Below are 60,948 nucleotides of genomic sequence, written 5' to 3' on the forward strand. Positions count from 1 at the left end.
CCACGGGAGGAGAAGGAAGGTCTGTATCATCTCCCTTACCTAAATGAGGGCTCAAGGCAGCAAAGATCCACCCACACTCACGTGTGTCTGACCTGAAGAATAATCACCACCTCTCCGTTCCTCAGTTTCCTAACCTACAAAATGAAGACAATGCAATTCCTAGCAGGGTTGGCTGAAACTTCCTTCGTTTGCACTTGGAAAGCATCTGAAGCTTTTCAAGCGGGTAGTGTGATACTAATGAAAAATATTCGCGCAGGTGGCATGCACGCCAAGTATGGTTTTCCCCGATGACATCCAGAAGGGACCTCAGAGGATGCCATCCAAGGACCATCCTGTCCCTGCAGTAAATCTGTATCTGAGCCAGCGTATCTTCTCTCCTGGTAGACAGCTGCTTGCTGGTGAGGAAAGAAGAAAACATGCCAGATACAAACTTCAAGCTCTGGCTCACAGCTGCTTGGCTGGGAAGCCTTCCTGCTCGACCAAACATCACGTCTCCCCATCATTGCTTCCCCCACAATCTCACAGGATGAGAAAAAACCATGATATATGCGTGGCCACCTCCCCATCCAGCAATGACAGCAGCCTACACTGCAACAGCTCTCCAGACACCACCTTGGCCTTTCTGTCTCCTGCCTGTTGACTCATACAGTCCTCTGCTCATGTGCTGGTTTTATTTTTCCCCATCAAGCACCACTGCTGCCTTCCCTGCATGGTAAAAAGATATGGCAGAGCTAAAGCTCCTCATTGCATTGTTTTCGCAGGACAGAAGACATAAGCAGGACTCCTGAGGGACCAGCCTGCTTTAACCTGGTAACAAATGAGGACAAGGCAAGAGGAGAGAATCAAAGCCCCCAGGTAACTTCTTTTCACCTCAAACAGAAACGCTACCGTGACAGCAAAAGCTAAAAGCCAACCTGGAGAGCAGACTGGGCTTGCAGACAGACCAGAAAGCAGGAGGAGCTGTAGCTCCATGGTCAGCTGGGCTGTACAGAGACTGGCACAGACCTGCAGTGAAGCTGGTACCCCTTCACCTCCTCTCTGCAGCTTTCTGCCTGAGCCCTGACACCCTTGGACATCTGGCAGACCGATAAGGGACCAGGAGGAGACAGGAGGATCTAGTTGTGTCTTGCTGTTACGTGATGACTCCCCTGGAGCAATCCATGATAAGCCTGGCACGGTGGAGTGGAAACACCACACAGGCAGGATGGTCAAAAAATAGCTGTAGATCTTTTAGACCTAACCCCGTAAACCACTGTGGTCCACAGCCCGCTGGTGTTTGTGGTGCTGGGTGGCCTCACTGCCCCTCCCAGGGCTAATGGTTGCCCACTGCTGTCCCCTGTATGACTGGGCTTTTAGCTACTTTAACATTGCTAAACTTCACCCAGATCTTCAGTATGAAGTCTCATTCCAACTGAATTTTGAAAGAAAGCTGCAGCTCCTGAAAGGGCTCAGTTATTTCTTAGGCTGATCTCGAAAGGGGACATGAAGATGGGTCACCCCAGCCTTGCTGCCTGGAGTGCAGCTAGGTCTGGTCTGACATAGTGTGGCGAGGACAAGGCTGAAACAAGCTCCCTCCATAGTCAATAGATAGACTAGTGCCAGTGAAGACTATCTAAGGACTGTAAGGACAAACCATCTTCCTCATTAGGAAATGTCATAGAATCACAGAATTCACGTCTCACATTGACATTAGGACCTCCTCCTTGCGGTGGAGGGTCCGTGCTCTCCTCACCAACAAAGGACTTCACAATGCAAGGTTGGGCTTTAGGTAACAGTCCCACCTACACCTCTCCAACTACCCCAGTGTCAGCAGGAGGGGACAAACAAGCCCATGTTTCTGTTGTGTATCAGCGTACACCAAGCTCATCCCTGAGCATGGATCAGACAAAGCCAGGATGAAGGATGCTACTCAGGAAGCCCCTAAGAAGGAGACATTTATAATATATAAATTACAGTCTTAGAACTACATTAAAGCAACACTCAAGTTGCTTTGTAATATGAAATAATACATATTACAGTCTAAAACGACACTAAAAGAGCATTCACATGTCAAAGGTTAGGAACTAAGATGACTAATTCAACCCCAGCACACCTCAAAATGCTTCCAGAGAGATACTATTTAAAGGATCTCATAGTCACTTTTTTTTTCCCCAGCACCTGCCTGGAGAATGAATCAGTGATTGCAGTGAAGGAGACTGGTGTCTGTAAGATCTCTGTCCCATTTGTTGCAGAAATTGGAAGTGTGTCATAAATAATCCAGGGAACTGCAGGAGAGGGAAGGACAGTTTCATTGCTGGGCAGCTGAATGCTGCCTGGGAGATGTGGTCCCTGGCTCTCCTCTGTTTAATACTGAAATAAAGACACTTAATAGTCAGATAATCAGGCTTCTGTAATAAGTGCTCCTGAAGTGGGACAACCTTTCTTCATTTCATCTTTCTCTCAGAAAGTTGGGAGGATCAGCTCATTCCTGCTTGTAAAGAGAACTGCGTTCCCGGAGCACATGAGGATGCTGCAGAAGGTCAAAGTGTTAATTATTAATCTGAAGAGCTGCTTTGAGGTTCCCATCTGTTATGTAGCTCCCATAAAACAGAAGGTACACAATATGAGCTTTGCAGTGAAAAAGAAAAAATATCCCATGAAATGGCGAAACTGCACAAAGCTGAAATCCAACCAAGCTGCTCAGGGCTTTGTCCATTTAGGTCTTGAAAACATCCCAGGATGGAGGTCATACAACCATGCAGGGCAACCTGCCCCAGTGCCGAATTAGTTCATAGTGGGAAGTTTTTCCTTATTTCCAGATGGAAACTCTTGTTTCAATTTATGTCTGTTTTTTCTCATTCTCCTGCCATGGACTGCTAGGAAAAGCCTGGCTCCAGCTCCTGAAGAACCTCCTTGTAGGCACTGGAGGGCTGCTATCAGTCAGTCCCCAGCCTTCACCAGTGGAAGGAGTTAGTCCATCCTGGGTGAGTCCATGCTGGGTTAGACCATCCTAGGTGAATCCATGCCAGGTGAGTCCATTCCAAGTGCAGGACTTTGCATTTGTCCTTGTTGAATTTCACGAGGTTCTTGTTAGCCCAGCCTGTCCTGGTCCTCCTGTATGGCAGGCCCACCCTCAAACTCATTGACTGTTCCGCCAGGTTTGTTGTCACTCAAAAATTTGGTGAGGTGAATTTCATCTCCTCCCCCAGGTTGTTTAAAAATGTTAAAAAGGGAAGGTCCCAGGATAGTTCCAGCCAGTTTCCTACCCAATTAGCAGTCCACCCAGACGGTGGGTGGACTAGAAACTAGACAGCAGTTTCTCTTATGTCTTTGATACAAGGATGCTGCGGGATATCATCTCAAAAGCCTTCCTGAAGTCAAAGACGACAACATCCACTACCCTCCCTTCACCCACAGATCTACCAGTCCATCCTTAAAGGCCACCACGTAGGTCAAGCATGATTTACCCTTGGTAAATGAATGCTGGTCATTCCCAGTCACCTCCTCCTTCATGTGCCCAGACACAGCTTCCAAGAGGATGTGCTTTATGATCATCCCAAGAACCAAAGGGAGGCTTTGACAAAAGTAGGTTCTCAGATAATCCTTCTCAATTTTTTGAAGATGTGCTAGAGAGGGAGCTGTGCCTTGGAAGAGGGAGAGATGTCTTCCTATCTCATCCTTGCCATGCAGATGCTCAGACCTACAAAACGGTCCTGAACTCTGTTCCACCCGGCAGATCAACGAGTGTTGATGGCATTAGGTACCACACACTGCGTTCACAAATACACACCAGGGTCCACAGTGCTTTCTCCCATGCCCCCTCATCAAAACAAAAAGGGCGCTGTAAAAGAGAGCAGCCCAGGCTCCAGATTAAACTCCATCTAAAGCCACAAATAAAATGAAGTATTTCATCAACATTTGCAACAGGTGTTGCTGACCATGAGATGCGTCCCTGCAAGGACAGATACCCAACCATGCTCTAGAAACCAGAGAGGGAAAAAGAACTGAAGCAAAGAGCAGCATTGACCAGCTTAGCTTCACTCTCCAAACCAAGTAAACTGCAAAAAAAACCCCAAAACCCAACCTCAGGATGAAAAGTCACCTTGGGCTTTGCTTGAGTCTAATCTCCATAATCAGTACTGTTCAGAGGTGTCCTTATATTTCTCTTCTGCCTGTGTTTTTTCTTTAATTAGCATTCATTTCCATTTAAGTCTATCCAATTACTTCTAAATCAATTCATTCCCCTATCCCTGCCAGCAGCAGATTTCCAGTAATGGCTCCTTAGTATTTTTTTCAGAATGCAGTATCAGTTCTCACACCCCAGATTTAACAAGGCTCTGAAAACATAGATCTGAGATGTATCTTACCTTTAGGAAATCTTGGTAATAAATTCAGCACACTACCTTACAATGACATCATATATAGTTCAATAAATACCACTAAAGGGGGAAAAAAATCCCACCATCCAAACATAGCCTGATAAATAAAGTGATTTGCTTCTTACTTACATAGGAGAAGAAATCATGATCTACTTCCCTGAATTCTCTGGAGGTCTGGAAGTACAGGAACGAGACTCACCTTTTATTGTCCTTAACTTCTGCTGAAATGGTTTCTTTTATGTCAGCCAAGACATTACTGTTATTCTTGCTGCATCCTCCAGGCAGCTAGGCAATTAGGGCTCAATCCTGCAGCATGCTGAGCTGCTGCAGGATGGAAGGAAGTGCACACAGTGTCTTGCTAGAGCACAAAATACTGCACAAAAAATACCGTATTCTCTAAAATTTCTACAAAATTTGCCATGAATTGGTATACAACTTCTTAAAAGGACCAGTCCCTGTTGTCACACACCTCTGTAGGTCTGTTTTCCAGAAACATCAAAGTAATTGTGTCCCAGTGTTTTGGGTTTTTTTTGCAGGGAACAAATGTCCCCTTCATTTGTAGGCAAAGTGGATTTTTTTTTGGTCCAAATTACCTGCCTGTTCATCCAGCCAAGGAGGGGAAACCACAGCCTGCAACTCATCATTGCCACATCCAAAAGATACAGCCTGACCAGCAGGTATCGGACAGTCACAGTCAATCTTATCACTTCCCTATGACTATTTTTCTAAAAGGCTAAAAAGCCCTCTAAATAACTAGGAAAAAATTGCAATTTCCCTACAGAGTTGGAAATCATCAAACAAAGGCCACTGCTGGGCCCTCATCCATGCTATTGCACCTCCTGCTTCTGCCTCCCCCGATCTAGTATAATTTACACATCTGGTTATACTCTTCATTTAGCTGAGATCTAGTTTTTTCTGACTAAATAACCTTAATTAATGTAAGTGATATGCTTCCAATTCAATGATCTTCTGTGTATATGTCAAGCACTCACAGCGACTTAATGCTGTGGTTTCTCTCTCGAGTCCTCCCAATGACACAATTGCTGCTTCTCTCGTTACTTCGTTCTTAATTATTTCACATCTGGCTACTCATTATTCTCCAAAGCCTCAGTCTCCCTTATATATTATTTCCACCATAATAATGCCTGAAGGCTTCAACCAAAACAGCACCCACAGGCCTACAAACTACATCTATAGGAACATACACAAGGGAATATATATCTCACTTAAGCAACACGGCAGATACCACTCATGCTGTTGTAACCATTCGAAATATTGAGGCACATCCAGATGAAACCATTTGCTCAAGGAGATGCAATAGGTTGTGGCAGAGCCAGCAGCCAAACCTCTCCAGACCTGCAAAAATATTAACGGCAATGCTCCAGCTTTGCTCGCACATGAAGTGCCATGGCAAAGCAGGGGGTCAGGTCCATTTTGATGAGATATGGGCAGAAACTCGGAGCTAATAACTGCAGAAAAATCCAGTTAAATAACCCTTCAGAAACAGAAGTGAGACTCTACCCACCTGCAGTCATAACAGGGAAAAATCACCAGCACAGAAGCCTGGCCAAATTTTTCGCACGTAATTATAATCTGCCCTTCTAAATTCACCTTCTCTTTTCAAGGAGATCGCATATTCTTAGCTTTCCATCCCAAACTGCTTTCCAGTGACAGATCGCACTTGTGCTGCATGTCTCCCACTCACTCGAGCTAATTACTTTTGGCTGGCAAGGCTCTTCAAGCTTTCTGGTCCTCGGTCGCTCTGAACCAGAACCACCCTTTAGTACAGCACCGATGGAGACTCCCCTTCAGCCACAGGCAGTAGCAGATTTGGAGCAGGACGTTGTCCGCACGCTCTGCAGGACCTTCGACCCTGCTTGGCATCTCTCCATCCTCTCCAGAGAGTAAAGATGTATTTGAGCACTGTCACCCAACTGGGCTGTCGGCATCTTGCATGGCTTTGCTATACATCGGGAGCTCCACCTTGGGAAGGGTGAGTTTCTCTCCTGTGACCACACACTTTTCTAAGGTGTCCCTAAAAAGTAACTAACCAAAAGACATCTATTTGCAATCAGCCTAAATTAACTATTTAGTAGTCCCTACTTTTACTAAAATCTGTCAATGTTTTAGATCCACAGACCACTGTGGACCCTTTCCCTTTCTTCTGCAGTACCATGTATTTCAACAATTCCTTTTTCCTCTAAAACATAATAAATATGTTTGACCACACATTCTATCAACCATCTCCAAGTGACCTACCATGGCCGTAATTCATGAACAACAGTGCTGGACTGGCTGCCCTCCCCAGATGTCTTATCTGCCCTGCTCTCTTATTTCTCCAGTGCTGCTTCTTTGATCCCTTTGGTGCATGCAACTCCCCCAGTCCCTTCTCATGCGCTGTGTTTCTTGCCATTAGGCACTCAGTCATCAAATAAACAAAGGCTTTGTCTGGATGTCAAAGCAATCAGCACAATAATACCAAATAAAGCCCAAGGCCCTAACATTTCATCCTCTCTTTCTCCGGACAGACTCCTCCTCCCAGCTCCATTCCTTCCCTCCAGTCACTGAACAGCTACATACACGCACGCATCTCTAATATATACCGGTACCCTTTCCTACTAAAGCACCTCAAAACCATCACTAGTGTATTATCAGCCATCCTGGTATGGATGCAGAAAGCAAGGCACAAGGAATTCAATTCCTCTCTCCTGTTGCCTTGAAAAGCAGCAGCAAAGACACATGAGGCAGAACTTGCTCTAACCACTAGGCCAGCAGTGACAAACCACTGGCTTTATGGCTAAGCTCAGCACCAACCACAGACAAAAATAACCCACCCCAGTTACTTTTTAATCTTCTGCATGTATTTGACATTGGATGCCCAACAGCTTTGTCCTGCCTGCACTAGGTAGGTTTTTCTCAGGATCGTCACTCCTCCTCACATCCCACAGATGAAGGTATCTTCCTTTTCTTCCCCCAAAAGCCTTCTGCTCTCCTCCTTAGCCAGAGCTCTCAGCCAGGGCTGTGCTATCCTAATTCCGTGGGGCTTTATACTAGGAGTGCCCAGATCCTGCACTGACCTTCAGACCAATGTCCTTTCTATCATCATCCCTGGCGACCGTAAATATACCTATTCCAGAAAGCTGGTTGTTTTCTTGAAGGTATTTATAGCATTAACATCACTTTTCTTTCTTCAGATTTCTGTCTGCTTTTGTCTATGTATAGAAATTAAAACCCTGGATATAACCCAAGGAAAAATCACATCCTGTTCACCAAAGCATATCGGACCGAGGACTGACACTCCCGACACTGGTCAGAATTCACCAGACACTGCCTCACTGCTTGGAGATACAGAGATCTCAAATTTTCTGGTGGTGCCTTCTGGAAAAATGACATACGACCCTCATTTGAGACCTCAGTTTCCCTCCAGCCCCCAACATTCTTGGCTTTGCATCAGCCAATCCAGAAACCAGGCAAAGAGAGACCATGGCAAACTTGACGGACTCCATCACAGAGACATTCAAGGCATTTTGAACCTCCGCCCCAGGTGGAAGCTCAGCCCCTTGCTACATCCTTTGAGCCTGAGGTAGGGCATGCAGTTGAAATTTCTCTGCCATGAGTCCCGTGATACAAATACAGCAGGGTACAGCATTTTGAAAACCTCACAGAAGTAGCAAATGTTCCAACATCTGCTTTTATCCTTAACACCTGCAAAGTCCAAGCTAAGGCAGATTTAACCTGAAAGGGGTTTGGATCTAGACTGCTCTGAATTTGACCCTCACTTAGGCCTCTTTGGCTCCCTATGGGATGCGAACATCCCTGGGTTTCCCTCCCCAGGTCAGATTCCTTGAGGAAAACCTGAACCCATCTTGGCCAGTTCCTCATAACAAGATGCTGCCTTGCAAACAGGTTTGCAAAGCCCTGCAGACACCAGGGGAACACACACACCCCCACTGGCCAACGTCGCTCCTGAATCCCTCGCTCCAAACATCCTGGAGCTTGACCCCCAAACATCCTGATACTCAGGCATCCCAACCACAGAGAGCATCCCTCTCTCTGAGCATTCCTGTGGGAATCCTGACTCCTGAGCATCCCTCCAGAACCCTTCTCTTCAAGCATCTCTCCCTCGAACATCCTTCCTGCATCCCGACCCTCCGAGCAGCCCTTCCTGCACGCCCCTTCCAAGCCCCCTCTTGCATCCCGACCCCCAAGCATCCCTCCGAGTAACTCTCCTGCCTCACAACCCCCGAGCACCCCTCCTGCACCCCTTCCCCAAGGATCCCTCCTCTGAGCATCCCAATTCCTGAGACCCCCGACTACATCGCTCCTGTAACCCCTCCCTCAATCCCTCTGAGGATTCCTCCTGCACCCCTTTTCCAAAACCTTCCCTTCTGTACCCTGACCCCCGAGCATCCCTCCCTCCGAGCAGCTCGACCCCCGAACAATCTCCTGCATCCCTTCCCGAGTCCCCCCCCCCGCACCCCTCTCCCCAGACCCCCTCCTGCACCTCTCCCCCCGACCACCCCTCTTGCCCCCCCCTCCCCAACACTGCTCCTGCATCCATTCCCCAGCACCCCTCCTGCACCCCGAGCCCCGACCACCCCTCCTGCTCCCCTCCTGCACCCCTCCTGCACCCCTCTTCCCCAGCATCCCTCCTGCACCCCTCTCGCCAGCACCTCTCCTGCACCCCGAGCCCCGAGCCCCTCTTCCGCACCCTCCCCCCCCGCCCCGCTCCCCTCTCCCCAAGCCCCCTTCCCCCGCCCCCCAACCTCGCAGCACCCCAACCCCCGGCCGCCCCCGCTCCCCCCCGCCGCACGTTACCGTGCTCCGCGGCCGTGCCCAGCCGCGCTCCCGCGGGCAGCGCCGGGGCCGGGCCGAGGGCGGCCGCGAACTACAAATCCCAGCGCGGCCGGGCCGCCGCCTCCGCCCGCCGCCGCCTCCCGCGGGGCCCGGCGAGCGGCGGGGCCGGGCGGCCGGCGGGGCCGCAGGTGGGTACCGCGGCGGGGGGGGAGCGGGCGGGGGGACTCCCCCCGGCTGGCGGCCGGGGTCACCCCATCGTACCCCCCCAGGTGGGGAAACGGAACCACGGGGCGGGGGGACGACGCGAGCTGCGCTGCCGCTCCGCGGAGAAACGCTGTGGGGTGCGGGAAGGACGCGTGACCCGCCGCTCGTGGGGGCTTGGGGGTTATTTTTTTCTTCGTATTTGAAGCTAATTTAGCAGCGCGAACGCCTGGCTGCGCGGGGAGCGGCCGTACCTGTGCTCCCCTTGGCAGGGTGGGGCTCAGCGCCGCTCCGCAGACTTGCCATCCGGCCCCCCCCCCCGCTTTCAATGAGACACAGAATCACAGAATCTTTGGGTCGGAGGGGACATTTCAAGGTCATCTAGTCCAACCCCCCTGCCATGAGCAGGGACATTCCCAACCAGAGCAGGTTGCTCAGAGCCCCGTCCAGCCTGACCTGGGATGTTCCCAGGGATGGGGCATCCACCACCTCTCTGGGCAACCAGGGCCAGTGCTTCACCACCCTCGTTGTGAAAAATTTCCTTAGATCTAGTCTGAATCTGCCCTCTTTTAGTTTAAAACCGTTACCCCTTGTCCTATCACTACAGGCCCTGCTAAAAAGTCTGTCCCCATCTTTCTTATCAGCCCCCTTTAAGCACTGGCTGGCTGCAATAACACCTCCGAAATTAAAGGAATTACAGCTGTAAATCCGAGCCCTGTTTGCCCACAGCCAGGGCTGGCTCTGCGTCCAGCTGCGCCGCAGCCGGCCCCGGATGACGGCGTGGGGCCGGCTGGGAGACGTGCACGAGCCATACCCTGCGGAGGGTCTAATTCTGCATGGCACCTACCTTGTTAGTGTTATTTCTGAGTGCTTTTCGCTAGTGTGCAGCTGCATCCGTGCTGGCAATTAGCTGCCCTCTAATTGCAGGGGTAGCCTGGAAGTGACGGTGTCAGTGGGAGATGGGGTGGATGCCGGATTGCTGAACCACCCCATGCGTGCATCGAGCAGTACGCGGGCGGTGGTCTACCACGTGTGCGGGTGAAGTGGTCCAGGAAAGAAATGAAGAGTATCTGGAGGATACTCCAAGGGTGCCATGTGGGTGCTGGGACAGGACACTAGAAATCCGTGAAAACCTTTGTCGGGGCTGGTATTAATTTGGTATATTGGACCGTACAAAGGGTTATATCAGATGCTCGGAAGGAAAAGGGATGCTCCCACTGCCGTGAGGCCCCAGACAGGCTCCCTCCTGGCAGCCGTCGGCAGTGCCCTCCCGGCAGTGCGTGCGCGCACAGCAGCCCCTGAGCCCGCGCGTGTTGGAGGTCGCGCCAGGAGAGCGCCGAGCACCGCAGCACTTTGGCTTTTGCTCTCCAAACCTCACTGCAGCCGCATCTGTCTGGCTCTGCACTCCCTCTCCCCCTCCATTCTGTCTTCTGCTGTTCTCCTTCAGTGGCTGTTAACCTTCATTTCGTTTTCCTCCTCCCTGCCGTGCACCGCCGCTTTCCCTCCTCTTCTCTCAAGAGGAACATTGACCTTTGCTTTATGTCGCTCCTTCCTCTCACAAACGGGCACCAGCTCTTTTCCTACCCCCATCTCCCCACACCCTTCCCTTTATGGCTTAAATTCAGCGTCTGCAGGGAGCCGCAGGCGCAGCCTTTTGCATTCACCTGCATCCCCAAGCACGCAGCCCAGGAGATGCTCAGGAGCATCCAGGTGGAGGTCTGGGAAGGAGCAGACACGCTACATCGCTCCCACGACAAACCAGGGATGTTTGTTAGGAAACTCCCGTTCACGCTTTCCCGTTGTTCGTGTGTCTTAAAGGCAAGAGGAGCGTTTCCATGTCTAATGAAGCACAGCTAAAAAATTAAATATAAATAAGTGGTGGCTAAGCAGCTGCTGTCCAGAGGTGGGTAGTCAGCGTGTCTGTCGCTGGGTATCGCAGCCGCCGGCAGGTCGGTACCGATCCTGTCTTACAGCGAGAAGGGAAGGGTGAGCCGTCATTTCCTGCCTCGCGCCTGCTGGGAGTTTGAGTCCTCTCCCGGAGCTCATCACCCGTGTCACCCATGTCACCCGTGTCACCCGTGACCCCCGCACCAGCCTCGGAGGTGAGCGGCCTTTCCCCAAACGCCGGCTGGAAATTTCCAGTGGCTCACAGGATTCCCAAAACACAAAGGAGCTGCTTCCCGCCCCCCCACCGGCGCTGCATTTCGGGATATGTTGCTCCTGGCAGACACGCCACGCTCTGCTTCACTGACTGAATTTTAAGCGTCTAAGTGCTGCACTATATTTATTGGAGGGGATGATGTTAAATGAGTGTCCGAAGTTAGGTGGGTCTATGCTGCAGCAAAAGGAAAAGATGGGTTTTCTTCTCTAAGATTACTATAAATAAGAATATACAGTGTAGAAACCATATTGTAAATGTTTAACCGTCTGTAGTTGAGGATAAGCTGAGATAAGTAAACATGCATCAGGGATATGCGAAGGGAGGGTGAATCCATCCTCGCGACGGATTTTGTCCCAAATCCTTCCTTTAAACCCAGCTCACTTGATGCCTACTGGCTGCTGCTGCCTAGGTAAGTGGTCAACTGAGTTCTTAATCTTTTTTTTCATTTCAAAACCCTTAAATACTATTTATTTTGTTTCTCTCTTTGTTGTTCTTTTATTATTATTTTTCTCCTGTCTTGGAGGCGACTTTTAGGTTTCAGACTGCCCCATCTGCCGTAGCCGTAACACGGCGGGGTCTGGATGTCCTCTGCGAGATCGTCCCCTTGAGAAGGGACGAGGCACAAAACTTGTCTGCAGGTACAGCCGCAGCACGTGCCGCGGGGCTGGCTGCGCCCGCCTGTGGAGTTCACAACTTCATGAGGGTTTTTTTCTCGGGACTCGGGTGTTTCGCGGAAACGGGAATTCTCACCTCAAACCGAAACGCGGGTTTCGGTAAGATGCGATGGAGCAAAGTGATACATGCTGAGCGTAGGGAATCTGCCACCCCAAGCAGATGAATTACCCTTGCCTGATCTATGTTTGCCATTCATGCGCTCTAACGAAGCAGGCTGGAGCCCCAGCCTATGAACAACCATCTTCTCCTGCTGAAGCACATTTAAAGTCTCCAGCTGCCATCCAGGTGCCCAGATATTTCGTTTTTCCTACCTCCTTTTTAGCTGAAATCAATCCTCCCCCTCCCAATGCAGAATTACTTCCTATAATGCATTACCTGATCTGTCTCTCGTAACATTTATCCAGCTGCTGTGGCTTTCACCAGCTCCCTTGGGCAATACTCAAAAAGCCAGGGAGATTTTTAGTCTAGCTGCCCTTCCTGACGCTTAGCAGAAATGGTCCCCGGCTTGCTTTGATTTTATTGCCACTTAGGCATCCTTCATTGTGCCAGCCTAAATAATTCATCTCTTTTTTTTTTTTTTTTTTTTTTGTTTTGATGTGTGGGTATTCTGCAGTTCATTGTTGCTCCTCAACTATTTCTTAACGAAGTTGCACATATTTCACTGTCTTAAATACAGGTTTCCAAAGTTTTGGTCGTGGAGGCATGTTTTACGGGTGAGCTATTGAAGGCTATGCTATAAAATTAACCAGCAGTGCAACACCTTATGTATAAAATTAAAACCAGGGGCAAAGACTGTGTAAGTGGCCACGTATCACTATGTCTGGCAGCAAAAGACCCGGTTGCTGTCACAGGATCCATTAACTCGTATTTCAGGGGATGCTACAACTTTTAATGCCTTTATTGCCACGCGTAAAGGCTTCAGAGGCCCTAAGCAGCCTGTGGGATGGACTTTGGAAAGTCCATCCAACATCTAACAAGTCATTGTGATCCGCTCCTACAAAGTTACAGATCGCTCTTGCTTTGCTGCTCTGGGTTTAATTAATTTCATTAATGACATCCTTTGAACAACACTAGGATCAGCCTGTTAACCCCATCCTAGGCATTGCCTCTGAAATCCCACGGACCTGATTCATTTTCCTTCCCTGCCGTTTGTAAAGGGAAATCTGTGTTTGCAGTCAATTGCTGCTGCTTTTCCCAAGCAATATTCTCCCCAAAAATACTTGTATTAGGGTTTACTCATACAGGGCATCATACTTGTCAGGGAAATCAAGGCATTGCTACATGTTTTCGAAATAAAATTTTCCTGGTTTGCTTTCTGATCTGTTTAGCATCTTTTCTCTGCCCTGCTGCTATTTATAGCTTCGGCTAAACTAATATTAGCTTTATTTTGTTAATGCAGAGAGGGTTTCCTTCAAATCTTCAACAAGGCTGTTAAACGGAACCAGGTATACCATATCTCTTTGGTGTTTCATAAACTTGCTGTTTCAGGGTAGGTTATTTTTATTTGGAATAATCTAAGTGAGCATTTTTTATCTGAATAAGTAATGAGAAAATCTCGTTTAAAATTGTCTTTATATATAGATAGAGATAGATATATTTCTTAAGGAAAGATCCATGTCTCTTTGAAAACCATATAAACATATTTATAACTTTAGACTTTCCACTAAACTGCATTTTTTGGCTAAAAAGTATAGTCTACATCTGTACCCATTTTTCAGAGTGGTTAAGTACGTAGTAAATACGTAAATTTGTGCCGTTTCTTTACATTTTACTTATATTGGCAAATTGTGACTGATGCTTTTTGTTTGGATGATTACTTGTGCACTTGTGTTTTTTTGCCGAGTTGGGCGAAACAGGCACTCAGTTAAATTACATATACAGAATTTTATTTATTAGCTCTCTCAAATGGGGTGAATACATAAGAGGGGAAATAAGCTTATCCAAAGCTGTTCTACATTCAACATTATTAACAAAAGGAAGTGTTATGGATACTGAAGGAACTAAGCAGATGGTTCTAAATACGTGAAGGCATTGGTAAGTGAAAACAGGTAGACTGCGTCCTTTCGCACGCTCTTTCATACCTTCTTGCTGTGTCAGCCTTCATCACCCTCCCAGGTCCAAACCAATGATCTGCTGAGCTAAACTGCTGCGGTAGAAGGTCGTTACAGAAATGTGCTCTTTGCATCTGTTGAGGGTGCTCCTGTGAGTAAAAGCCAAGTTAAAATTCACAAGCCCCGGCTGGCTGAAATGCTCAGGTGCTCAGACAGCAGCTTTTATTCAGGAGTTTGACTTTTCCAAAAAGTTCACCACTGCTGGTTTCTCTCAATTTACATCACCTGAAAAGATTACGACTTTAAATCAGCCACAGATTTTTCTCCCCTGTGATATTAAATACGTCTGTTTTAAAAAGATAGATGTATTTAAATACAAGTCACTCTAAAAGCACAAAATAAATCCTGTGCTCTTTGGCCAAATTTGCATCTTCCACTCTCAGATCTCTCGCTGATCTAATTTGAATGAATTTTAAGTGCTACTTGGGGAGCAGCTACACGAAAGGCTTTACTGTCATTCTTTGCTTCCCAGAACCATAACCAACTCATACTTGTCCTTGGGGACTGCAGGTTATAGCCACCCATGTCCAAGATCAGATGCTCTCTTGGTACCTCAAGTGCCACCAAGCAGAAGTGATTTCTGTGCCGCGTTCTTGGAGAACCTTTATATTGCATTAGCAAAGTACCCAGGCCTGATAACCGGGGCAGGGACTGCAAATGCGGGTTGGATGAGCAAAGAGAGAAAACTGCCAACCCATTTAATTTTCATTTTTACGTGTTTATGAAAAACTTTACATAAACAAGTTTATAAGAAAAAAGCAGCAAAGATTGACTGTCTTTCCCAAGCTACTGTCGAGTACGTTCGTTGGTCACTGCATTAAGTCCAGGTTGATGATGAATCCCGTAACCATATGTGCTGCAGTTTTGGGTCTTCTGAGGTTGCCAGACTGTCGGATGCATCTTCGCACTATGAAGATATAAACCTGCAAGTAATGGGATGAATTAGGCAAAAGCAGATGCTTAACTTGTTGTATGTTGATCCCACTTCATGATCGACAGCTATGGAATACTTACCCTGCAGCCTTATCCATGGGCCAGATGTTTGCATCGTTAAATGTTTGAAATTTAATCCAGCGCAAAGGCAGTAGGGAGGTCCAAAATAAAAGCAAGCTGGTGTCCTGGGAGACTGAAATCCAGCCTGTAAGGGTCTGTAGATTGCAAAATAGCCATAAGCAGAATAGGCTGGTCAGGGCACGTGTCTGAGCAGCGTCCAGATGTGGGAGAGGAGCAGAGCCCACATGGGGAGGGGGTAACGCCGTCTCTGCTGAGCTCTGTGCTACTACAGCCACAACTCTTCCAACGCCCAAGCTAAAGCTTGGTCAAATTTCTGCTGCTGCTGCTGGCAGCATAGACATGATCTTCAGCTTCGAAGAGCTCACGTTACTGCCTCCCTTTGTAGGCAGCCTCCCTTTTCAGACTGCTGATAAAGAAACCAGCTACAAGATATTTTAACATTATCTGTTCAGATCGGACTGAGACATCTGCCTCTCACTGAACTTATATAGCCAGCGAATCTTTGAATCGGAATAAACCTAGCGTGGATGTTGAGTTTGAAATGAAAATCTGTATCTTTGGACCATTTGGTGGCCTTTGGGTCATGATTCTTGACAACAGGCTCTGCCAAGTGAAGCCTGTCCCATACACATCGAGGGAAACATCTGACTGCATCTGGCTAAGGCTGGCAGAGAGCATGAGAAAACTACTCCCATGGTATAGATAAGCAGGCTTGGGCTCAAAAATCTGAAAACATGACCTATGAAGAAAGAACAGAAGAATTTGGGCTGTTTAGTCTAAAGCAGCCTGAGGGGTAGCAGAGATGGGAAGCAACAAACGTGGCCTTTGGGGTCACTGTCAGTCCTGCTTCTACGGGCTGTGTTATTTGCAGGGAGATGTTTGATGAAACTTGATAAAAAAGTAAAATCTGTTTTAGGCTGGTTTTGTGAATGTCAGATTGTGCTTGTAGCAATGCTTTTACATATATATTACAAGTCCTTAGGGGAAAAAATACACATCAGCCACGCATATTACAGAATTAGACCAGTTGAAACTTCTATAGGATCAGTTTTAAACAGCTCTTGATACTAAATTGGGTAGAAGTCTTCGGGAGTGGGAAGTATGCCTGGACGACAGTGCTAAGGGGAGTTTAGCACTGGAACAAATATTTTTTTCTGGGGTATGTTTGGCTGAGGTTAGTCACAAGGATGGTCTTTGGTCATGGGTGTAGACGGAGGGTTGTGTTGGTCTACGCATGTGTCTTCATTTGCCAGTTTTGTCAGATATGTGGGACAAAGAATACCCAGGCAAAGCACTCAGTGGATTTAGAGATCTGCTTCTTTCCATTAATTATTGTGCAGTGAGATATACACCGTGTGCTAAGGGCTAAAGCCGGCTAAAGAACAGAGTGAACTGTTAGTCCTAAACTAAAAGTGAAATACAGATTCCCCTTTGACCTGTTCATTAGCTGCCCTGGGTTGGGCAAGTTTTTCACAGCAAAATGTGCTTGCTATCTAGAGGCGTATTTGTTTTAGGGTGCCATTAACACTGTTTTGGGGGGTTTAGCAGCCATAAAAGAATTGATATTCCAGCATAAGATGACATTCTTCCTATCTGTATTTTGCTGTGACTTCGGAGCTGATAATACTGTCGTAATGTCTATGATTATTCCATGACTAGTTAGGAAAATTCCTTCATTTAAGTTTAATTTTAAGGGAGCTGTTGGGTGGCTTTCTGCTGAAGGACCGTAGTTGCTAGAGCAAGAGCTATCTCCTGCCTCTGCAAGCAAACCCTGATGGGTTTCCTGCTGATTAAGTCAACAATAAAACTGGGAATGAACTGTTGATTGGTTTGGATTCAGCAAACAAGGAAAAACAGATTTGCAGGTCCTCAGCTAGCAGGAATGAGGACCCACCTCTTCAAGGCAGCTGAGCTGATCTGCAATGGAAAGGGCTGCGCAGCTCTTTCCTCTTCCCTTGCACCAGCCCTGGCATTCATCTGGTTCCAAGATGTAGCAGAAGCAGATCCTGAATAGAAAATGTTGGGTTTTTTCCCTAAATTGGCTCACTGTGGGGTCAGATGAGTGCCAGAACTGGCATAAGGGAGGAGGAAGGTATGGTGGAGGGCGAAGGGAGGTATGCCCCTTCCAGAGGCAGTGATGTTTAACTGCACCATAAAATTGCTTCTTCCGTTCATCTTGGCTGATTGCAGAGGAGCTGCGTGAAAACTATGTCAACTGGGATATGGCCCAAATTAATTAGGAAATGTTTTCTAAGGTAAAGCACGTTGGCAGGAGAAAGCCCGGTTGTATTTTTTTACTGAATGGAACCGCAGACTGTCGCGTGGTTACGGCAGCACTGCTCGCTGGCTCCCTGCTAGGCTGCTGCACTCAGATATGTGTCAGGGGATTCTGCTGCAACAGCTTTGTTGCTTTAATTACATCTTCAGATGCCATGGAGGATGTTGGGATGTGTCCAGTTTTCTTTCTTTTTCCTCTAAATTCTGTGTTCGTGAGGGAGGTGGGATCAGGTGAGCCCAGGACACAACTCTTGCTTTGTCGTTCCACTGTAGGCATCCATGGGAGAGATTTCACTGCTAGCATGATTGTAAAGTTTTGGAAGACTCATGATTTCTGGCACTAAAGTCCTGTTCAAGTCTGTTGGGAGAAAAAACATCTTTATGCTTGTTCTCAAGATACAACCTCCAAAAGTAATTCCCCACTTCTAATTTCTATGATGAATTCTTGCCCTCATATATTAAGGACTTTTTATCTCTGTAGTTTAACCTTCCAAACAGGCAAAAGTAACCAAATGTGCAGTGTTGGATTTCTTTTTTTTTTTTTTTTTTTTTAGAATTAGTCCCAGCATCGTGATTTTTCCATCATGTCAGAACCCATCACGCTCAATGTTGGAGGAAAACTCTATACCACCTCTCTGTCTACCCTGACTAGCTTTCCAGACTCCATGCTGGGGGCCATGTTCAGTGGGAAGATCCCAACCAAGAAGGACAGCCAAGGCAACTGCTTTATTGACAGAGACGGCAAAATCTTCCGCTATATCCTGAACTTCTTACGAACTTCTCACTTGGACCTCCCCGAAGACTTTCAGGAAATGGGCTTACTTCGACGGGAGGTAGATTTTTATCAAATTCAGCCACTGATTGAGGCCTTGCAGGAGAAGGAGGTGGAGCTTTCTAAAGCAGAGAAGAATGCCATGCTCAACATCACCCTTGATCAGAAGACCCAGACTGTTCACTTCACCGTCAGAGAAGCACCCCAGATCTACAGCCTGTCTTCCTCCAACATGGAAGTGTTCAGTGCTCATATCTTCTCCACATCATGTCTGTTCCTGAAGCTTCTTGGTTCCAAACTTTACTATTGCTTCAACGGAAACCTCTCTTCAATATCCAGCTACCTGCAGGACCCCAACCATTTGACCTTAGATTGGGTTGCAAGTGTGGAAGGCCTTCCCGAAGAGGAGTACACCCGGCAGAACTTAAAGAGACTCTGGGTGGTGCCAGATAATAAGCAAATCAATAGTTTCCAGGTGTTTGTGGAAGAAGTGCTAAAAATAGCCATGAGTGATGGTTTCTGCATAGATTCTTCTCATCCACATACTTCAGATTTCATGAATAATAAGATTATTCGCCTAATTCGGTACAAGTAGGAATGGCTATTTACTATGGTGCCAGCATGGAGATAACACAGGTTAAGTGTTTCCCTTTAAAACACACTTACAGCCTAATTCAGAATCATGCTTATCTGGATGAAGAGTCACTAACAGGGAGATGATTTTCCTTTAATGTATTTACCAACACAACCTTTCAGAATATGTCCATATTCTAGACGGAAGGATTATTGTCTAGCGCCTGAATTAAGGATTGGTTCTGTCTCTGCCTCCTTATCTGACCTGCTGTACAATTGTGGGGAAGATCACTTAACTTCTGTCCTTCCTACCTTTTCCAGTTGGAAAATGGGAGTGATCCTTAACCTATACTGCAAGGGGATGCGAGGGTGTAGCGATCAAGGTTTGGAAGCTATCTAGAGAACAGAGGCAGTGAACGATGCCGTGGAGCTGCCGTGCAGCAGACAGCCCTGGGTGCACATTTTCCATGTCTTGCCGTATCACCTGTGCAGAGCATCCAAGAAGCTTGGTTGGATCCGCAGAGAAGAAGCCTCCCCACATGCACGCACTCAGTATAGCTGTAAAGGATATGCAAACTGCAGATGAGCAAGGGATCCTGTCTCTCTGGGTTCAACAAAGGATTTCTGTCACCATCTGAAGCTGGTTTGGGATTTTTTCTGAACCCTGTGAGGAAGCCCCTGCTCCGTTCTGCTTTCAGGGAAGCCATGTTGGAGTGATGTGACTGGCACAGGGAACGATCAAGGAAGCCATAGCAGAGAGAATGGTGTTCTTACAAACTGAGAATACTGTGGCTGGTGGGGGAACTTTGCTTTTGATGCTCTTAAACCTTTACTTTTACATTCCAAAGGCATCCAAGACAACTAAGCCTTTTCTTTCTCTTACAATGTTATATTTGTCTGGAGGATGCTGCTGAAACTTTCTGAGAGTATCTTCTAAACGTTGGAGCCTCTTCTGCCTGGACATGGTCGCCTTCTGGGCACGTCTCCCTTCAGCAGTGCCTGGAGTGCTTGGGATGCTCTCTGGTTAGGATAGATTCCATCTGAAAAGACAACATTCCCATCAGGTTACGCCTGGTATTTTTCATTACAAAAACAGAGGCTCACTGTTCCCATCCCGGTCCTTGAGCCTTTTTAGGTTTTTTTACGTCATTGTGAAACGGTCGGGTCGCTAAGCTAGCATTTTACCTGCTTGCTTGGCTTCAGTGTCAGATTGTCAGAGGTCAGGCAGTGGGAAAACGGAGGTGATGACAATGGTCAGGCTCTCTCCTACGCACCCGGTCTGTGCCATAATGAAGATCATAACCCACTAGCTGCATGTTAGCTCTGAGCATCAGTTGTGCCACATTCAAGGTGGTTCATTCTCAGCTAATTATGTTTAAAAGTATCTTAGCTGACTTTCCCTAAACCAGATTGCTCTGTGTGCATGAGAGACCCTCTGGAACATTTCCCCGTATCTCTAATGAGATAGAAGGGAAAATGCAATAACCAAGTTTTGCATTTAGAATTTTAATGCTTCCAAAAGTCCTTAGCACAGGGCTGCAAAGCTCAGTATTACTTTGGGAAACAAGAACATGAGCGACTAGTGTGTCGCTACGTTAAGCTGGCCTGTGAACATACCATATGTTACTGTTGTAAAAAACAGTGAGATAAATATATTTCTACTGTCCCAAGCTGTAACTGCATGAACAACACAAATCAGCATGCTGACAGTAAAAATGCACGTTCTGCAGCTATTGGCAGCCTGTTACAAACCACTGCCCCTCTCTGACGTGGTGCTAAACAACCATGATATACATGGGACCATGTTGTTAGGACTGGGCTCGAAGCCCTCAGAACCATTAAACCTGGCAAGTTTTGTGAATATTGAGGATTGTAAACAGGATCTTGTGGCCAAATTCCAGCTTGAGTCACCATATTCTTCTAGTTTAGTTGCATTAGGAAGAAATCTTTTTTTTTTTCCCCCATCCTTGTCCTGAATCATAAAGTGTGAGTAATCTGTTCCAGGGGTTGCTGCATGCCACTGACAAAGCAAAGCAACTCCTGTGTGAATCTTATTTCTGACATGAGTTTGCCAGTCAGTTGGACATTCACAGTGATGAGCTATGCAGGTAATACAACTATGATCTGTAAAATACCATACATGAACCTTCTTTCACCAAGTCTATGCCTTGAAATAGATACGCCTTTGCTGAATTTATGATAACAGAGGTTTGGGGGACTGTTGACTGTATTTCTTTTTAACCCACACCCTTGAGAGTAGATTTTTAAATGATCTGTAACAGAGTTCTTGTATGTCAGGACTGAAATAGTACGTATCTATCTGTAGCAATTTGTTTTCTGTCAGTTTGAGTTATCCAAAGGTAAGAGCAGTGGGCTTAAGTCTCATTTGGAAGGGGGGGAAAAGTCTGACCTACACCTTTTAGAGCTCTGGATCATAGAATCACAAAATCATAGAATCATTAAGGTTGAAAAAGACCTCTAAGATCACCAAGTCCAACCGTCAACCCAACACCACCAAGCCCACTAAACCATGTCCTGAAGTGCCACCTCTACACGTTTTTTGAACACCTCCAGTGATGGTGACTCCACCACTTCCCTGGGAAGCCTGTTCCAATGAATTTCCAGTAATGAAATTTTTCCTAATATCCAATCTAAACCTCCCCTGGTGCAACTTGAGGCCATTTCCTCAGTACTGCTCCATTCTGTTTCAGCAAAATAAAAATATTCCCTGGGAGAGTTGAATCATTACTGCATTTTCTGGTGACAGGCAAGTACGAGGAGTCCATAAGAGCACTATGCATAGCTTAATCTAGAGCTTCTACTCCTCCCCTTTGCTCCCACCCCCTTCAGACAGTAGCAGCACCCACACTAAAAGCAGTTGCACAGTTTCTTAAAAGTCTAAACAAGAAATGAAGAGTGGCCTAACCTGGCCTTAAGGGTAACTGGGTAATTCTGCTGACATGGAAATAGGGGTTTCAGTCCCACCAGACTGAGGAGAGAACTGAACCCAGGTCCTGCTGGAGTGCTTTAACCCTCAGGGGTCCATCTTTTGCTGATATGGACCACTTGAAGCCACCTGTATCTGTGCTCATGTAACTAAATCAGGCAAAGGTACAGCTGGCCACAAATCTCTGTCATTTATTAATATGCAGAGAGATGCAAAATATCTCTCTTCTATATGCAGAGAGACGCAAAATTTCCAACAAGCATAAAGACATGAGCGAAGACAGGCTTTGGGAGGCATAGAAAAACTTGAGATACCTCTAAATTGCTAAGCAGAATAAACATCTTTAAGCATGAGTTACTATTTATAATGCCAGAGTCGTTCTGCATGGTAATCGAGTACGTGAAATAAGTGGTGAATCACTTGCAACTGCAGTCAAACATATGTTATACAAACACAGTTGCTATTTCAAAGTACACACTAAGCTAAATTTATAGCTGCTTCTTAATTTTTCCATCTATGAGTTACCTTATAATGACTGTTTATAGGAATGTTCTCCCTCCAGAACATTTGTTCCCTTTTTATCTAGTTAGCTGGCTTTTGTTTACCTTCTTTTTCTGAGCCCCGGAGGTGTAACTTGCTTTTGTTTACCAGTCAGCAGCACTGATGATTCTCTTCTCAAGAGTTTTACTGAATTAAAGAGAAGTGAGCATGCACAAAGCCACGTTAAGTATAGCACAACCCCATCGCTAGTCTGGAAAAGCACTTGGCATTTATTAGCAGTAACATCTAAAAATTATTTCACTGTTGAGTGTAATATTCACTCTCAGAACAAACTTAATTTTTTTCCTGTAAGGGCTGAAGAACAAGGAAAGGTTCTAGTGAGGTTTTTTCCGTTTCAGTTTGAAGGGTGCTTTCTTCCACATCTTGGTGCATAACTCCTGTTCTGATTCTGCCATATGTCTGTCTCCCTCAACACTTTCATGTACAAAAGGAGGCCAACTCCTGCACTTTTTTTTTTAATGGCCTACATGCTGAGGGAGCCACTGAATAGAGCGATCAATAGTGTTAGAGCAGAAAAATACCAGAGTTAGGGCAGATGATAAAGAAGTTATTAGCTGTAGTCTAATGGCATTTTCAGATATGGGCATGTGCATAGCACAGTGGGATTCCTTATGTAACAAATAGGTTATTATGAATCTTAGTGGAATCCCAAAAGAATCACTCTTGGATTTCTCTATGTGTTTTTAGGCTCGATAGCTCTTAAATATCTTGCAATGTTCAGTTATAATGAAGGGACTGAAACCATAAATAAGTATTAAGACATCTTTGGTTCATGCAGCTGTTAAGAGTCGGGAGGAGTTGGTGGGAGGAATGTTTGTTGCTGCAGGCGATGGTAAGGAAATAAAAGAAATAGGTGTATAAAGTTAGACCTGAAAGAATTCCCATGTTGACAAGAAATCCAGGATTTAGAAGGGAGAGAATAAAGAATCTCGATGTGTTCAGGAAAAAAACAGCAAGATAACAATGGAGAGAAAGATTCTGCTATGGAAAGAGGCTGGGATCAGAATTACTCACTGGTCCTTTCCTGTTTTAATCTCCTATTATGCAACTTAAATACTGGTCATGCCAAGAGTTATGCTAGTAACTTGTCAGGAGCAGACAGCTTTGCTTCAATTTGCATGTGCTTTAAATCACCAAGCATATTCATTGCTGTAGTTACCATATTTTAACTGGGTTGCTGCGTATAAATTGCTGCTTGAGTTCACTGGCAGTAAATACCAGCAATCAATCAGATTTATTCCCGCTCTAGGAAAGGCTGGTGGGGTCCATATATAAGGTTGACAGGAGCAATAAATATTACCTTCAGCCACAGACTGTGGAAAATAAATCTAGGATCTTCTGATACTTCAGAGATAAATGGAGAAGTTATGAAGAAGACTCCTTTGGGGGGTTTCATTTGCACCCCATCCCTTCGAATTTTGTGTCGCTTCCTAGAATTTCAATATATTTTGAAATATCCAACTGCCATTCTGTAATGACTCCTGTATCCACACACTGATGGACACAAACATGCAGGGTACAAACAGTGCTAATATGTGTCCCTCTGAGTAAGTCTTGTATGTGAATTAGTACAGGCAGTCATGCAGACATTCTGTGCAAGAGGGGTTGGATGAAGCATAAATATGCAGATCATGCGCTCAGATCCAGTTGGGAATAGCACAAAGGATGGTTTCCCTATGAATTCAGAAAAAAAGGAGCTATAGGGGAGGGCTGTATGGAATAATTCCTTTTCTCTTCCTCCTTTTGCTATTCCCCTCCTTATTTTCTTGCTCCTGCTAACAATGGATTCTCCCATTGATGAGAATTTAGTCCCCAATTCACTAAAAGCCATGCTTTTGAATGAATATTATTTTGAAAGTCTCAAAAGATGGTTTTTATGTCTTACCACTTTCATAGAGAGCCTGTAGGGCTATCACATTTAAAAACCTGATTGCATTTCTCTGCCTGTAACTCTTTTGTGAACTGTTACTAATATGTATGTTAGAAAACAGTAAATAAAATGTGAATGAAGCAGGAGATGCTCCGCCTGTCATATATTTCTTGAGGAAAGAGCATGCGGCAATGCTTGCTGAATCTGTAGCTTTTCCTCTCTCTAAGGATTTTACACAGTGCATCACTACAATGTTTACCTGGACGTCTCCGTGGCTGAGAATTGGAGGAAGCTCCCCAAAAATTAATGCAGTTGTAGAAAACTTGGATGAACGAGCCTTCCTAAATAATAGAAAACATTTTAAATGCATTAGCTCATTTATGTTTCAAACATTTATAAACATAGGATTCATTTCTCCAGTGAAAACCCTTCTCAAACCCTAACGCTATACTGCTGTTGAACTTGTTTCTAGTCCCCAGGTTTGAACAAACTATAATATAGTGGTGCTGTGCAGGAAAAAAGAAGTTTAACTTATTATCTATATGATTTCATGCAGCCCCTCAAGGTACTGTTCCTAGATAGATGAAGGTTTGCTGTAAGGAAGCGAAAAGGCATCAGCCTTGCATGCATCCACCCTCTAGGCTGGCAATTTCCTCCAGGTATTAAAAAATTGAGCTCGTTCCTCTGAAAAAGCACTTTATACCTGGAAGCCAGTTCAGACCCCAGTGACACCGGCTGGAGATGGCACCTCCCTGGAGCAGAGCTAAGCCAGTGTATTTTGAAGTGGTTTCTGCCTGATGCCAGGCAGCTGTCGGCATGAGAGCTGCCATCAATTCCCCCGTGCTCTTCACCCAACATTAGCTCACCCACACACTATGTTTCTGGGCACCTGGCGGGACACTGTTTCTCTGTCCCAAATCAACATGGTTAAGCCCATGCTGATGGCGATAGCAGCGTGGTGGGCTCCACAGCACCCTGCCGACATCGCGGAGGGGATGCAAAGGAGCATCCAGAGAGAGATCCTAAAAGATTACACAGATCCAGGGTCAGCCAGAGCCCTCCATCTCTGCAGTAGATTGACCCTGGCTGGACACGAGGTGCCCACCAAAGCTGCTCTATCACTGCCCTCCTCAGCTGGACAGGAGAGAGAAAATATAACGAGAATCTTGTGGGTTGAGACCAGGACAGGGAGAGATCAGTCACCAATTACTGTCATGGGCAAAATAGACTCAGCCTGGGGAAATTAGTTTAATTTATTGTCAGTCAAAATCAGAGTAGGATAATGAGAAATAAGACCTAATCTTGTAACACCTTCCCCCCACCCCTCCCTTCTTCCCAAGCTCAACTTCACTCCCGATTTCTCTCCCTCCTCCCCTTGTGAGGGGCACAGGGAGATGGGGAATGGGAGTTGTGGTCAGTTCATCACACGTTGCCTCTGCCGCTCCTTCCTCCCCCGGGGGAGGACTCCTCACCCTCTGCCCTGCTCCAGCCTGGGGTCCCTCCCACGGGAGACAGTCCTCCACGGACTTCTCCAACGTGAGTCCTTCCCACGGGCTGCAGTTCTTCATGAGCTGCTCCAGCCTGGGTCCCCCACGGGTGCCGTCCTTCAGGAACAGGCTGCTCCAGCCCGGGTCCCCTACGGGTGCCGTCCTTCAGGAACAGGCTGCTCCAGCCTGGGTCCCCCCATGGGTGCCGTCCTTCAGGAACAGGCTGCTCCAGCCTGGGTCCCCCCACGGGTGCCGTCCTTCAGGAACAGGCTGCTCCAGCCCAGGCCCCCCACGGGTGCCGTCCTTCAGGAACAGGCTGCTCCAGCCCGGGTCCCCCCACGGGTGCCGTCCTTCAGGAACAGGCTGCTCCAGCCTGGCCCCCGCGGGGTCCCAGGTCCTGCCAGCAAACCTGCTCCAGCCGGGGCTCCTCTCTCTCCCCACGGGGCCACAGGCCCTGCCAGGAGCTGGCCCCAGCGCGGGCTGCCCACGGGGTCACGGCCTCCTTCGGGCATCCCCCTGCTCCGGTGTGGGGCCCTCCCCGGGTGCGGGTGCAGATCTGCTCCCCCGTGGAGCTCCATGGCCGCAGGGGCACAGCCGGCCTCCCCGGGGGCTTCCCCGGGGGCTGCCGGGGACCCTCTGCTCTGGCGCCTGGAGCCCTCCTGCCCCTCCTGCTCTGGGCTGGGGGCTGCGGGGCTGCTCCTCTCACACGTTCTCACTCCTCTCTGGCTGCAAATGCCATGCGCCCTTTTTTCCCCTTTCTTAGCTCTGTTCCCCCGGAGGCACTACCAGTGTCACTGATGGGCTCAGCCTTGGTCAGCGGTGGGTCCGTCTTGTAGCCGGCTGCACTGGCTCTATCAGACACAGGGGAAGCTTCTGGCAGCTTCTCGCTGTGCTCAGTTGATACCAGCCCTGTGTGAGAACAATAATGATGAACATGGGACTAGCACCACAGCCTGTCCGCTCCTCACAGAGGTGCTGGTCACCAGGAGCAGCCCAAGTCCAGGCTGCTGCAAGTACATACAGCAGTCCCACACCACCCAACCCAATCCCACATCATCCAGGCCCAACACTACCTAACTCCATACATGGTCCCACAGCCACCCAACCCTACTGGTGGTCCCACACCACCCAGCTCCACACCACCCAGGTCCAACACCACCCAACACCATATCTAGTCCTACAGCCACCCAAGCCTGCCGGGTATTCCACACCACCCAACCTCACTGCTGTCCCCACGCCACCCAACCCCACATAACTCAGGCCTACCAGCACCCAACCCCACACCAATCAGACCCCCCTGCAGTGCTGTGTCCAGCTCTGGAGCCCTCGGAACAGGAGAAACATGGACCTGTTGGAGCGGGGCCAGAGGAGGCCCCAGCAACGCTCCGAAGGCTGGAACAGCTCTGCTGGGAGGACAGGCTGGGAGAGCTGGGGGGGCTCAGCCTGGAGCAGAGAAGGCTCCAGGGAGACCTTAGTGCAGCTGCCAGGACTGAAAGGGGCTGATAAAAAAGATGGGGATGGACTTTTTAGCAGGGCCTGTTGCGATAGGACAAGTGGGAATGGTTTTAAGCTAAAAGGAGGTACATTTAGACTAGATCTAAGAAATTTTTGACAATGAGGGTGGTGAAGCACTAGCCCAGGTTGCCCAGAGAGGTGGCTGATGCCCCATCCCTGGCAACATTCCAGATCAGGTTGGACGGGGCTCTGAGCACTCTGCTCTAGTTGAAGATGTCCTTGCTCATGGCAGAGGGTTGGACTAGATGGCCTTGAAAGGTCCCTTCCAACCCAAACTGTTCCATGATTCTGTATCACCACCCAGCTCCACACTGGGTTCTACAGCCTCCCAACCGCGCTGATGGTCCCACCCCACCCAGCTCCACCCCCGACCCCACCCCACCCCTGAACCCCGAACCCAAGCACCCCACTGCCACCCCACCCAAGTCCCACGCAGAGCACATCGCAACCCACGTCCCGCGCATGCGCAATGCTCCGCCCGAGGCAACGTGCCTGCGCGTCGGCAGCGCGGCGCATGCGCACCCGTCGCCGCGGGCGGGGCCGTGCGCTTTAAACCGTGCCGGCGGGCCGCCGCCGCTGCTACAGCGCATGCGCGGCGGGTCTGTCGGCGCGGGGCGTGCTATGGCGGCCGGCGGCCGGAGCTGGTTCCGCGCCTTGGCGCTCGGCGTGTCCTTCCTCAAGTGTCTCCTCATCCCCGCGTAGTAAGGAGCTTCCCCGGGGCTGGGCTGGGTGGTACGGCCTGTCAGCCCCCCGGAGCGGCGGTTGGCTTCCACTGCCCCTCAGGGCGGCCGGGGATGGGGAAGGGGGTACAGGCCGGTGTGGTGCCGCGGTTGTTGAGGGGGCCCTGGTGTCCTGAAGGTCCCTGTTTCCTCCGGGTGCCCGTGGGGAGCGGGGCGGTGCTGGATGCCGCTGCCTCCGCGTCCTCTCGGCGGCGTGGAGGAGCTCGGCTTCTGTGTCTGAAGGCCCTGGCAGCCCATTCCGGCTGGCTGTTCGGGAGGGCCTTTGAAAGTGCTGAAACGTTAACGTTCTTTATCTTTAAAAGTCACTGTAGCTGTTTTCCCCCTCACAAAAAACAAACAAAAAAAAGCGCTGTTAAAAAATCGGTTAGAACCTGGAATTTTGGCATTAATTGTCAGAAAAGCCAGAGCTATAAGTAATTCCTGTCCTGTCGTCCTTGGCACAAAGTTCATGCAGCACCTTTCTTACTGTTTGAGTTACTTGATCGAAGTTTTGCCCTAGAGCTGATCAGTGTAGCCTTCCTTTTTAGCTACCTGTGGTGATGTGCTCTGAAATGTTTCTCCTTTAAGTGTATGTGATTCTTAATATAAACTTTCTGTAGTTATTCCACAGATTTTGAAGTACACAGGAACTGGCTTGCCATCACTCACAACTTGCCCCTCTCTCAGTGGTACTATGAAGTAAGTATGTGTTTGGGGTGTTTTAGCGCTGCATAAATTATAGGCATGTTGGGTATGTCAGCCTGCGTGAATGATGGAGGAGAAAGCTTTTTATTTGCAGACAGTACATGTCGTGGGTACTGATGGTTGGCAGCTGTAATGCAGTGGTACAAAAACACGCCAGTCACGACTTGTTGGGCCTGTGTAGCATTTAGTTAAAGAAGGAGAATTGTTTCGGGAAGCTGCTAGTACTTATGAAGGTGAAATGGAAAAGACAATTAAGGCACATGGATTATTAGAGAGGCTGTGTAACACAGGAGCAGGTTGCACGCTAGTCTTAAATTGCTGCTTTCTCTGCTTTTGTCATTAACAATACATAGTTATGATAAAGAATGAATCATATAAAAGGGTATATATTCATTATGAAATCAGTCACTGTATTAAAGTTTTGAGCTTCTGCTGGTGCGCTACTAGCATGCATCGATTTTAATCTAGATGAATCACCTTTACATTGATGATAGACTCAGACTACACAATTGGGTTTTAATCTATCTTGCAGTATCTCTTGGAGTTCTGGGATAAGTATCATAGTCTCTAGCACTCCTCCATATAAGCATCTGGGAACTGCGTACCCAGGAGTAAAAGAATTGTGTGGGTCAGAACTTTGACAGGCTGATCCAGTACTGTAAAACAAATTTCTGTGATGCCAGTGCCAAAGCATAGGATGCCTTTCGGCAGCATAACATAAGCATTTGGGAACGTACATGCTGAAAAATATCCCTCCATGCCAACCTGCTCTGTTCCTCCTTCTTCCTCTCCTGTTTCCACAACCAAGGAGTTAATCATTGGTCAGGGCATAATAAGTGTCCTTGTGGGACAAGATCAGATGATACTATTTGATCTTGATGAGGTCTTATTAGAATTAAGGCTTGTTGACTAATGAGTAAAAATAATTTTGAGTCTGTAACAAGGCTGATTGTGCTGGTGATTCTTCTAATGTAGACAGATATTCACTGTGAGCTATTTTACTGGGATTTTTTTTAATATTGGCCCTATTACTGTAAGTTGATTTATAAAGACCAATTCTATACTAGTTAGGTGCAGGTACACAAAATGTTGTTTAATCTTTTTCTACTAATCAAGAGACATCCCATCCCTCTACCAGTACTAGAGCAGAGCAGCTCAAATCACGTTCAGTGCCATACAGCTGGCTACTTTATTGTGAAGTAGTTTCTGTTAAATAGAGGCTACTGAGACAAAATACATCAACTGATGTGCTGTGATGAACTGTACCTGAGGGACTGTAAACAGCATGGATTGTGGTAAATTATTTAATCTCACTTTCTCTTCAGGCAACTTCAGAATGGACCTTGGATTATCCACCGTTTTTTGCTTGGTTTGAATATGCACTTTCACATGTTGCCAAGTACTTCGACCCCAAGATGTTGGTTATCGAAAATCTCAATTACACCAGTCGTGCAACCATCTTCTTCCAAAGATTTTCTGTCATCTTTACAGATACTCTTTTCATATATGCAGTTCGTGAGTAAGTCTTAATGCTCTAATTTTAGGGACAGTGGGTAGTTGTTAATATATGGCCTTTTTCTACAGTAACAACTACTAATTATTTGTACAAATAAGCTTGTAAATGCATGGAAATATCTTTAATAAATGCTTTAACCTAGTCAAGGACAAAGTTGGAACACACTGCTAAACACAAGATAACTTTTTGTTGTTTTTGGAGATGCTATTGCTGTACATGCTGTCAGATTTGTACACACTCAGATATTAGCCACTGTTTCACACATTGCAGGTGTTTTGTTTCTGTTGCTGGGTTCTTTTTGTAGGAGTTGCAGGACAGCTTGGGTCCACCAATTGTTTTTTCCTATTACTTTTCTTGTTACTCTATTCTTCTAGAGTAGAAGCATAAAGGAAATCTGTGACAAAATGCCAGTATCAGTCACTCCAGTGTTTTTGGTATTCTTGATGATAAACTGATTATTCGAAGTCTAATTTAATGATACTAACATTGTATGTGTGCCTTGACTTTGTGAAGGAAAAATGTTTATCTTGCACCTAAAGAGCAGAGGGGGACAGGTGTTTTGAGAATTATGTTGCCTACCTTAACTTGTAACAGTCTTACCTCATTTTTATTCTGTCTGCTCAAAATCTGGGTAAAGTTCTCTGCATTGGAGCACTACCTAAACCCCTTTATTTACTTCCTTTATTTGAAATGGGCTAGCTTTGCATTGTGACTTTTTTCCCTTTTATTGTTTTGACTCAGATGTGTGAATGAGCTGGATTTCTTAAAATGGCTCTACTAATAGTATTTCAACACAAATCATCCATAATTTTTTAATCTGATCTTACCTTATTTTCAAAAATAATATGGACCGTATGGCTTGACACTGAGAAGTAATAAGATATTTTCAACCGACAGAAATAGCTCATAATATTGGGGGTGGAGCCAGGGAGAGGTTAATGTCCAAGTGAGGACCTTAAATACAACTTGGTATGTTGTCTCCAGGTGTAGCAATACGTTGCTCATTCATGAGAAGTTGATAGCAAGCAGGTTATGACAACTTTAGAGTTATTACTGAATGTGAGACTTGAACCGAAGACTAAGTTACTTAACGTAAGCTTTGGCATGTGGAACAGCTGTTGAAATTTAAAATCCTTGTTTAACTAAACTTTATTCATGACACTGTCTTTTCTTGATGAATTTAGCAAGAGTTTTATCACTGCCTTCCATCCTAATCACGTAGTTTTCCTCAGGTTAAGTGCACTTCTCAACTCTTAAAAGCAGCAATGTTTTTGCTGGCTGTTTCAATTAAGACTTCTGCTTCTTCTGCTCTTGTTCAGATGCTGCAGATGTGTAAATGGGAAACGAGCTGCAAAGGATATCCTGGAAAAACCAACATTTATTCTTGCTGTTCTGCTGTTGTGGAATTTTGGGTTGTTAATTGTGGATCGTATCCTTTCAAACAGTTGTATTGTTTGTGGGTTGTTTTAATCTGTTAGTGTGTGGTACAAACCCATGAATATTATTATTACTATCACTGCAAGTAATGCTATTCTTTGTGTTTCTGGGGTTAGTTGAATAACTTCATGTTTTCATTAGAATTATTATTTGGCAAAATGCAAATTGTTCAGTTTTTCATCTGATTTGCCAGAACTGCAGGAGGACTAGTCTGGCAGCAACATGCCTGTTCCTGCTGGCTGCTCTTCCTCTGCCTGCCTATAGAAGAGGAGAGCGCCTCTTTTTTCTGGGTATGGTTCTAAGTTTGTCCCATGGCAAGGAAAATCTTACAAGTGCTTTATGTTCAGACTGTATTCAATTGGTTAATGTTACGTGAGACTTAGCAAGGGTTTTTCTAAAGAGGATGTAAAAACACCACTGGAAAGTCCACTTATTGTGAGTCAGTCTTGACATAGTGTGCATTGCTCTAGCTGAGGAGGGAACAGAGAGTGAAAACACCACTAATTCTTTTATAGGAAGAACTAGTTTTGTCTGCCCCGGTCCTTGCCTAAGTTGCCTGCTTACAGGTGGTAGGTGATAAGTGAGGACTACCACCTCCATCCATTCACCAATGCGAGGCAAAAACTAATATTTAAAAATTCAAAAAGTGTCGAATTAACCTTTTTGGCGGGGGTTTAGTTTATATCATATAAGTTGCATGATACATATGTGGTCAGATTGTTATGCTTGATTTCATCAAATAATGTACTAGTATTAGTAGACTTTGTGTCTGTACTTACACGTATGGTTAAGTAATGACTTCATGTCTATGTAGAGTGAATTCAAGGTTACTTTCTTGATTTAAGTTCCATTTTAATATGAGCTTGTTGTTTATAAGTTTGAGTCTTCCCAAGAAAACTTATAGTAGTAGCAAAACCTTGCTTTATTCCTTTCTTGACTCAAACTCAGATATTCACTTTCAGTACAACGGCTTTCTCTTTGGGCTGATGCTTCTTTCTGTCGCCCGACTATGTCAGGTAAACTTGAGGGGCTCTTTCCTGTGGTCAGCATATGTATTTTAGGTGCATTAATTACCTTCAGTATGAGCAGACCAGTGAAGTGATTGAGAGTGGCTGGAAGCTGCAGTGTACTAAACTGGATGTCTAATTTATTGAGTTTGGTGGGGAAGAGGAGTACTTGAAACTCACATAATTGCTTGCTGATGCTGTAGCATTGGAGTTCCCTCTGAGAACGCTAAATTCTGTGTTATACCTGAGCAACGTGGCATGGTTTCCTGCCATCTTATCTTCTTCCAAGTCACCAGTCCTTAGAAAATGTCCCTCTGAAGGTGGGGGGGGTGAAGCCTATCCCAGTTTTCCAGGTATCATGTGACAATGTAGTTTCCTTCTCCATACCTGTTGTGCATAACACTACTGAGTTTGTAATTTGAAAAGTAAATACTTTTTTTTTTACGCCTATAATAAATGTCTTGTCACCTTAGGAGCACATCGGAGGACCATTAAAAATTTGTACAAAGGGAGAACAAATAGAAAAGCTTGGGTTTTGTTTTTTCCTTTAGAAAAGATATTTGGAGGGCGCTCTTCTTTTTGCTGTTCTTCTGCATTTCAAACACATCTACATATATGTGGCCCCAGCATATGGCATTTATTTATTACGATCCTATTGTTTTACTGCAAATAATGCAGGTAAGATGGTTTTTTCCTCACTTGCTTTCGGGGGATTGTGTTAATTAGTAGGGCCTGGGGAAGACTCAAGATATGCAGATACCATTGGAACGAAATGGCTGTGGGTCAAACAAAAATTCTGCCTGGGTAGCAGAGTTGGCAAGATCTTTAATTATCTTTGAAATTTATTTATTTATGTAAAATTCATGTTTCTAGGCAGTTCTTTGTTAAGACAAAACAACATGAACAAACTGCAGGTGGCAGTTTGAAGCCATAAGAATTATTCTGGTTATGGTTAGATATCATCAGAAGCTATTTCAAAGTCCTCCTTTGAGTTTCTCACCACTTCTTAGCACTGAAAAACATATTTGATATTTGTCACATGAGCAGAGGAGGTGCTTCTCTTGAAAGAGAAAATACTGCAAGTTTGTATAATGAAGGAGCTGCAATGTGGAAAAAGTAAATGCAAACGAACTGCTGAAGGAAGCAACTGAATGTATTGACATAAAAGGCTGTATGTGTCTTTTAGATAGGTGCTAGCAATTCACTGTTAGTGTGGAATGTTTTGTCTCCCTCTCCACTTGCAACAGTAACTGTTTTAATCATCTGTTTGCTTCTCCTAGATGGATCCCTGAAATGGAGAAGTTTCAGCTTGCTTCATGTGACTCTTCTGGGATTGATTGTTTGTCTTGTTTCTGCTCTTTCATTGGGCCCCTTCATAGTATTGGTAATAACGCCTTTTTCACCTGTTATTCCCCTGAACTGTTAGAAAATTGTGTTATAAAAAGATAAACTGCCTCATCCAAAGAGGGTATTTTATTCTCCTTTCTTGTTTTCTATAGGGCCAGCTGCCTCAAGTCATTTCACGGCTTTTTCCTTTCAAGCGAGGTCTCTGCCATGCTTATTGGGCCCCTAACTTCTGGGCTTTGTATAATGCTGTGGATAAAGCACTAACAATTTTAGGTACAGTATGCTAATCTTGCTATATGGTCCCTAAATGCAGATAGAACATTTTTAGGATTTTAGTCTTCCTTCCCCATTTGAAATGCAGGTAGTAAATTACATTTTCAGTTTGCCTTAAATCACCTGATTGTCTACATAATCCAGTGCATAAGTTGCCAGCAGTAGGTCAGAAATCAATCATCCTTCTGTGCTATCCTTTAAAAAGGAAAAGACTTGGCCATGTACTTAGTTCAGCTACTTCATTTTCTTCATTAACATTAACATTTGTCAGTTTGTTCTTTTTACATTTTGTTTTTAGGTTTAAAGTGTAATTTTCTTGATCCCACAAAAATTCCTAAAGCCTCAATGACGGGAGGGCTGGTTCAAGAATTTCAGCATACTGTCCTCCCTTCTGTGACTCCACTGGCAACATTAATCTGTACTTCCATATCTATATTGGTAAGAACAAATAATATTTTTTGGAAACTTGATGTGGTTTGTCCCTAGTAGGTTTTATTTGATTAGTATGCATTTCACAGGAATTTTAATTCAGGGCAACAAAAAAGTTTTCTTTAAAAACAAAAATAATAAAAATAATTATTAGGATGAATGTGGAATTAATATCTTTCTTGATACACAATATTACTTTCTTCAAGTATGGCTAAAATTATGGCTCCTGTCAGCACTAGAACAGTTAAAAGACTGTTAAAAGGATCCTGGGAACTACAGGCCTGTCAGCCTGACCTCTGTTCCAGGGAAGATTATGGAGCGGTTGGTTTTGAGAGTGCTCACAGGGCATTTGCAGAACAGCCAAAGGATCAGGCCCAGCCAGCATGGGTTCATGAAAGGCAGGTCCTGCTTGACCAACCTGATCTCCTTCTATGACCAGGTGACCCGCCTAGTGGATGAGGGAAAGGCAGTGGATGTTGTCTACCTGGACTTTAGTAAAGCCTTTGACAGCGTCTCCCACAGCATTCTCCTGGAGAAACTGGCGGCTCGTGGCTTAGACGGGTTTACTCTTCGCTGGGTGAGGAACTGGCTGGATGGCCGAGCCCAGAGAGTTGCGGTGAACGGCGTTAAATCCGGCTGGCGGCCGGTCACGAGTGGTGTTCCCCAGGGCTCGGTTCTGGGACCGGTCTTGTTCAATATCTTTATAGATGATCTGGATGAGGGAATTGAGTGCTCCCTCAGTAAGTTTGCAGATGACACCAAGCTGACTGGGAGTGTTGATCTGCTGGAGGGTAGGAGGGCTCTGCAGAGGGATCTGGACAGGGTGGATCGATGGGCAGAGGCCAACTGTATGAGGTTTAATAAGGCCAAGTGCCGGGTCCTACACTTTGGCCACAACAACCCATGCAATGCTACAGGCTTGGGGAGGAGTGGCTGGAGAGCAACCCGGCGGAAAGGGACCTGGGGGTGCTGGTTGACAGCCGGCTGAATATGAGCCGGCAGTGTGCCCAGGTGGCCAAGAAGGCCAACAGCGTCCTGGCCTGTATCAGGAATAGTGTGGCCAGCAGGAGTAGGGAAGTGATTGTGCCCCTGTACTCGGCACTGGTGAGGCCACACCTTGAATACTGTGTTCAGTTTTGGGCCCCTCACTACAAGAAGGATGTTGAGGTGCTGGAGTGTGTCCAGAGAAGGGCAACGAAGCTGGTGAGGGGTCTGGAGCACAAGTCTTATGAGGAGCGGCTGAGGGAACTGGGGTTGTTTAGTCTGGAGAAGAGGAGGCTGAGGGGAGACCTTATCGCTCTCTACAACTACCTGAAAGGGAGTTGTGGCGATGAGGGTGTTGGTCTCTTCTCCCAAGTAACTAGTGATAGGACAAGAGGAAATGGCCTCAAGTTGCGCCAGGGGAGGTTTAGATTGGATATTAGGAAAAATTTCTTCACTGAGAGGGTGGTCAGGCATTGGAACAGGCTGCCCAGGGAGGTGGTGGAGTCGCCATCCCTGGAAGTGTTCAAAAAACGTGTGGATGTGGCGCTTCAGGACATGGTTTAGGGGACATGGTGGTTCTGGATTAATGGTTGGACTTGATGATCTTAAAGGTCCTTTCCAACCTAGTGATTCTGTGATTCTGTAAAAGCAATCTTAGATCAAAACCACTCTGCATGCTGAGCTAGAAGTAACCTTTTGTGATGGAAGGTGGTTGAACTAGGATGTGAGTAGAGATACTGATGGAAACGTTTGGGCAGCTCATGGTGTTCCTAACAGCATGAGCTACAAGTAAGCATCATGTTCTTCACATGACAAGCAAAAAATTGAAGGTTCAGTAAGTAATTACCTGGATACAGAGTCTTTTTCATTCTAATGAGCAATCAGCCTTTAACTGGAAATCTTTGTTTCAACACCTTTATGTAGTCACTTTGATAAAATAAGTTTAGTGCCACAGATTCAAAGACTGTTCTTGCACACAAATAGCAGGGGGTTGGCTGTAGTCTTTCAGTCTGCTTTTCCCCTGCTGTTACATTGAAATCCATAAGGTTTTACTTGCACATCCAGATAGATACGGTTCCTCCAGGCACAACCTGGGTGCAGTGGTGTTCATTAACATTGAAAAAAAAATCTCATCGGACAATGGCTTGTGTTCAGGATTGCCAGACTTTTCACTGAAGTCCTGTTTTTGCCTGTTGTTTCTAGCCCTCTGTTTTCTGTCTTTGGTTTAAACCTCAAGGGCCCAGAGGCTTTCTTCAGTGCCTTGTTCTTTGTGCGTTGAGCTCCTTCATGTTTGGCTGGCACGTGCATGAAAAAGCAATACTCCTTGCTATTCTGCCTTTAAGGTAAGTGATTTTTGTATCTAGTATTTGGCCAAACTGAACCTGCAGCCACTTGTTGAGGAATCCTCAAAGAGGTTCACTTCATTTTTAGCATATTTCAAAAAATGAACATCTTTATAGAATGCCTTAAGCTGTAATGTTTTAGTGCGCTTCAGGTAAATTAATTTCAGGCACAATAAAATGTGGCTGCCTTAGCAATAGAATGTGCTGAGGCTGGTATAGTGTATGTAGGAAACTGGTGTGGTGTTAAACAAACAAGCAGCATCTTTTATGAGGTACTAACCCTGGCTTATACTTTACAATAGTTTGTGTTGACAGAAGCTTTAAGTAGAGCTTTATTGGTAGTAGCTGATTGCCGTATCAGCTCTGTGGGGCACAGCAAAGCTTTGTACTAACGTACAGATGATCAGAAGAACAGAAGCGTATGGTGTCGGGGTGGTTAAGCAATCAAGTCTGACACACAGGCCTTCCCACTACTTACATTCTTTTGTGTCTCTTTGAATGCTGAGTTTTATTAAGATGCATAGTATACAGAAAATATCTGGGTTTTGATTCAAATGCTTGATTGTTGTTAGAATAATGAAGAAAAAAAAAACAAACCGCAAACCAAACTGTGCTTACAAGAGAATGGGGTTCAGACTTTAAGGCTGCATGTGGACCCACAGCTCTTAAAAGAATTAGCTTCCCCATGAAGCCTCCTTTTCTTGGTGACAGCGTGGGAGCAGGCTTGATAAAATATTTCACTCGTGACATGGTGGACGAAAGCAGGCTGCTTTCTTAGGGTCTTTTGTTTCCCTCTCTGTTATTACTGCATTTGTGCAGTACTTCCATTGCACCTGAAAAATCCAAGACCTACTCGTTGCGTGTCTTATGGCTTCGCCTTTTGAAGAGAAAAATTAATTGGCTTGCCTGGCTTGAAGCATTTGACACTGCTGTCATACTCAATTTTGGCAAGCATGCATGATTAAGTTCTTCTCTCTGAATAGTTAAGTTTAAGAGCTACTGCGGCAGGGACAAATGTTAAAATATTGTAGTCTTTTAGCTGCTGGGCAGTTCAAGCCGTGATGAGTGCTGTGGTTTATATTCAAAACACTAGATAAATTGTTCCTGAGCCAACTGAGGAAAGGGACCTTCTGCACTATGCTTGACAAGAATGGTACACAGCTTCTACCAAAAGGATTTAGTGCCTGTTTTTGATAGAAGTGAGCCTATAGTTCATAAGCTTCATGACCAGTATTGTTACAGACTGTATTTTCCTGTTTGCAGATTTAGTGATGTTTAAAGTCTTGAAGTGGGAATTCTGGGAGGGAGGGAATTAACACTGGAAAAACAAAAGGAAGGAGAAAAAGTAGGGATGACAATGTTGTTAGCCAGCTGGCAAACGAAAAAGACCATCTATAGAAAACTCCAGGCCTTTCTGATGTTTGTGTTCAGTGGGTGAGTGGTTTTCTGGAGAAGGGTTTCCTGTCTGATTTCTCCTGCATTTTCATCTCTGAGGCCACATGGTTTTTAAGAAGGAGACTTCATCACAGGTCTAGTGTTTGGAGGCACTGGGAATACTATGAACTCTGTTTGACTTGTTCTTCAGCCTCTTGTGTATTGTGTAGTGTTTCGCTGAAATTAAATTTATTTGCTAAAAGACAAAAGCATAACGAATTTTTATCGTCTTTAGCTTGTTGTCTGTTCAGAGAGCGAAGGATGCTGGCATCTACTTGATTCTGACAACCACAGGGCACTTCTCACTGTTTCCACTGTTGTTCACACCACCAGGTAAAGTGTCTTCTTTTCTGCTTTGGTGGTTGGTTTGTTTGTTTCCCAGAGATGACATGCAGGTAATGGTTTTGGATTATTTTATGTAGTAAGTAGAAAGTTGCAAGAGGCTGCATGTCAGCCTCTTTCCATAAATACAGACTCTCCAACTAGTGAAAAGAAACATTGGTTTAAAAAGCTGTGGAAGAGTTGTAGGCTTTAAGTTGAAATAGAGATGGGAAACTGTCATAGTCAATACTTGTTATCCCTCATTCTGCCACAGCTCTTGAAACTTCCCCCTGTCTAACATAACCATGTGAAGCAAAAGTGATAAAGGCCATTTGAAACCGCAAACCTGACAGGCTGTTTTCCAGCTGACTACTACTTCATGCTGTCATGCTTAAACTAAAAAATCACGCAGCAGCGTCAGTTAAATCAGTACGTGTAGGGACAGATTTGTCTTTATGACCAAAAGCTTTTTCCCCTGCCTCCCCGTTTGCTTTGCTTAAACCCTGGGCCATCCCAGCGACGACGACACTACAACACTGCATTGATTGTCATCCTTCTGGGAGAGCCCAGATCCAGACACTCAAGCTCCTTTGTTCTGATGATGCCGCTTATTTGCGATAGCGAAGCTGCTGCCTTGAGAAATAGAAGTTCCTCTGCCTTCTCTGTTACTTAATTTTTATCTGCCACACAACCTAGAATGAGATAGCATTGATTTGGCTGTCACTTTTATGTTTGAAGTTTTCCAGCCCAGTAATTTCTGATTTATTTTTTAATAGGAAAATCTTATTTGCAGGGCTATGATATTGTAATTATAATTAGTGTGTTCAGTATGTTTATAGAGAATTGAAGTAAGTATATTGCAAATGCTTGGCATTTGCTTTAGTAAGTAACTATGCTTATTTTTACGTATCCTAAGCAGTAAAACATTTAGTTATGTTTGGAGAAAATAATTAAGTTGGGCAATGCAAGCATGACTAGTAGGATTTAGAGACCACAGTTTATATGATAAAAGAGTTTTATAATTAATTTTAAAAGTACGTTATGTTCCTTGTATTTCAGAACTTCCAATTAAAATACTGCTTATGCTGCTGTTCACAGTTTATAGCTTCTCTTCGTTGAAATCTCTATTCAGGTAATTAACTTCTTCCCAAAGCCAAGAATAAAACCATTTCTTCTGTCACTGGGATCAGTGTTGTTGGGCAAATGGCACAGAAAACTGATGCTGAAGTATCAAACTGAAGTGTTACAAAGTTACTAGCCTTTGCTCTGTTCTCAGGAGGCAAGGCTTAAGTTAGGATTATTCTAGCACATCCTTGTTATGTTTGAATTGTGACAACTGCCCAGTTAGTCCCAGCAGGCTGTAAATCCCCACCTGCCTGATGCATGGTTAAAGCACAAAGTTGTAATGTTTGAGCCTGGGAGGATTGAATTCAATATTGGAGCACTTAGTACAGTGAGTTGTCTAGAGATCATTTATCTGTGCTAGCAGTTACTAATAGTATTGTGGTTTTCTTGCAGTGGTACTTAGTGTTTTCATGTGTGGACGGGGCAGGTTATAAATAACATACATCTACAAGCTGTAATTTGTCAGCCGATCTCCTGCAAACACATGGTTCTCAGAACATATAATTGTCCAAATGATCCCATGTATTTTTACAGGCCATTGATCTCTTATCCGCTTGACTGTAGATAGTGCTTATCCTTATAACCCCTGTAGTCTCCACTTTCCTATTTCCTGAACTTTTCATGGCAAAGCCAAGCTGTAATGAAGGATGCTGGAAACGCTATAAACTGGTATTTGCTACCTCAGTTGCCTGTTCTTGATCCTCTTTCAGCCAGACTGCTTTTTTTCCCCTTTAGTATCCCAGAATTCAATCATTCTGTCTCAAGAGTGTTAACTGAAAAACTCTGTAGGAACTTAGTTTCTGTCTAGAGATGGAGTTTTTGCAAGTTTCTTGTTCCTAACATCCCCCCAAAAAACGAAATTCTTTCCAGAAGAACATGAGTTCCCCTGTAAACTACCTGCAGCCAAAACCCTATGGTCGATGTCCTTTGCAAGAGAGATTGACTCGTAATACATCCTACAGAAAGCCTGGGGGAAGTGGGCAGAGGTTAAGATAAATCTGACATTTCCAGTCTTTGGACGTAGAACAACTTCTGTGGAACAAACGTGTATGTATGTTCAGTTGTTCACTGGAATGATGTGAGGTGAAGCGGAGCAGCTGTTGAGATTTCTGCTTAGATTCCAGGGCATCTTGGAACTTGGTGTGTAAAAGCCATGTGATGAGGAATTTAGCTGTACTCTGTTATCATGTGTTTTCTTACTGAAACTCTTTAAATTGTTAATTAAAGTCTTACTGTGAACTAATGGGGTATATTCTTTGCGTTGATCACCAGTGATAGCTGAAAAAGAATACTTATTTTTAGTTAACATTATGCATTTTAACACTATCTGGTTTTTTTTTTATTCCTCTGACAGGAGAGAGAGACCTCTCCTTAACTGGCTTGAAACAGTCTACCTCATCCAATTAGTGCCTTTGGAGATCTTCTGTGAAATTCTATTTCCTCTGACCCCCTGGAAACAGCACTTTCCTTTCATCCCTCTGTTGCTGACCTCCGTGTACTGTGCTCTGGGCATCACGTACGCTTGGCTGAAACTCTACTTCTCTGTCTTGACTGAACGAATTTCTGTTAGACAAAAGGCTGAGTAAAGCTGTGGCGTTGGGACCACTCCCAGGTTTGAGGGGATTATTGGGCACTGTGAGGGGTTGTCACAAGGACATACAACTTGATACAACACAGCGTACGTGTACCGTTGCCACGAGGGGACTTTTTCTTCCAACACTTCTATACTGCCCAAGGAGGATACCGCTGATCAGTAGGGCTTGGCACAACACGGGGTGCGGTGAGATGCCGCTTGCCGTGGGTAAACTGTGAAGCTTAACAAGGTCCAGACTTCTGTCCCAAGGAAAACCTGCCTGGCTTTCCCACTGTTTGTATTTCAATAAAAATTGGTGTGGCAAATTATGAGGGATCATTGCTGTGTAGAAGAGAACGTTGTAACTGTGTTCTGTGGAATATGTAAATTAAAAATTTGGTATTTTTGGTTTGAGCATTTCTGGTGTCTCTTTTATCTCATGTCAAAGCCCTACTTTTTGAGGAACACCTGTGCAAGTCAGGATGTAGTGTCTAGCTGGAAACTTCCCTGGGGTCCTTTGTTGACCTCTTGAACACCTGAATCTCAAGATTTAAATTAGTTGCTTAATATGTCCGTGTCCCTTTGATGTCCTTCTTTGCAAAGAGGTTTTAATATTCTTCTAATAGTTATTTTTGTAGACCAAATTGCCAAATTAAGGCAGCTTCTGAAATGAGGAATTTTTTTAAACACCATTATATGTGTGGGATAATGTGGCTGGATACTTGTATTTTTTTACAATTCATGTAAAACTCTGTGACAAAAGACCAAGTGTCTACAGTTCCTCTAGTAAACGGAGGAGGAGGTTTACTGTGTTCTGCATCTGCAGAATCTCATGGAATCTTTTTGTTGGTAGGGACATTTCAAGGCCACCTAGTCCAACCCCCCTGCCATGAGCAGGGACATCCCCAACCAGAGCAGGTTGCTCAGAGCCCCGTCCAACCTGACCTGGGATGTTTCCAGGGATGGGGCATCCACCACCTCTCTGGGCAACCTGGGCCAGTGGTTCACCACCCTCATTGTCAAAAATGTCTTCCTTACTTCTAGTCTGAACCTACCCTCTTTTACTTTCAAACCGTTACCCCTTGTCCTGTTGCTACAGGCCCTGCTAACAAGCCTGTCCCCATCTTTCTCCTCAGCCCCTCCCAGCCCTGGCAGCTGCACTAAGGTCTCCCTGGAGCCTTCTCTTCTCCAGGCTGAGCCCCCCCAGCTCTCCCAGCCTGTCCTCCCAGCAGAGCTGTTCCAGCCCTCGGAGCATTGCTGGGGCCTCCTCTGGCCCCGCTCCAACAGGTCCATGTCTCTCCTGTGCCGAGGGCTCCAGAGCTGGACGCAGCACTGCAGGGGGGTCTGCCCAGAGCGGGGCAGAGGGGCAGAATCCCCTCCGTCGCCCTGCTGGCCACGCTGCTTTGGGTGCAGCCCAGGACACGGGTGGCTTCTGGGCTGTGAGCGCACATTGCCGACTCCTGTACTCACCAGGACCCGCAGGTCCTTCTCGGCAGGGCTACTCTCCATCCCTCCATCCCCGCTTCACCCAGAGGCCTCAGAACTGCGGGAAACCCCGCTCCACCCCGGGTACAGCTGCCCGATTTGAGGGTGGCGTCGGTTTGTGGAGTTCGAGTTTTGGTGGGGTTTTTTGTTAAATAACTAAAAGTGGGGCCGGGGGACGGCGCTGCGGCGGAACCCGCGGGCGCGGCGGCGGGCGCGGCGGAGGGAGCGCGCTGCCGCACCGCTCCGCCCGGTCACCTTGGGCCGGGGCGGCCGCCATGGTGTTCCTCCCGGATGAGTCGCGATCGCTGCCGCCGCCCCCCCTCCTCAACAAGGCCTCGGCCTGGCTGGGCCTGGCCGGCTGGATGGCGGCACTGCTGGACAATGGCTTCAACCGCCGCCCCATCATCCGAGCCGGTGCGGCGGCGGGGGGAGCGGGAGGGGAATGGGGGAGTTAGTGGGAGTATGTGGGGCTGGGAAAGGGTGTGTGTGGGATTTGGGATGACTCTGAAGGATAGAGGGGCGGGGGGAAGGGGAGGGGGCCCTGAGGTGAGGGTCTAGGGGGGGTTGGGAGGGGGAGGGCGTGCTTGGTGGGATTTCAGGCGTCTCTGTGAGGGATGTGGGAATGGGAGCAAAGGGGGAAGCCCTGAGGTGAGGGCCCTGTTGGCAGGGGGGGATCGGAGGTAGTCGGGGGGGGCTGGGAAGGGGGAATTGTGTAGGGGTGGAGGGGGCTTGAGGGGACTCTCTGAGGGATATGGGGGGCGGGAAGGGGAAGGAGCCCTGGGAAAAAGGGGAGCCTCTCTGGAGGGCTGGTGGGGGCCACGGGGGTCTGCAGCAGAGGGTGCTGTAAGGACCACAGGGGCGAAGCGGGGAAGGAGGGGCTGGGGCTGAAGTGTCTGGGGGGGCTGGGGAAAGCGGGGGGCCCGCCTGGGCCGGGAGATGGGCTGGGACAGGGGGACATCCCTCCTTCTGCTGCAGGTGTTCACCGCCAGATCCTGTTCACTACCGTGGGATGGTTTGTTGGCTATTACCTTGCTAAACGTACGGAGTACATGTATGCCAAACTGGACAGAGAGTTGTTTGAGTACGTCAGGCAGCACCCAGAAGACTTTAAGGCAGCAGGTATAAGAAGTTGGTATTTTAAGAAAGACCTCAGCCTTCTGTAACGTACCAGTCAATAAGTGCTAATGTATATAAAGTCATTGCTTGGCTGTTTGAAGAATCTGTTCTTTTCTAGCAAGTCGTACTGACTGCTGACTCTTTCCTGCTTACTCACAATCTAACTTGTATCCATGCTGAGGATTTTATGATCTGAAAATAGATGTTTTTATTGAGCTGCCTTGATGACCAACTCTTCCTCCCAACAACTTATTTTAATATAAAAATGGCAGAGCCAAAAAAAAATAAGAATAGACTGAACTTGTGCCACTGAAGATGAAGTAACAAAAATTAGAAATTGCAGGGTTTATTCCTGTAGAATCACAGTTTTACTGTTTATTCATGTAAAACTGCAGTCCATGTTGATTCAAAAATGACGTGATGAGTATTCAGAAAATCAAGCGGAGCAGGTGAAAACAGGATAAATAGAAATGGCAGGAAAGCTGGAGTGCTGTTTGCTCAGAGCCTTAGTGTAATACAGTGTTTTACTAAATGTGGTCACTAAGCCCAGCAAAGCAATGGCAAATTTTGGTGGAAATTGTCTATTTTCTAATAAAATACAGTGAGATGACTCTGGCTGTTGGAGTGTGATGCGCATCATGCCATGTTGGAAGAAATACGTAGAAATAAAGCAGCGTTAATATTGAGATCTCACCACAGAGAACACAGGAAACGAAGTTACATGTTTATTTTTATGCAGCAAGCTAAAAATAAAGCTTCACTAAAGCTAAAACAGCTTCACTGTTGGTAGCAAAACCCAGATTTTTGGCGGCTTTGTTAACCTTAAGACTTTAATATGAAAAATCTTCAGACTTGATCTCAAATGCTGGTTAGGTTTTCCCACCTCCACCCCTTGCCTCTTGCAGAAAAGAAAAGAATAGGAGAGCTTTTGGAGGATTTCTACCCAGTTCGCTGAGGATTTCTCACAATGAATACTGTACCGAGAACGCCGGCGAGCTGGCTGTAACTGTTCAACCGTCCATGGCTTGGGAAATGAACCCTTCCTCGCTTTCACGTAATAAAAGCTATGATTAAATATTTAGTGTTTAACTATTTGTTCTTCTGCTCCATTATGCTGTGTCAATATATAGGTGACTGATATTTGTAATAGGAGAATAACTTTCATTCACACCTTTTTCAGTTATTTTAATTGTGAAAATGGAAGATTGTTCACCCAGCATATGTTTTATAAACCCCAGAAAGTAGTTGTGTAAGTTTCTCCTTTTTATTTCACATTGGTGTTTCTCCTAACCCTTGAGCATGCTCTGGACGAGCCCCTGTAGACGCTGTAGCCAAAGTCTTGCTGTGACATTAATTCTGTCCCACTAGTGAAAGTATATGGTCTCCCTAATTAATTCCCTCTATCTTTTGCATTCTTATGTTGCTGCTTCTTTGCTGGGGATCAGGATCCAACCTTTCCGCTTTCTTACTTGGTTTGTTGGCTCCTGAATCCATGTGCTGAACCCAAACGTGTTCCAGACACACCGAGGATCTGCGGCTCTTCTGAATTTTGCTGCAGGGTGCTTGATCCCTCTGGAGCTCAAAGCATTTCCTGTTGAGACTACTCCAGTTGTGAAAGTTTTTTATCGAATTGCCGATCTCCTACGCTGGTTTTCAGCATCTGCCTTGGCTTCCTCACGTGCTACTTCGTTCCCTGTGTGCACTTGGTGAGATTTCTGCCCTGTGCAGTGTTTCAAGGCACTGTCTCGAGCGCCTCATCTCTGGGAAAGCCTCTCGCTGTGCTCTGGGCACCGCTAACTCACCCCTGCTTCCAACCCGGTGCCATGCCAAGGTAGGGGAGAGTTTGGTCCGCTCTCCTTGCCTCGTCACCAGGGTCTGATTCTGCTCCCAGGTGATGTTTCAGCAGAAATTTAGAGCTCCATGAAACATTGCAGGCCAGGTTGGACCTTGAGCAACCTGCTCTAGTTGAAGATGTCCCTGCTTACGGCAGGGGGGTTGGACTAGATGATGTTGAAAGGTCCCTTCTGACCCAAAACATTCTATGATTCTCCTTGGGTCCACTGGTGAAGGTGATCATGCCAGCGGAGCTCTGTTTCACCTGGCACTGTGCCCACCCTTTGTGGGTACTCCTCTCTGCTAGCGGGACAGGGACGGGCGTGCCCCTGAACATACCACACGTCTGGGCCGTGCGTTCAGCAGATCCACACCTTTTTCTGCCCGGAAAACAGGGATTGGTTTTTGCTGACATTGCTGTTGCCATAAAGAAGAAATTCTTTACAACGAGGGTGGTATGATGCTGGGACAGGTTGCCTAGAGGAGTTGTGGATCCCTTGGAGTGTCCAAGGTCAGGCTGGATGGGGCTTTGATCACCCTGATCTAGTGGAAGGTGTGCCTGGCCCAAGCTGGTTATGTTAAAGAGGCAGATGACCATCAGCTGGGTTCAGTAGTGACCAGGGAATTACCACTCTGTTCAAGCAGGGTCGGCAACAGCTGGTTGCTCAGGTCAGTGTCCAGTTGCGTTTTGGATCTCCCCTGCCTGGCGTGGGCAGGCTGCAGGAAGCACCATGAGGAAACTTCCATGTCTTGTGCTGCTGGACCTTGGAAACACCATCAGGGAGCAGCCAACCACCTGGGTATGTCCCACGGAGCCCTCTTCAGAGGGCACCCACAGGTGCGACACGGGCAGGGGGGAGCGGGGTCTCTGTAGCGCTGGGACATCTGCCCCTGGATCCCGAGCAGCACCGCATGTCCTAGAGAGCTCTGGGTGGCCAGAGCTACGGCACACCAGGCACCAGAGAGAGCTGGGGGCTGGCTGGAGGATGACCACTGCCACCTGAGACCCCATGAGACGTTTGGGGTTCATAGTTGGTGACCTCCACCCTGTAGTGAAGCCTGCCTTGATTTGAAGCAGTTTTGAGGAGGAAGGAAGGAGAACAAGTGATGGGCTTTTCCACAGAGCAGGAGCTGCCCATGAGCCCGGCCTGGCCACCCACTTCTTCAGGGCTGATCTGGGGGTCTCACATGACCCAGCCTTGGCTAATGGCCTTGATAACAACCCCTGCTAAAAGAAGGAGGTGGTAATGACCAGGTGATACTTGGCTGAAGGGTGTTGGCCCAAAACTGGTTATGTTAAGGAGGCAGATGACCATCAACTGGATTAAATAGTGACCAGGAAATTACAAAAGGGACTTGGAAACAAAACAAATCTCCCCACCAGAGGCCACGAGCAGCCTGCAGCCAGCTCCTGGGCTGACAGCACGGGGGCACCAGGCAGGGACAGAGTAAGAGACAGCGTTGGAGGGGCTGGAAGGCAACTCTGGAGACCATCTAGTCCAAGCCCTACTCGAGCAGGGTCAGTGGTGGGACTGTGTCTGGTTGGGTTTTAGATATCTCCAAGGATGGAGATGCCACCACCTCTCTGGGCAGCCTGAGCCAGTGTTTGCCCACCCTCAGTTTTGGGCAGGGTGGGGTGGGGGGTAGTTTTTCTTATGTTCAGAGGGCATTTCCTGCATTTCAACTTGTGCCCGTTGGCTCCTGTCCTGTCCCTGGGCATCACTGGGAAGAGCCTGGCTCCATCTTCTCGGCACTCTCCATCAGGTCTCTATACGCGTGGGTAAGATCCGCCTGAGCCTTCTCTTCTCCAGACTGAACAGTCTGTCTGGTTTCAGCCAGGATAGAGTTAATTTTCTGCACAGAAGCCAGTGTGAGGCTGTGTTTTGGGTTTGGGATGAGAAACTGTTGATAATGTGCTGATGTTTTGGGTTGTTGCTGAGCAGTCAAGGTCAGTCCAGCTTCTCATGCTGGGCTGCCAAGTGAGAAGGCTGGGGGTGCATGGGGAGCTGGGGAGGGATGCAGCTAGGACAGCTGACCCAGGCTGGCCAAAGGGATATTCCATACCATATGATGTCATGCTCAGTATATAAAGCTGGGGGAAGAAGAAGGAAGGGATGGGGGGACGTTTGGAGGAATGGTGTCTGTCTTCCAAGAAACCACTACACGTGATGCAGCCCTGCTTCCCTGGAGATGGCTGAACCCCTGCCTGCCCATGGGGAGTGGGGAATGGATTCCTTGTTGTGCTTTGCTTGCGTGCGCGGCTTTTGCTTTCCCTGTTAAACTGTCTTTGTCTCAACCCATGAGTTTCCTCACTTTTACTTTTCCGATTCTCTCTCCATCCCGCCATGGGGGGGTGAGGGAGCGGCTGCGCGGTGTTGGCTGGGGTTACACCACGACAAGGTCCCAGCTCAGTGAACCTCCCTTTGTATGGAAGATGCTCCAGCTCCTTCATCACCTTCATGGACCTTCGCAGGACTCTCTCCAGTAAGTCCAAATCTCTCCTGTGCTGGGGAGCCCGACCTGGACCCAGCACCCGGAGGTATCGCATCAGAGCTGAGCAGAGGGAAGGGTCCCCTCCGTCCCCCTCCTCCAGGGAGGCTGGTGGCCATTGTTGCCCTGAGGACACCTGGATGACTGTCGGCCAACTTGGGCAACCAGGGAGCCAGACCTGGGGTACGTGGGTGTGAGTCTGCGGGGTGCTTTCCCCCTGGCACCCGCATCCGTGGACGATAGGCAGCAGCGGGGGTACGGCTGAGCACCCCCGAGTCCCAAAGCGGGGGTGTGCAGGCAGGGAGCCTGCCCTCCCGGGAGGGCCGGGGTGCTGGCAGCCCACCCATGCTTGGGGGCGGTGGCGTTGTGTGGTTGGGACTTCCTGGGACTGGGTAGAGAAGGGCATTTGGAATTTCTTATTTCATTGAACGTTTTGGGTCAAAACTGTGCTCTCTCTCAGCTTCCTGGCGCTGAGCCTGCCTGCCCAGCTCACTGCTCTCTGCTTCATTCGATGTCATTAAACAGGTCTAAATAAACCTGCAATCCGGATTCGCCTTAGCAACGTGAACAGGAAAGTTTCTTTCCCCGTGGCGGCTGCGACGGTGCCGGTGCCCCGGGAGCCTTTCCAGGAACGGCGGAGCCAGCATCCCCTGCCGTGCCGGAGATGACCTGCTCTGCCCCGTCTGCCCTCGTGCTGCCGGGGACCGGCGCTGGGTTTTTCAAGGACAAAGGCCTTTTCTGTGACCACCTCGCGTCTCTTATGGCCAAGAGCGGTGGCCAGCAGCAGGGCGCCGTCAGGGCTTGACGCAGCCCCGGGTGCCGCATGACGCAACGCCCTGCAATCGGGGCCGGCACAAGTTTCCCGTGAAGCAGCGGGGTCGGGGCCAGCTGGCCAGGCAGCAGCTTGCAGAGAGGGACCTGGGGGGCCCGGGGCTTGCAAGCGGCCCGTAAGTCATCAGCGCGTCCTTCCAGGCGTCCCACGTCACGGACCTTTTCTGGGAACATTTTGTGTCTCTTGCCAGTCATGTTCAACAGCGGTGGTGAGCGTTTCCCCCCATGTCCCACTACGATACTTCCCCGGGGCAGCACCAGCCGCTCCAGCTGCCCAGCTCCCAGCCTGAGCCAAAAGCCACGGATGGAGGTGGTGGCAGCCTTCCTTGCTGTGACCGCCACCTTCTCCAGGTGACACCCATCCAGTCCTTCAGCTCCAGCCAGGTAGACCACCAGAGGGACATCACCTCCTCCGTGGTCCTCACCTCCCAGCGTAGCAACATTCCTCCGGTCCTCATGGCTCAACGGAGGCAGAGGAGGTCCACAGGCGGTCTGGAGACCCCACGCCCATCTTCCAGCTCCACTTCTGCCCTGGCCTGTGCCATCGCTCCCCAGCCTGCGGTGACATTGCAATGGGGACGGTCCAGGTCTCTCCCAGCATCTCCCTCGGGCTCCATTTTCTCTGGATGAGCCAGGAGGCTGAGACCTTGCCGGGGTTGAGGAGCGACACAGGGAGCAGATCTGCTCTGAAGTCCTCGCGCTGGCTTTGGGTGCTTTTGTTTGCCTGTGTTTTGGGGCACGGGGTGCTCAGCAGCCGCTTTCACAGATGCCGGGGTTGCCCTTCCCCGAATCTCTGACCCGCTGGGGCTTTAGGCCCAGAGCCTGGGTGAGCGCTGGGTCCCGTGTGCCCAAAGCTGGGCTGGGCACCGAGGGCCCCCACCTCCCCCGGGCAGCAGCTGGCCATCAGCCCTGCGCAGACACGCAAGGGACATCGCCCGGAGCGGCGTGGGTGCAGGGCAGAGCGGTTTTGGGGCCAAGCCCTCAGGAGGTGTGAGGAGCTCCTCAGGTCTCTGTGGCTGCAGAGCTGGCATTTGGGAAAGCCTCGCCCCGACCCCCATCTTTGTGGGGAGTGCATGCTGAGGCACGGCGCAAGAAGGGGGAAATGCCACCACACACGTGTCCCCCAGTGTCCCCGTGTCATCCTGGGCACCTCCTGCTGTCAGATCCCCCCTTGTCTCTGCCTCCCCTGGTGCCACCAGGACTGTCCTTGTGCTTGTCCTTGCTGAGGCCCACCCAGAACCCTGTCAGCTGTGGGGCAGTGCTGGATCTGGCCCCCGGCTGCCCCCTCCAGAGCCCCTCTCCCCCCGCCTTCTGGCTACATGGCCACAGGTGGCTGGGGACCATGTCCCCGCTATGGGGAGGAGGAGTCAAAGCCAATGTGGTCTCGACAGCCGGGAGAAATGGCCCAACTGGGCAAAAGGGGATGGGAACCTCCAACGTGACCCAGACCTGGACACGGGGCTGGTGTCCCACAGGCAGTTGCTTCCCAGAGGCACTGAGACCTGCAGCTCTACTGGCCCTTGGGGATGGTCCCCAGGCTCAGTGCGACTTGGGACAGCTCTGGGGCAGAAACCCTGACGGGCAGGAGAAAGCCTGAGGAGCTGTGGGGACTGGGGCAGCATGGGCAGCGGGGGGACACCCCTGGGGAGACCTTTGAAGAGGACCCAGAACCTGGGGCCTTTTCCCTGCATGGGCTGATGTCTCCCTTGCTCCCATCTCTGGAAGTGTTCAAGGCCAGGTTGGACGGAGCTTTGAGCAACCTGGCCTAGTGGAAGATGTCCCTGCTCATTGTGGGGGCTTGGACTAGATGGTCTTTGAAGGTTTCCTCCAACCCAAAACCATCCCGTGTCTCTGTGCTGCTTTGTCCCTTCAAACTCCCGTCGCTGCATGGGAAAGTCCCCTCCCGGCAGAGCCGGAGTCCTCCTGCCCCTCGCCGGGGCACTCCCCGAGGGCTGCAGCGGGGGAAAGCACCACAGCGACAACACTTTACAGGGCTCGTTTTATTAGCAAAGGCTGGGGACAACGCCCCTTGGAGTCCAGGTACCAGCTGGAAACGGGCTCGGCAGTCACAGGGGACCGTCGGAGGCCGGGGCCACCGGGCAATGCCGCCGCCTTCGTGCCGCACTTTGAAAATAAAGAGGAGGGCACGAGCCGTGCGGCTCTTCCGATGGACTCCCAGCGTGACCAGATGCTTCTTCCTATGAGGATAAGGCTCCGTCTGGTTCTCGGGTGGTCGCAGCCGCCGCCGGCGTGCGGTCCGTGCGCTGGGAGATCAGCTGCCGTGGTGCGGGGAGGGCGAGCGGGGCTGGGAAGAGCCCGCCATGGTCAGCGGGGGGGACGTCCTCTCCTTCGTGCCACCAGCACCCATCCTGCAACGGCAGCTGTCCTTAACCCCAAAGGCCGTCCCAGGGAGGGACCTGGCCCACCAGCCGTGGGACCCTAAACCCCTGGAGTGTCTGCCCAAGGGGATGGGATGAGGACCCCCTTCAGCACACAGGCAGAGGTCTGCCGGCATTTGGGGGGACAGCCCCCTTTTCAAGGCATGTCCCGGTAGCTCCCGACCCCTCCCCGCGTGGGGGACCTCCCCACGGACGTCGGCCACCCCTTGTGCTTGGGATCCACGTGCCCCCAGCTCTTACCTGGCACCCGGGGCAGGGTCACCAGCTGGGCTGCCCCTCGCTGGGGCTGATCTGCTCCAGGATCTGGCTGTACCGCCGGGTGAGGGCGTTGGTGTCCCTGGTGAGGTGGGTGAGGACCTGCTGCAAGCCGGCCAGGTGGTGGGACAGGCGCTCCTCCAGCTGGGCATCCATGGAGTCATCGTCGTCCGAGCATGCGTCGGTGTCGGTGCCGGTCGGGCTCTGGTCGTTGACGGAGGCCAGGCCTTTCTCCACCACGGGCTTGATGGCCTTGAGGAGCTGGTAGCGCTCGTAGAGGTCGGTGTGTCCGCCCGCGGCCGGGGCCGCCCCCTCCTGCTGCGGGAAGACCCCTCTGAGCAGGCTGGGGAACATCACCTCCTGCTCCATCTTCTGGGTGGCCGAGAAGTACTGCTCCATGGCCCCGCTCCCACAGCTCCGGCAGCGCTGGGCTGGGCTCTGCTCGGCGTGCCGCCTGCTCCCCGTCCCCACCGAGGGCTTTTTATGTGGGGCCGGGGCACGTCCCTGCTCCGCTGTCCTCTGCTGTCCTCACGGCCAGCCCCGGGCCGGGCTGGACGGCCGCGGGGCCGGGCCTGGCTCCAGCCCAGCTGGGGCTCAGCCATGCCGCGTCCCTGGCTCTGCGCAATCTGCCCTGGCACGGCCTCCCCGCGGCCTTCGCCCGAGCTGGCCGGGGGTCCCGCTGCGTCCCCACGCGGGGAGCGGGGCGGCCCAGAGGGAAGGGGCCCGGGGCCTCCTCCGTCCCATATCCCCGAGCCCACCGCCTCTGGGCGCCGGGGGAGAGGGGCCGGCGCCTGCCCCCGGTGCAGGCAGGCCGCAGGCAGCAGTGCTGCCGGGGGCCGTCGCCTCTCCCCTCTCCCTGCTGCCACGCGCTCGGCGCGTGAGCCCTGCGGGGACGTTGAGCAACCCCTTTCTGCAGACGCAGGGGACATCCCACGGGGGATGCGCTGCCGCGTGGGACCCACGTGGGGGCCGGGGGACACAGGCGCCAGCGGTTCCCAGGTACAGGGGTCCCCAGAAACGTCCCCCTCCCCGGGTACCCCCCCGCCAGGCGAGAATGGGGACGGGGACCCGACGCCGGGATGTGAAACTCCTGCGGCCGTGGCACGGAGCCACCACTGCCCGCGGGGTTGCAGACGGGGCCGCCCCCCACTGCCCCCGTCCTGGGGCAGAGGCCACGGCTGGGGCAACGGCCAGCACTGCCCACCCCCGCGTGTCCCTGCGGCCTGTGGCAACCGGGGAAGGTTGTTCTATTTGGGGAAAGGCCGCGAGGTCCCTCATCCCTTTTGCAACCCTCAGCAGTGGCAGCTCTCCCACTGTCCCCACGTGTCCCAGCCAGGTGCCCACGCTGCTGCCTGCCCTCTCCCCGCCAGACCTGTCCCCACCGTCCCGCTTACAGAATCACAGAATCATTTAGGTTGGAAAAGATCCTTAAGATCATCGAGTCCAACCGTGAACCCAGCACTGCCCAGTCCACCACCAAAGCACCAGTCCCTGAGCACCACATCCATGCGTCTGTTAAATACCTCCAGGGATGGTGACTCCACCACCTCCCTGGGCAGCCTGTTCCAGTGCTTGGCAGCCCTTTTAGTGAAGACATTTTCCCTAATATCCAGTCTAAAGGTCCCCCGGTGCAACTTGAGGCCATTTCCTCTCGTCCTATCGCTCGTTACTTGGGAGAAGAGACCAACACCCACCTCGCCACAGCCCCTTTCAGGCAGCTGTAGAGAGCGATGAGGTCTCCCTGCAGCACTGCACTGAGGCACATGGGTGCTGCTATCCCCATGCAGGTACGGGCCAGGAGCTTGGCCCTGTCAGGGGTCTGGGCTACCATGGCACTGCTGGGAGGTGCAGGGATGTCCTAGTGTCTCCCCATGGTGAGCACGGGTGTCTGCATCCACCCTGGGGCTGGAACTTCACCCTGGTGTTCATGGAGGACATGCTGGTCTGCAGCTCCTGCTGACAGCCATCAGCCGCTGCTGGGAGATGTCCTTCACCTGGTGACGTGTGGGCAGGTGTCACCCCAGGCAGCCCAGTGAGCCCAGGTGGCTCGGTGCCACCAGTCCTTGGGACATGAGGTCCCGCCCCAGACATGTCCTCAGCCCACGAGGACATCTCTGACACAGCACCTCCACCTCTCCCCAGGGCAGCTGGGCCAGCGACAGCCCAGGGCAGGGCTGTGATGAGCTCCTGGGGCTGTGACATCTTGGTCCTGCTGCCTCTCAGTGGTGCCACAGGGGGATCCAACAGCAGGAGGTGCTGGGGACGACACAGGGACACTCAGGGTCACACGTGTGTTGGCTGGGGACGGGCTTCCCAGGAGGATGGCAGATTGCGGGGAGGCTTTCCCAAACACAGTGTTTGTGGCAGCAGAGACCCGAAGGTCTCATTGCACCTCCTAGGGGCCCTGATGGCCCTGAGCGGCCTCCCCCAGGCTCCCACTTGGGGCTGGGCACCCTGTTTGAGCTCAGCCTGGCCCCAGCTCTGCTGCAGCCCCATGGTGGCCATGCTGGAGGTGGTGGCTCCCCGTGACCTCTCCCAGTGGGGTGTGGGAGATGTGGGGGGCCTGGTTTTGGTTGATGAGGTCCCTGGAGGCATGGGGAGAGTTTGGGGGTGATTCATGTCCCAAACAGGGAGCTGGGGAGTGACCTGGGGCTGCAGAGCCCCCAGAACTCCCTGCCCTGCTGCCCCGAGCGTGGTGTCAGCTCAGCGGGATGATGCTAAAGCCAAAAGAAGGAAGCAGGGAGCAGAGTGTGTCCCTCTGCCCCCAGAGCCCTGCAACTTTCTTCCCAGCACCTCCACGGTGGCCCAGACCCATCATGTGGCCAAGCTCCTGGCTGGTGCCTCCACGGGGCCAGCAGCACCCACACACCTCAGCGTAGTGCCGGGCCCCACGGCAGGACCCCCGGAGATGCAAGGAACACCCAGGAAGGGACAAGAGAAGAAGAGGCTGATGGGGGACCTCATCGCTCTCTACAGCTGCCTGAAAGGGGCTGTGGCGAGGTGGGTGTTGGTCTCTTCTCCCAAGTAACGAGCGATAGGACGAGAGGAAATGGCCTCAAGTTGCACCGGGGGACCTTTAGACTGGATATTAGGGAAAATGTCTTCACTAAAAGGGCTGCCAAGCACTGGAACAGGCTGCCCAGGGAGGTGGTGGAGTCACCATCCCTGGAGGTATTTAACAGACGCATGGATGTGGTGCTCAGGGACTGGTGCTTTGGTGGTGGACTGGGCAGTGCTGGGTTCACGGTTGGACTCGATGATCTTAAGGATCTTTTCCAACCTAAATGATTCTGTGATTCTGTAAGCGGGACGGTGGGGACAGGTCTGGCGGGGAGAGGGCAGGCAGCAGCGTGGGCACCTGGCTGGGACACGTGGGGACAGTGGGAGAGCTGCCACTGCTGAGGGTTGCAAAAGGGATGAGGGACCTCGCGGCCTTTCCCCAAATAGAACAACCTTCCCCGGTTGCCACAGGCCGCAGGGACACGCGGGGGTGGGCAGTGCTGGCCGTTGCCCCAGCCGTGGCCTCTGCCCCAGGACGGGGGCAGTGGGGGGCGGCCCCGTCTGCAACCCCGCGGGCAGTGGTGGCTCCGTGCCACGGCCGCAGGAGTTTCACATCCCGGCGTCGGGTCCCCGTCCCCATTCTCGCCTGGCGGGGGGGTACCCGGGGAGGGGGACGTTTCTGGGGACCCCTGTACCTGGGAACCGCTGGCGCCTGTGTCCCCCGGCCCCCATGTGGGTCCCACGCGGCAGCGCATCCCCCGTGGGATGTCCCCTGCGTCTGCAGAAAGGGGTTGCTCAACGTCCCCGCAGGGCTCACGCGCCGAGCGCGTGGCAGCAGGGAGAGGGGAGAGGCGACGGCCCCCGGCAGCACTGCTGCCTGCGGCCTGCCTGCACCGGGGGCAGGCGCCGGCCCCTCTCCCCCGGCGCCCAGAGGCGGTGGGCTCGGGGATATGGGACGGAGGAGGCCCCGGGCCCCTTCCCTCCGGGCCGCCCCGCTCCCCGCGTGGGGACGCAGCGGGACCCCCGGCCAGCTCGGGCGAAGGTCCCGGGGAGGCCGTGCCAGGGCAGATTGCGCAGAGCCAGGGACGCGGCGTGGCCGAGCCCCAGCTGGGCTGGAGCCAGGCCCGGCCCCGCGGCCGTCCAGCCCGGCCCGGGGCTGGCCGCGAGGACAGCAGAGGACAGCGGAGCAGGGACGTGCCCCGGCCCCACATAAAAAGCCCTCGGTGGGGACGGGGAGCAGGCGGCACGCCGAGCAGAGCCCAGCCCAGCGCTGCCGGAGCTGTGGGAGCGGGGCCATGGAGCAGTACTTCTCGGCCACCCAGAAGATGGAGCAGGAGGTGATGTTCCCCAGCCTGCTCAGAGGGGTCTTCCCGCAGCAGGAGGGGGCGGCCCCGGCCGCGGGCGGACACACCGACCTCTACGAGCGCTACCAGCTCCTCAAGGCCATCAAGCCCGTGGTGGAGAAAGGCCTGGCCTCCGTCAACGACCAGAGCCCGACCGGCACCGACACCGACGCATGCTCGGACGACGATGACTCCATGGATGCCCAGCTGGAGGAGCGCCTGTCCCACCACCTGGCCGGCTTGCAGCAGGTCCTCACCCACCTCACCAGGGACACCAACGCCCTCACCCGGCGGTACAGCCAGATCCTGGAGCAGATCAGCCCCAGCGAGGGGCAGCCCAGCTGGTGACCCTGCCCCGGGTGCCAGGTAAGAGCTGGGGGCACGTGGATCCCAAGCACAAGGGGTGGCCGACGTCCGTGGGGAGGTCCCCCACACGGGGAGGGGTCGGGAGCTACCGGGACATGCCTTGAAAAGGGGGCTGTCCCCCCAAATGCCGGCAGACCTCTGCCTGTGTGCTGAAGGGGGTCCTCATCCCATCCCCTTGGGCAGACACTCCAGGGGTTTAGGGTCCCACGGCTGGTGGGCCAGGTCCCTCCCTGGGACGGCCTTTGGGGTTAAGGACAGCTGCCGTTGCAGGATGGGTGCTGGTGGCACGAAGGAGAGGACGTCCCCCCCGCTGACCATGGCGGGCTCTTCCCAGCCCCGCTCGCCCTCCCCGCACCACGGCAGCTGATCTCCCAGCGCACGGACCGCACGCCGGCGGCGGCTGCGACCACCCGAGAACCAGACGGAGCCTTATCCTCATAGGAAGAAGCATCTGGTCACGCTGGGAGTCCATCGGAAGAGCCGCACGGCTCGTGCCCTCCTCTTTATTTTCAAAGTGCGGCACGAAGGCGGCGGCATTGCCCGGTGGCCCCGGCCTCCGACGGTCCCCTGTGACTGCCGAGCCCGTTTCCAGCTGGTACCTGGACTCCAAGGGGCGTTGTCCCCAGCCTTTGCTAATAAAACGAGCCCTGTAAAGTGTTGTCGCTGTGGTGCTTTCCCCCGCTGCAGCCCTCGGGGAGTGCCCCGGCGAGGGGCAGGAGGACTCCGGCTCTGCCGGGAGGGGACTTTCCCATGCAGCGACGGGAGTTTGAAGGGACAAAGCAGCACAGAGACACGGGATGGTTTTGGGTTGGAGGAAACCTTCAAAGACCATCTAGTCCAAGCCCCCACAATGAGCAGGGACATCTTCCACTAGGCCAGGTTGCTCAAAGCTCCGTCCAACCTGGCCTTGAACACTTCCAGAGATGGGAGCAAGGGAGACATCAGCCCATGCAGGGAAAAGGCCCCAGGTTCTGGGTCCTCTTCAAAGGTCTCCCCAGGGGTGTCCCCCCGCTGCCCATGCTGCCCCAGTCCCCACAGCTCCTCAGGCTTTCTCCTGCCCGTCAGGGTTTCTGCCCCAGAGCTGTCCCAAGTCGCACTGAGCCTGGGGACCATCCCCAAGGGCCAGTAGAGCTGCAGGTCTCAGTGCCTCTGGGAAGCAACTGCCTGTGGGACACCAGCCCCGTGTCCAGGTCTGGGTCACGTTGGAGGTTCCCATCCCCTTTTGCCCAGTTGGGCCATTTCTCCCGGCTGTCGAGACCACATTGGCTTTGACTCCTCCTCCCCATAGCGGGGACATGGTCCCCAGCCACCTGTGGCCATGTAGCCAGAAGGCGGGGGGAGAGGGGCTCTGGAGGGGGCAGCCGGGGGCCAGATCCAGCACTGCCCCACAGCTGACAGGGTTCTGGGTGGGCCTCAGCAAGGACAAGCACAAGGACAGTCCTGGTGGCACCAGGGGAGGCAGAGACAAGGGGGGATCTGACAGCAGGAGGTGCCCAGGATGACACGGGGACACTGGGGGACACGTGTGTGGTGGCATTTCCCCCTTCTTGCGCCGTGCCTCAGCATGCACTCCCCACAAAGATGGGGGTCGGGGCGAGGCTTTCCCAAATGCCAGCTCTGCAGCCACAGAGGCCTGAGGAGCTCCTCACACCTCCTGAGGGCTTGGCCCCAAAACCGCTCTGCCCTGCACCCACGCCGCTCCGGGCGATGTCCCTTGCGTGTCTGCGCAGGGCTGATGGCCAGCTGCTGCCCGAGGGAGGTGGGGGCCCTCGGTGCCCAGCCCAGCTTTGGGCACACGGGACCCAGCGCTCACCCAGGCTCTGGGCCTAAAGCCCCAGCGGGTCAGAGATTCGGGGAAGGGCAACCCCGGCATCTGTGAAAGCGGCTGCTGAGCACCCCGTGCCCCAAAACACAGGCAAACAAAAGCACCCAAAGCCAGCGCGAGGACTTCAGAGCAGATCTGCTCCCTGTGTCGCTCCTCAACCCCGGCAAGGTCTCAGCCTCCTGGCTCATCCAGAGAAAATGGAGCCCGAGGGAGATGCTGGGAGAGACCTGGACCGTCCCCATTGCAATGTCACCGCAGGCTGGGGAGCGATGGCACAGGCCAGGGCAGAAGTGGAGCTGGAAGATGGGCGTGGGGTCTCCAGACCGCCTGTGGACCTCCTCTGCCTCCGTTGAGCCATGAGGACCGGAGGAATGTTGCTACGCTGGGAGGTGAGGACCACGGAGGAGGTGATGTCCCTCTGGTGGTCTACCTGGCTGGAGCTGAAGGACTGGATGGGTGTCACCTGGAGAAGGTGGCGGTCACAGCGAGGAAGGCTGCCACCACCTCCATCCGTGGCTTTTGGCTCAGGCTGGGAGCTGGGCAGCTGGAGCGGCTGGTGCTGCCCCGGGGAAGTATCGTAGTGGGACATGGGGGGAAACGCTCACCACCGCTGTTGAACATGACTGGCAAGAGACACAAAATGTTCCCAGAAAAGGTCCGTGACGTGGGACGCCTGGAAGGACGCGCTGATGACTTACGGGCCGCTTGCAAGCCCCGGGCCCCCCAGGTCCCTCTCTGCAAGCTGCTGCCTGGCCAGCTGGCCCCGACCCCGCTGCTTCACGGGAAACTTGTGCCGGCCCCGATTGCAGGGCGTTGCGTCATGCGGCACCCAGGGCTGCGTCAAGCCCTGACGGCGCCCTGCTGCTGGCCACCGCTCTTGGCCATAAGAGACGCGAGGTGGTCACAGAAAAGGCCTTTGTCCTTGAAAAACCCAGCGCCGGTCCCCGGCAGCACGAGGGCAGACGGGGCAGAGCAGGTCGTCTCCGGCACGGCAGGGGATGCTGGCTCCGCCGTTCCTGGAAAGGCTCCCGGGGCACCGGCACCGTCGCAGCCGCCACGGGGAAAGAAACTTTCCTGTTCACGTTGCTAAGGCGAATCCGGATTGCAGGTTTATTTAGACCTGTTTAATGACATCGAATGAAGCAGAGAGCAGTGAGCTGGGCAGGCAGGCTCAGCGCCAGGAAGCTGAGAGAGAGCACAGTTTTGACCCAAAACGTTCAACGAAATAAGAAATTCCAAATGCCCTTCTCTACCCAGTCCCAGGAAGTCCCAACCACACAACGCCACCGCCCCCAAGCATGGGTGGACTGCCAGCACCCCGGCCCTCCCGGGAGGGCAGGCTCCCTGCCTGCACACCCCCGCTTTGGGACTCGGGGGTGCTCAGCCGTACCCCCGCTGCTGCCTATCGTCCACGGATGCGGGTGCCAGGGGGAAAGCACCCCGCAGACTCACACCCACGTACCCCAGGTCTGGCTCCCTGGTTGCCCAAGTTGGCCGACAGTCATCAAGGTGTCCTCAGGGCAACAATGGCCACCAGCCTCCCTGGAGGAGGGGGACGGAGGGGACCCTTCCCTCTGCTCAGCTCTGATGCGATACCTCCGGGTGCTGGGTCCAGGTCGGGCTCCCCAGCACAGGAGAGATTTGGACTTACTGGAGAGAGTCCTGCGAAGGTCCATGAAGGTGATGAAGGAGCTGGAGCATCTTCCATACAAAGGGAGGTTCACTGAGCTGGGACCTTGTCGTGGTGTAACCCCAGCCAACACCGCGCAGCCGCTCCCTCACCCCCCCATGGCGGGATGGAGAGAGAATCAGAAAAGTAAGAGTGAGGAAACTCATGGGTTGAGACAAAGACAGTTTAACAGGGAAAGCAAAAGCCGCGCACGCAAGCAAAGCACAACAAGGAATCCATTCCCCACTCCCCATGGGCAGGCAGGGGTTCAGCCATCTCCAGGGAAGCAGGGCTGCATCACGTGTAGTGGTTTCTTGGAAGACAGACATCATTCCTCCGAACGTCCCCCCATCCCTTCCTTCTTCTTCCCCCAGCTTTATATACTGAGCATGACATCATATGGTATGGAATATCCCTTTGGCCAGCCTGGGTCAGCTGTCCTAGCTGCATCCCTCCCCAGCTCCCCATGCACCCCCAGCCTTCTCACTTGGCAGCCCAGCATGAGAAGCTGGACTGACCTTGACTGCTCAGCAACAACCCAAAACATCAGCACATTATCAACAGTTTCTCATCCCAAACCCAAAACACAGCCTCACACTGGCTTCTGTGCAGAAAATTAACTCTATCCTGGCTGAAACCAGACAGACTGTTCAGTCTGGAGAAGAGAAGGCTCAGGCGGATCTTACCCACGCGTATAGAGACCTGATGGAGAGTGCCGAGAAGATGGAGCCAGGCTCTTCCCAGTGATGCCCAGGGACAGGACAGGAGCCAACGGGCACAAGTTGAAATGCAGGAAATGCCCTC

The 60,948-nt window shown here is 50.2% G+C and overlaps 5 protein-coding genes across 7 annotated transcripts; 4 read left to right on the forward strand and 1 right to left on the reverse strand.

Moving 5' to 3' along the window:
- Positions 1-17,593: 17,593 nt before the first annotated feature.
- KCTD21 (potassium channel tetramerization domain containing 21) lies at positions 17,594-18,961 on the forward strand (the record flags this gene model as incomplete). Its single annotated transcript, XM_082014499.1, has 1 exon — positions 17,594-18,961. The coding sequence occupies exon 1, from the start codon at positions 18,179-18,181 to the stop codon at positions 18,959-18,961; it is 783 nt and encodes a 260-aa protein (XP_081870625.1). The 5' UTR covers positions 17,594-18,178.
- Positions 18,962-27,907: 8,946 nt separating this feature from the next.
- ALG8 (ALG8 alpha-1,3-glucosyltransferase) lies at positions 27,908-41,545 on the forward strand (the record flags this gene model as incomplete). 3 transcript variants are annotated; one of them, XM_081998250.1, is made up of 13 exons in its annotated part: positions 27,908-28,020; positions 28,659-28,737; positions 30,069-30,262; positions 31,579-31,688; positions 32,645-32,712; positions 33,255-33,381; positions 33,984-34,087; positions 34,203-34,323; positions 34,622-34,761; positions 36,940-37,079; positions 38,749-38,846; positions 39,894-39,966; positions 41,314-41,545. In XM_081998250.1, the coding sequence occupies 13 exons, from the start codon at positions 27,908-27,910 to the stop codon at positions 41,543-41,545; spliced, it is 1,599 nt and encodes a 532-aa protein (XP_081854376.1). The 3 variants fall into 3 exon arrangements, with proteins under 3 accessions (XP_081854376.1, XP_081854377.1, XP_081854378.1); XM_081998251.1 differs by having other exon boundaries at positions 27,968-28,017; XM_081998252.1 differs by lacking the exons at positions 34,622-34,761; positions 41,314-41,545 and having other exon boundaries at positions 27,968-28,020; positions 36,974-37,079; positions 39,894-39,970.
- Positions 41,546-43,292: 1,747 nt separating this feature from the next.
- Positions 43,293-45,088, forward strand: NDUFC2 (NADH:ubiquinone oxidoreductase subunit C2; the record flags this gene model as incomplete). The annotated part of the gene is made up of 3 exons (XM_082004348.1): positions 43,293-43,431; positions 43,993-44,136; positions 45,039-45,088. 3 exons carry the CDS (start codon positions 43,293-43,295, stop codon positions 45,086-45,088), a joined length of 333 nt encoding a protein of 110 aa, XP_081860474.1.
- Positions 45,089-51,938: 6,850 nt separating this feature from the next.
- On the reverse strand, positions 51,939-52,398 carry LOC309417091 (thyroid hormone-inducible hepatic protein-like). Its single transcript, XM_082014500.1, has one exon. It carries the CDS (start codon positions 52,338-52,340, stop codon positions 51,945-51,947), a length of 396 nt encoding a protein of 131 aa, XP_081870626.1. The 5' UTR covers positions 52,341-52,398; the 3' UTR covers positions 51,939-51,944.
- A 2,773-nt stretch (positions 52,399-55,171) lies between these two features.
- On the forward strand, positions 55,172-56,638 carry LOC309409706 (uncharacterized protein). Its single transcript, XM_082005912.1, has one exon. It carries the CDS (start codon positions 55,358-55,360, stop codon positions 56,630-56,632), a length of 1,275 nt encoding a protein of 424 aa, XP_081862038.1. The 5' UTR covers positions 55,172-55,357; the 3' UTR covers positions 56,633-56,638.
- The last annotated feature ends 4,310 nt before the right edge of the window (positions 56,639-60,948 follow it).

The sequence above is a fragment of the Phaethon aethereus genome (assembly GCF_964289735.1).
Source record: "Phaethon aethereus genome assembly, chromosome: 1".
NCBI classification, from domain to species: domain Eukaryota; kingdom Metazoa; phylum Chordata; class Aves; order Phaethontiformes; family Phaethontidae; genus Phaethon; species Phaethon aethereus.

Bases quoted from the DNA above. Each gene is read 5' to 3' on its own strand.
- LOC309417091 (XM_082014500.1), bottom strand. From the start codon at position 52,340: ATGGAGCAGTACTTCTCGGCCACCCAGAAGATGGAGCAGGAGGTGATG.
- LOC309409706 (XM_082005912.1), top strand. From the start codon at position 55,358: ATGAGGGACCTCGCGGCCTTTCCCCAAATAGAACAACCTTCCCCGGTT.